The sequence below is a fragment of the Schistocerca nitens genome, chromosome 1 (genome assembly GCF_023898315.1).
Source record: "Schistocerca nitens isolate TAMUIC-IGC-003100 chromosome 1, iqSchNite1.1, whole genome shotgun sequence".
Taxonomy (NCBI): domain Eukaryota; kingdom Metazoa; phylum Arthropoda; class Insecta; order Orthoptera; family Acrididae; genus Schistocerca; species Schistocerca nitens.
Genome location: NC_064614.1, coordinates 552,017,652 through 552,089,740, shown reverse-complemented (window position 1 = coordinate 552,089,740; position 72,089 = coordinate 552,017,652). Strand labels below are relative to the sequence as shown.

General features: G+C 40.0%; 2 protein-coding genes across 2 annotated transcripts; both read right to left on the bottom strand.

The window, feature by feature from the left end:
• Positions 1-13,914: 13,914 nt before the first annotated feature.
• On the bottom strand, positions 13,915-61,904 carry LOC126254440 (39S ribosomal protein L9, mitochondrial). Its single transcript, XM_049955311.1, has 5 exons — positions 61,685-61,904; positions 48,810-48,969; positions 29,789-29,952; positions 28,800-29,000; positions 13,915-14,124 (listed from the first exon to the last, which is right to left on the bottom strand). The coding sequence occupies exons 1-5, from the start codon at positions 61,757-61,759 to the stop codon at positions 13,996-13,998; spliced, it is 729 nt and encodes a 242-aa protein (XP_049811268.1). The 5' UTR covers positions 61,760-61,904; the 3' UTR covers positions 13,915-13,995.
• Positions 32,198-34,610, bottom strand: LOC126254456 (uncharacterized). The gene is made up of 3 exons (XM_049955313.1): positions 33,959-34,610; positions 33,622-33,798; positions 32,198-32,748 (listed from the first exon to the last, which is right to left on the bottom strand). Exons 1-3 carry the CDS (start codon positions 34,259-34,261, stop codon positions 32,602-32,604), a joined length of 627 nt encoding a protein of 208 aa, XP_049811270.1. The 5' UTR covers positions 34,262-34,610; the 3' UTR covers positions 32,198-32,601.
• Positions 61,905-72,089: the final 10,185 nt, after the last annotated feature.

Sequence of the window (72,089 nt, the reverse complement as noted above, 5' to 3'; positions counted from 1 at the left end):
ACTACCGCTGCAGATAGGTCGCCGGCTTCAAGCGGCCTTCAGTTACTACGTTTCCGCAGGTCATATCTTTAAAGTACGATACGACACTCTTACCCTCCCAGTGCACAAAGGAGGGCTGGGATTGGTCAACGTCAGGGCGAGAGCAGCTGCCCTTTACATGAGCAACATGAGGAAACGATGGAAAAGTCAATATACCTCTCTCAGGGGTCGTTTACTACAGGTTCTGATGCCAGTCTCTAACGTCCCGCCGGTGTCGGTAGCGCACGTCGCACCACAGCTGTCCCATGTGTCGACCTTCATTCTTGATTACAGCTATGTCAGCTCGAACTTCTCCGCCACACGTCCACCAAAGGCGAAAGATTTTTATACCAACCTTCTGCGGGCTGTTCCCCATAACGTGGTGGAAAACAAGTACCCTACGGTTCACTGGCCAAGAGTGTGGGAAACGATACACCACAACTTTCTGTCATCCACGGTGCGTTCGAAGTGGTATCAGATCGCCAACAAAAAATATGCCACACGACAGCGACTTCACACTATTGGACTGGCGTACTCCCCTTATTGCACAGATTCTCACCTTTTGGATACCGATGAACACCGTTTTACTTGCGCATCATCGTCCGGAGTTTGGCGACTAACACAGAAGATATTGGCTTGTTACCTCCGGGTCACACCTGATATGATTGACCCTCAGACCCTACTCTGTCCCGATGAAACTTACTTTCCGGCTGCAAAATATCATGCGCTTACATGGTTCAAAGGACTTACCGTCGCCTACATCTTTAGCGACGGAGAGAAAGAGCAGCTTGATTACTGGTGGTTCCTACAAAATGCTCACAATGCCCTCGAACGGACACCGAAATACCGTACGCTCTTCGCAAATTATTTACGTAGCGTTTTCGTGAACCCCCCACTCAGCTGGGGAGTGCCAAGCTGCGGTTAATGTTATGTGCCGCATCACACTAACGGCTGAACGTTCTGCCTTGTCAGCCATGAGCGAAGGAAGAGACAAGCTGCTGCAGGGATGCTGTTTTCCTTGAGGCACTAGCGAAGCAGAATGTCTCCGTTGCAGATGCCCTTCAAAGGCGCTATTGGAGATATCAGATAACGACGGCGAGGCTCCAAGTGGAACCAGTTACATTATTGAAGAACCTTTTAGTTGGAATTACATCAGTGATTTATATTTTTATTTTTTGATTACTCTTTTATGCCACCTTTGTTGTTGTAACACTTACTTGTAACACTTAGTTACTAGAATTCTCGTTTGTACACGTTCCCTAAATGTAATCATGTAAAAAAAAAAAGTGCCAAAGGATAGCCCTAACCTTGATTTCCCATATTTCCCCTGGTATATAGGCAGCTCTCTGGCGTGGGTTTACTCAGGAGCCAACGCCTGAAGTGGATCAGATTTTTTGTTATAGAATGAAAAGTGGCGGTGGCACTTAGGTATGTTTTTTTAGTTCCATTTTCCTAAGGGGCTTTTTAAGGAAAAAATATAAAAAAATTAAAAAAGGGGGTAGAAAAAAAAGAAAAAAAGGGGGTAGAAAAAATAAAAAAAGCTGTTCTAGGCGCGCAGTCCGGAACCGCGCGACTGCTACGGTCGCAGGTTCGAATCCTGCCTCGGGCATGGATGTGTGTGATGTCCTTAGGTTAGTTAGGTTTAGGTAGTTCTAAGTTCTAGGGGACTGATGACCACAGATGTGCTCAGAACCATTTGAACCATTTAATTAAATGTTGCCCTGGCAATTTTTGTGTAGGCTCATTATTGTAGCGACGCCATTAATGAGAAAAATTGTATAAGTTTTTCCAACAGTCATATAATACTAAAGGTATAAAAAGAATAATCTTAATAATCTGAAAACGGCGTCTTGTAGTATTTTTCAATTCACATTAGACCAGAGGTACAGTTTTTTTTTTATTAATAACGATATCAATGAATTCTTACGCTGCCATTGCACATAGGCAGCTATCTTGGAGCATCCAGCCCCACAGAAAAAATAACTAAGCATTGGTTAAATGTATTATCGCGTAATATTAAAAAAGGATCTATAACCCATCGTGAGTAGGACTGATGTCTTCACGTTGGGATATGTATGCTATTGCTTGTGACAACGTCCTGAGAACAATTAGCCGTGGCTTTTAACATACATAAAGGAGAAAAGATTCATTAATTCTATTTTTCAAAACCATTTCATACAATAACAGCACAATTATCGTTGTAAGGAGTATTCAACTAACAATTTAAATATTCATTACGTGTTAACTGGCGCCCAACGTGGGGCTCGATGTTCCGGAAAATTGATGTATGTGGAAAGAATATATTATTAACTTAAGAAAATTAATGCTTGTATATGTAATCTGTTTCATGTGTACGAGGATTATTATTTTCGATGTAAAGAGAAACGGAGGACGTGGAACATACAACAGATGTGAATAAGAATAAAGCCGACAATAAAAACTACGGTAAGGGCTTCTGAAATTATCTCTTGCTTTTGTGTGTCGTGTTGTTTACCAATATTCATGGTTCGTTCCGTGTGGTAGTGTCTTGCCAACAGTAACTCAAGTAAGCAAGAAAATTTATATTTGCTGTAAATTTGTGTAGAATTAGAAATTTTATATTGTATTATTATTATTTTTGTGGTGATTGCCGTGTGAAAATAATTGTGATAGAATAATGTCTCGGTCAAAGTCAAAGAGATTACGTAGTAAGACTACAAGAGAAGCTGATATGGAAGCAGATTCACGAGAGGGTAGTGTTAACGAATTGGAGGAAATCCCCATGGGATCCATCTCCGACAGAAATATACAGGAAAATATTGCTGATCAGTGCACAGAAATAGAGCGTCGCGTTGATAGCAGCGCCCGTAACTAAGCAAACAGTTGCGTGCGCCGCGCCGGGTTATCATGCCGTCACTGCAATTCCAATGAAGTTAGATCAATTCCAGAAGCAAGAGGACGAGATTGATAGAGAGAGGGAAAGAATGCAGTTAGAAAGGTAGAGACAGCAGGAAGAAAGGGAAAAAGAGAGGGAAAACAGAATATATGAACAGCTTAAAAGTTTAGAAGTCATGAAAGCAGACATAGCCAGTTTGGAACAAGTGTACCAGGAACTGCCAAATTTCGTAGCTAGTTTAACAACAGACGTACAGAATCTGCAAATAGAGCAGAATAGCATGAAGGAAGATATTCAGAACATAACCGAGAGTGTAGAAAATATATAAGAAATGAGGAAAGAAAACAGAATTGCCTTGCGGAACATAATAAAGTCGAAGAAAAAGTAGAAAAGTGGATAAATAACAAAGAGAAACAGATAGACGAGTGACACGCGCAGTTCACTCGACTGGTCAGATCAGTCAGACAGAACAGGAAAGAGTAAATAACATGAGAATGGAGGACAATTATGTACCTGCTTCGTATGATTCACACGAAAAATCCGCCGTTCTCTGCCAGCTATAATACATTTTGTGGGGTACAGGCAGGAGCATGTAGTCCTAAGAGTGAACAGTTGAATGGTGCGGGGGCTGTGCCCGCTGTATCTTCTATAATGATGGAAGAGACTTTAATTAAACACCGCCAGTTCCAAACCTTCTCCGCCGACAAGAGAAATATTCACCCGGTTGTATTTATAAAGAGTCTTCGAAATATACTGCCCAGAGAATGGACAGAGAAACAAAAGATACAGTTTTTTGTTTCGCACATAGTAGGAGAGCTGAAACCAACTACACCTGTGAACAATTTGAGAAGACTTTTCTAAATAAATAATGGTCGCCTTGTGTTCAGTAAAGACTTAAAAAAGAAGTATCTAGTCCAGAGGCATATATTCCTAAACAAGGAAGCCTAAGAAAGTATTTCGGAAAGTACATCAACAAAACGCGATATTGGGACGAATCGATTTCAAATCGTGATGTGATCAGGCTATTTAAGGCCACACTTCCGCCAAATATTAGAGAGAAACTAATCCATGTTCCAGGCAATGATTTGGATAACTTCTTTTGTCTGTCTTGGATTCAACAGATTTAATTCAGGGAGACTTAATGCTGCAAAGTAGCAATGGAAATAGTTACGATTATAAGGAAAAGAACAATAATAGACAAAATGGTTGTGATAATTGTGGGAATTGTTCTAATGGGCGAAATCACAGTGGTAAACCTGTGAGCGGAAACCAGTCGTTTAACGGTCATCCGAATGATGACAAAGGTAATAACAATAGACAAGCTTGGGGAAACAGTTCACCTCAATATAGACAGAAATGAAGGTATGAGGAAAGGTTTGGCCCAGGAGGTGACAATCAACAGTCAATGCGAGCCCAAGGGGAAGAATGGAATTGCAATGCCATGGTATCCGAGACAGGATAGTCAGAATAACATAGAAAGATACCCGAACAATAGCAATAATAGGAACGAACCTGGTCAAGTAGGTACTTCAAACAACTCGGGTTGGCAGATTCAGAATCAAATTGTTAGAATAGTAGGTGTGACGAATGACAATCATCCTACATCAACCGATTCGACAAACTAAAGACGGCCGCAGTTAGCTCTCCGTTGTCGGCCGTGGGACGGAGGAACAGCTCACAAGAGAGTAGGGAGAAACATGATGTAGTGAATATGTTAAGATATAACCATGGTGTTGGAATGGTCCTGGAATTTACGCTAACGGGTCGAAGCAGGTGGATGACCCTGGCTGCTTAATGCATTGCACAGAAATTGTCCCAAAAAATCTGATATCAGACAAGATCACGGTTGGCGAGATACATTCTATTGTAATGCCAACGGAGCCAAGGACATTTATTCAAGCTGCGAAATTCTTTACATATTTTGATTTTGTAGATTTACTTAAAGCTTTCCGACAAACATTGCCAATAATATTGTGATCTGAAGATTTGTGGTAATGAAGTGGCAGGTGCAGCAAAGAAAGCCTCCTGTAACATTCCCAGCCGGCTGGGGTGGCCGAGCGGTTCTAGGTGTTACAGTCTGGGAACGCGCGACCGCTACGGTCGCAGGTTCGAATCCTGCCTCAGGTTCGAATCCTGCCTCAGGCATGGATGTGTGTGATGTCCTTAGGTTAGTTAGGTTTAAGTAGTTATAAGTTCTAGGGGACTGATGACCTCAGAAGTTAAGTCCCATAGTGCTCAGAGCCATTTGAACCATTTTTAACATTCCCACTAGACAAAATGTCTCTACATGCAGTATCCACTTCGTTAACCATCATCAGTTTTATATTCGGGTAAATGGATTTGAAATGTGTTAGGCAAAGACCAACATCACATACTCAAGTCTGAAGACATTGCACTGCAGCCAGACACTTTCAAAATGAACAAGTTCAGCACCCTTGTAAGCTCTGAAGTCATCTACCACTTTACTAGGTTCCCCTTCTAAGGAGCTTTTGGAACTTACTGGCCCAAAGTTTGAACTGTGGAACGCCATTCTTTTCTGGCCTGTCTTGACCTTAACATATTTTCTCTTCGATGGAGCATACCGTAATAAGACAAAGGGATCACAATAGGTAGCGCAATCTCACCAGTTGTGGCCAACTTGTATATGGAGCACACTGAAGATGAAGCACTGGAACCTGTTTCCTAGAAACACCTTCATAATATGCCGATATGTATGAGATGAGCTGAAAAGGTTCCTTACACATTGTAGCTCCGTTCACCTGGACATGAAACTGACGAAAGGAGATCAAAGTGAGTGGTGAGCCCCCTTTCCTGGGCACCTCGCAAGGATGAAGGCTGATGATGGAGCACTGCATCACAGCATGTACTCCAATAAGACTCACACAGACATGTAACTGCACATTCAGAGCTACCAGTGTGCTAAAAACCCAAGCACATTGGCTAAGTATGCTCTCTCACCTGGAAGTTCGCAGCCATGAACTAGAATATCTGTTGATAGTTTTCAAGAAAAATGGCTACACCGAGGGGCAGATTCAAAAGGCACCACAAACGAAACATACTACACTCTCCTCTGAAACAGTGCACGAACAGGAATGAAATGTTGCCACTGCATTTGGGCCATACACTGGGCTACATTAGGGAAAATAAAACAAAGCCTGTGGAGATACGACACTCAGCCTGTATTCTTACCAACTACAAAGACACAAACATTACTGCAGAGAGTTAAGGATGATCTTGCACTACACAAGGCCAGGTGCATCACACATCCTGCCACTACAGCTAATTTACATCACATAGACAATACACACCATTGAAGACTGGCTGCTGCAACATCAACATACTCATTTAATGCAGTCAACAACTAAGCAGTCACACAACACTGCCTATCAGAAAAACATGGCATGAAGTACAATACAGCAGAATCCTAGCTCCAATATCACATTACTGCGACTGTAATGTCAAGTACTCTGTTGGCATATGAACCAGTGACCAAATCACCAACCATGACTCTGGCTTGGATTCCACAACATCCAGCAAATGAAGGGAACTGACGCCTAGAACTGGGGAAGCCGCTGCTGCCACCATGCCATGGGAAGTGAAATGTAGACAGAATATAGAATGCCACTGCAGTCAACATGCCAGCATGTCTTTGGGGGTAGTTTGCAGATGAGCACTCAGCCCGTGAACTGGTGTACTAAAAACTGTAGAACACGGGTCAGGTATTCTCTCTGACCTGGTGAGTGGTGAGGATATAAGTGGCCCCTGAACCACGAGATGGTCAGCTCATCACACACCTGATGATGTCAACAGAACCAATCACTGAAATACTGTATCCTCTGGACACAAATAGTTGTCAGTGTGTCACTGATTATTCTGCAAATTAATTAATCTTGAATCTCTCTTTATAAGCGATTCAGTTATTTGTCCGTTCTTTTACCATCTCTTATTCATTCTTTTAACATATATGTTCACAGCTGTATTCTTCACCTGATAATGGAAATACCAAATAGGTTCCATTAGTTAGAAATGCCTATTAAATTTGAATGTGGGACTGAAACTCATGTGTCTTGTTTGAGTTGATGTCTATGGAACAGAGCAGTATTTGGATGGTGGTATTATAACTGAATTGGGGATAGGATCTCTGATTGGGTTCTACATTTACATGCATACTCTGCAAACCATTGTGAATTGCATGGCGGTAGGTACTCAGCAGTTATCCACATTCTAGGGCCCAATTGTGTGTGGATCACAGGAAGAACAACAGCTTAAATGCCTCTGTGCACACTGTAATTAGCCTTCATGGTCCCTTTGGGGATGATGAGTAGAGGGCTGAAGGATATCTCTAAATTCTTCACATGATTCTGGGCCTCACAACCTTGTAAGCAGGCTTTTGTGGGATAATTCATGACCATCTTCACACATCTGCCATCCCACATTATTCAGAATTTCTGTAACTCTCTTCCAAGAGTCAAAACTGTGGCTATTTGTGCTGTCGTTCTATGTATGCATTCAATATCCCCTGTTAATCCTGTTTGGAACGGGTCCCGCTTACTCAAGCAGTATTCTAAGTTGTATGAACAAATGATCCATAAGCAGTCTCCTTTGTAAACCTGCCAATGAACCAAAGTCTGGCACCTGCTTTACCCATGAGTGAGCCTATCCTTACAAATTGTTACATTCAGGTATGAGTTGAGTGATTCCAAGAGGAAGAGTTGTATTAAAAATTTGAGCTGTTATTAATTAGTAATCTTGTATATAAATATTATCTTTTCTTGTGTGATTAGAACTGATATTAGTAATTAGAATTTGTGTGAATTAACAGTATATAAGAGACTGATGTTTGAGTGGTTGTCTTTTCTTTATTTTACGTTTTGCACACAAAACAGAAAACAGAATTTAGACTAGATTTTTAGCTCTTACTCTCTCTCATCAACCAACTACAGTATAGGTAGGTTCACTCTTGTCATCTTGTTGTTGTTGTTGTTGTTGTTGTTGTTGTTGTTATGGTCTTCAGTCCGACAACTGGTTTGATGCAGCTCTCCTCGCTACTCTATCCTATGCAAGCCTCTTCGTCTCCAAATAAATACGGCAACTTACATCTTTTTGCATATGCTTACTGTATTCATCTCTTGGTCTCCCTCTATGACTTTTACCTCCCCCCCTCTCTCCCCCGCAAGGGCACACGTGCACGCCCCCCCCCCCCCCCACACACACACACACTTCCCTCCAATACAAAACTGGCAATCCACTGATGTCTCAGAATGTGTCCTGTCAACCTACCCCTTCTTCTAGTCAGGCTGCACCACAAATTTCTTTTCTTCCCAATTCTATTCAGTATCTCCTCATTAGTTACATGATCTACCCATCTAATCTCCAGCATTCTTCTATAAGCACCACATTTCAAAAACTTCGACCATGTTTCACTTCTATACACTCCACACAAATACTTTCGGGAAAGACTTCCTAACAGTCAAATCAATATCCAGTGTTGACAAATTTCTCTTCTCTTCTTTCCTTGCCACTGCCAGTCTACATTTTATACCATTTCTCCTTTAGCCATCATCAGTTATTTTGCTGTCCAAATAGCAAAACTCATCTACAGCTTTAAGTGCCTCATTCCCAAATCTAGTTCCCTCAGCATCACTTGCTTTAATTCACCTACATTCCATTATGCCTGTTTTGCTTTTGTTGATGTTCATCTTATAGCCTCCTTTTAAAGCACTGTCCATTTCATTCAACTGGTCTTCAGAGTCCTTTGCTGTCTCTGGCAGAAGTACAATGTCATCAGCAAACCCCAAGTCTTTTTTTTCTCTCCTTGCACTTTAATTCATATTCCAGATTTTTCTTTGGTTTCTTTTACTGCTTGCTCAATGTACAGATCGAAAATGGTTGGGGTAGCCTACAACCTTGTCTTGTCTCAGCCCCTTGTCAAACACTATTTCTCTTTCATGCCCGTCAAATATTACAAGGTGGTGCAAAATGGACTCCCTGATTTGATGGATGAATTCCAAAAAAGCCAAAGAAGATAATAAAAAAGGGTTTTGTTTCTGAAAACTATGTTCAATGTCGTTTTATTTCATTAGGTTTTGAAAATTATGTCATCCAGGTGATAACCTCAGCGAGAGATGCACATACTGAGTTGTTTAAAAAGGCTTTAGAAAACTCTTCTCAGCATATCTTGCAGTGTTCCAGCAATGACATCTGTAATTGCCTATTAAGAGCTTCCAATGTCCTACGTCAAACTTTGTAAACCTCTTCTTTGAGGTATCTCCAAAGAAAAAATCACAGGGGTCCATTCCAGGGAGCAAAGGGGCCATGGAACATCCCCTCGTAAGATCAAGCTGCTGCAAAACTGTTCTTGCTGAATTTGGCATGAACGAGGGGGAGTATGAGCTGTGGCACAATCCTATTGAAACCAAAAGGCTTCTGTGTCATATTCCTCACCACATTCTTTCATTCTGGGGAGCAAAAATTTCTCCAGCATCTCACAGTAGCACACAGAGTTCACAGTAACAGTTGCACACCTAGACTCAAAAAAATAAGGCCCCATAATGCCTATGGAAGACACAGCGCAGCAAACTGTCACTCTGGGGCTGTGCAGAGGTCTTTGGTGAAGTTTAACAGGATTTTCAGTTGCCCAGTAATGAAAATTTTCCTTATTTATTGAACTGGATAGGTGAAAATGCGCTTCATTGCTAGACCACAGAATAACATCGGGTTGCACAAAGGCTAAGACTGCATTTCAAGCATATGTACGTGTCACCCAGTTTTCTGGACTAAGTTCTTGAACAACCATTAACTTGTAGGGGTGTAAATGAAGGTCGGAGTGTAAAATTCGCCTTACCATTCTGGACAATATTCCAAGAGCAGCAGCATGTTTCTGTGCAGAGCACGATGGAGACTGTTCAATGGATGATCTCATTGCCACGATATTTTCAGGTGTCCTCACACTTTTACATCAACCAGCTGGTTTTCTAGGAAGACGCTAATAATTTATTTCCTAGTGGTTTTAAAATCAGGAACCCTATCATAAAGATTCAAACCAAACCCCCTATGAAAAGCCCTCTTTGTCACCACCACATTACCATCGTTTTTGAAGAACATTTTTACGACAAGGCCTCAATGCTCACCAGACCACAGCATGGTGACTACTGAAAATATTGCCTTCCCCCCCCCCCCCCCCATCTAACACCACTACTCCCACTCCTCTACTGCACCTGTTGTCTAAGATAAGTTGTATAGTCAATAATAGCTCATGTGATCCTACATTTCTCCGGAATCCAAACTGATCTTCCCCAGTGTCGTCTTCTACCAGTTTTTCCATTCTTCTGTTAAGAGTTCGTGTTAGTACTTTGCAACCATGACTTAAACTTAAAATTTGGTAATATTCACACCTGTCAACACCTGATTTCTTTGGAATTAGAATTACTATATTCTTCTTGAAGTCTGAGAGTATTTTGTTTGCCTTTCTCAAACATCTTGCTCACCAGATGGAAGAATTTTGTCATGGCTGGCTCTCCGAAGGCTATCAGCAGTTCTGATGGAAAGTCATCTACTCCCAGGGTCTTGTTTCAATTTAGGTCCTTCAGCATTCTGCCAAATTCTTCTCACAGTATCATTCCTCCCATCTCATATTCATATATGTCCTCTTCCATTTCTATAACATTGTCTTCAAATTCCTCTCCCTTCTACAGATGCTCTTTATCCTCCTTTCACCTTTCCCTTGTCTGCTTAGAACTGATTTTCTATCTCATATCTTGATATTAATACAGCTGCATTTCCGTTCTCCACAGACGTCTTTACATTTCCTATAGGCAGTTATTTTTTTTTTTATTGTTATATGCACTTCTATACTTAAATTTGCCCTGTATCCATTCCTGCTTAACCTTTTTATACTTCCTGTCAATCTCATTTTTTAGACATTTGTATTTACTTTTGCCTGCTTCATTTCTGTTTTTTCTCCTTTTATCAATTAAGTTCAGTGTCTCCTGTGTTATACAACGATTTCTGCAAGGCCTTGTCTTTTTATTTATTTGATTTGTTTTCTACTGTATCCCTTTCTCCTGTTCCAGCCAGTTGTATAATGCTCCCTCTGAAACTCTGAACTTCTGGTTCTTCTAACTTATACAGGCCCCATCTCCTTAATTTCCTCCCTTGTTGTAATTTCTACAGTTTTAGTTTACATTTCATAACCAAAAAATTATGATCAGAGCCCACTTGCCTCTGGAAATGCCTTACAATTTAAAATCTGGTTTGGAAATCTCCGTCTTACCATGTTGTCATAGGCTGTCGCAAAATTTAAAACTAGTATACAAAGATTGATTACATGATTACTGCCCTGGAGTGACATTTTATCAGTGTGGATTACAGAAGTGTGGATGTGCCAGGCGTAGTAGGAACATCCACTGTCTTATTCAATAGATGATGCAGTGAAATTGAAAAATAGGAGTACACCAATCTCGCAAACATAGAAAGAAAACCCAGTGTGAAAGGAAGAAGACAAAACAAGAACAAAGTGACACAAGTTATAGAGGCGAAAGGAATTCAGATGTGCAGATGTTCTTATCTACCGGGAATGTACTAATGGATATGACAGCCTCGAGCTTGAAAGAGATGGATCAAAAGATAGAGGAAGAGTGAAAAGAAAATGCAGCTGAAATGAAAAGATATAGGAAACCAAACCTAAAATGAGAGAAGTAAAGACTCATCAAGCAGAATTCCTCATTAAATGGAATGAGCAAATCAAAAAACATGAAGAATGTGGAACAACGGTGCGACTAAACAAGTCATGCACAAATTAATAATCATGCAAGTTGAATCAGCTGTGACGAGTTGTGCCAACAGTTGTAGCCAGCTTGACACACAGCTAATCTCTGAATGAAGTGAGGGGAAATCTATCACAGAAAAAAGTAATTGGAGTTCAAGAAAATAGTGAGATGAAAATTGCAAAGGTTAAGATGTATTTGGCAACATAAGTGAATAAAATTGCTGACAATATGATTACTAACAATGATTACTTAGGTACAATTGTACACAAAATTTTATAGAGAGAAGCCACAAACATCAGTACAAGAGTGAACCATATTGTAGTAAATGCGTTAGAAGAGATGAATGGTTCTGACAGGGAGTGTAACAGATTTCAACCATGAGGGATGCTGCCTCCAGTGTTCAAGATGCCAACATATCTCAAACTACAACAACTTCAAATGTGAGTGAGTATGGTGAAGACAAGAAAAGAGTAAGGTGGGGCATAGTGTTTTCTTACAGAAGACTAACATAGATTTTTGGAAATAAATGTCATTTTTAATAAAACTTTGTCTTTTTAATATCTACTTTGAACTAGGCAAATGTAAAAGACAAATGGATTGCTGCTGTTTAATAGTAGTGATAAAATTATAAATGTTGATATCATCTGCATTTCTTGATTGGAAATTCTGCTGAGTTAAGATAAATGACTTGTACTGACAGGGCTTTTGGTGATTGAGATAATGCAATAACCCTATTGTTCATTGTGGTTATTTAGGAATATTTTGCTTTCTTTAAGTGAGCTTCATTGCCTTGCTTTTCTTTTCATTAGTATATTGCAATTACAGTAAATTGATGTATTCTCAAGTGTTGGGATGGATGCATGCAAGAAGGTCTGAGTGATTAATTAAGTCATTTGTGTAATCTCTGAATGTGAAATGGGAGGAGTCATGGCTTTTGTTGTCCTTGGAGAAACAAATGTTTCTTTCTCAGTTATGGGGGGGGGGGGTCTCCTTTTAATTTTCAACACTCGTACTCTTTGGTTAGTAATGCTAGCTGGTAAGTTTGACTTCTGGAACTTTCGGTATGTTACATGCCTTTTTTCAGCAGTAAGAGCATTGTCGAGATGTACAGCAGTTGTTTCAGAATGTAACAAGCAAGCATGCGAGTAGATAAGTGTCTGGAACTAAAAGTGTTGTTCAGATCATAAAGATGGGGATTTGTTACAGTAAAAGCAAAAGATGGTGTTCTGATGAAGAACTGTTTTAACAAGATGAGCAGTTATTAATTAGTAATCATGCACACAAGTTAAGTAAGAGGCTTGAGCTTTAGCTTTTCTGGTGTGAGTAGAACTTAAGTTAGTGATCAGAATTCACATGAATTAACCGTCTATTGGAGACTACAGTAAAGGCTGAAACTAGTAACGATGAAAGAATAGAGATCAATTAAATGGTGACTTCTCTGGAATGACAAATTATCTGTGTGGATAGCAAAAGTGTTAGTGTGGAAGGCATAGTAGGAATATTCATTATTGTGAACCAACAAACTAAGTTCATATATATCATTTCATGTTTATAGAACATCCTGATAATGTATAATTACCAAATCACTGGTCATTAATTACAGACATGTCTCGAACAACATACTGATAGTTTATTTCTTTCAGATGTGATATGTTGAAAGTCTTAAAAGTCTGATAACCAAACAACTAAATCAACAGTAATATACATAAAATCCATAAGGAAGAGCTTATAAAGAAAGTGTGTCATCGTATCACATTTAATTTTCAAACTAAGGGTGCAATATGACACCTGACAATATTAAAGTATTGTTTATTACATTATGGTGGTCTAATTAGTATCTGAACAAGAATAAGAAAACCTTGGTTTATTTTAAGAACAGCTTCAATCAACCTATACGAAAACTTTGGTTAACCTCTTTAGTAAAAACCATTGTATTCCACTTAAGAAACTACTTCTAAACTCAATCTGGATTAACCATGTCCTTCACAAACAATTTCCTTGTTTACACGTTTGATTTCAAAGCAGGCAGTGGGGAAACATTCCTAAAAACACATACTGAGCATGATATATAACTGTTCTGAGTTTATTGATGTGATGATTTATTCCTGTGATAGAACAGTTCTTTACTTACACTAAGAGAAATCAAACTTTAAGTGAACACTTGAAAAATATTTACCCACATATAACTAATCACAATGAAACTTGGGATATGGAGGGAGAAAGCTTGAAACATTTTCTTCCTAGTGCACAAAATGCATGAAAATCAAAATTTTGTTTTATTTTTCAATTATGACAATAGATACAATGTTCAGTTATTCGGTGCTACAAAAGTACTCAAGACTCCTCCAAAACTGGGACATCAGGTAAGTTCCAAAACTCTGGCACATATGGCAATCGATCACTAAGTTTGGTGCTCCAATGATGGATCCGGCATTTGACATCAACCTTCTCCCGGCCATTTATCTGGAAAGAAAGTATACAAAGTGAAATTTCTCAAAGAATACAAAAGTAGTTATTTGTCCCAGTACAAGGGGTGTTCAATAAGTAATGCAACCCTTTTCAGACAGTATGTTGGTTTTATTCAAGATTCCAATACACCACTTTATTCCCCACTCTTCTGGCTACAAAACCATATTTTTCAACATAATATCCATTCAACGCAATGGCCTTATGCCACCTTATTGGGAGGACCTCTATGTACACATGGTACCACTCTACTAGTTGACACTGGAGCCAAAATCGTGCTGCATAAATAACCTCCCCATCATCCAAGTACTACTTCCCACGGAGTGCATCCTCCACTGGGCCAAACACTCAGAAGGTGCAAGATCCAGGCTGTCGAGTGGATGAGGAAGAACAGTCCAATGAAGTTTTGTGGGCTCCTCTCAGGTCTGCAGATTTGTGTGAGGCCTTGCATTGTCATGTAGAAGGAAAAGTTAGCTTGCATTTTTGTGGCGATGAACACGCTGGAGTCATTTCTTCAATTCCATGAGGGTAGCACAATACATTTCAGAGTTGATCATTGCACCATGAGGGAGGACATCAAACAGAATAGCCCCATCAAGAGTACCAGAAAATTGTTGCCATGACTTTATTGGCTGAGGGTATGGCTTTCAACATTTTCTTCAGAGGAGAGGTGATGTGGTACCACTCCTTGGTTGCTGTTTTGTTTCTAGTTTGAAATGATGAACCCCTATTTCATTGCCTGTGATGATGTTTGAAAGCAAGCAAGTCCACACAATCAAGTCTGCACAGATAGTCTTTCATTGTTCTTTATGGTCTTCTGTTAGGTGGTAAGGAACCCAATGGGCACACATTTTTTGGTACCACAACTGGTGGACAAGTGTGTCAGAAACTGCCAACAGAAACGTCCAGCTGTGCTGCGATGTGTCATTGTGACCTGTCAATCACCTCGAATGAGTGTCTGCAAGTTCCAACACTGCATGAGTCACAGTTGGGTAGCCAGTAGGGACTCAAGATATCAGACAGCTTTGCATGATCTTGTTGTGATGATGAAAAATGCCTTGCCCAACAACTCAGCATGCTTTTGTTCACTATCAGATCTCTGTAAACATTCTGCAATTGTCTATTTGTATCTGTGAGGCTCTGGTTTTCTGCAAAAAGAAACTCAATGACAGCTCTCTGCTTAGAACACACCACCATCACAAACGCCATTTTGTAAGGGTGCATATAGTGCCACTACCGACCAGAACTTCATGAAACTATAGGGAAATATTCCACGAAGACCCGCAACAAATTCCATGTTTTTGAACTGAAACTGGGGGAGAAAAAATATGTTACATTACTTCTTGAACATCCTTCATAGTTTGTAATAAATGCTCCTATCTTTTTTGGAATCTAATTACTGTTCATTCTAGACATAAGCCCCAAATGTAAATTTAACAGTCTCTTCATAAAAATTCCTATCATGATAACCCCTTAAAGACTACAATTGCTGTTTGTAGTTCGAGATAATAAGTAGATTTAATACCTAAACTCTGTCCGTATGAATTATCAGATTTTACTGTCTGATAATGGAAAATAGTTCTGAAATGTTACAAATTATGATCAGTTGCCACACAACTAAGCAGGGAAAAACTAAAGAAAGTTTTCATTTCACTGAATATTCTACAGTAGGCTGTTCCAGCATGAGTGCCTGCCCATGGCAAAGGTGGTCACGAGAGGGCAAACAGCTGATATATGGGCCACTAACCTATGGGATCATACTGCCCTCAGTGAGGGCCCACTGGCAATGGTGACCAATCTTCACAATAACAGCATTACACTAAATTGCATATTAGCAGTGAAAGTTATAACAATTTCTAGGTCTCATCTGGAATCTTCACACAGTCACAAAGATAATGGATGCTTTTAAATAATGTGGCTTTGAGAAACTATTAATCTATTTACAGTTAAATATCTAACAGTGGGCACGAGAAGTGCCACACGCTCTGTGTATACAGCTGTTGCTTACCTTTGAGAAAAAGCTGTGAATCTTATGAAATATCTGAAAAGTCACTAACTGAAATATCTAATGCTCTTCTTAGCACAAATTTAAGCAATAGCAACTATGCAAATTTTAGCTCTCAACTAGATGTGCCAAAGGATGATTCACCATTTTCATAAATTTATAGCTGTACATTTTCAATGTACGAAGAGACAGATTGCTGCTTGCCGAAAAGAATACAGGTCATGTTGCAGACAGGCACAATTAAAAGACACTCACATAAAGCTTTCAGCTGCAGCCTTCACCAGTAAAAGAGAGATACACACACCATTCACACATGCATAAGCAAGCACACCTCACGCACACATAACTGCCAACCCCAACATCTCAGGCCAGAACGCAACGTCACCTATACCTTTACCTACACCTTACTAACTTTATCCTAATCCATAACTTCTTCTCATTTGAAGGGAAGGTATGTAAACAAATCTGCAGCTCAGCCATGGGCACCTGCATGTCACCCTCCTATGCCAATCTTCTTATGGACCACCTAGAGGAGACCTTCCTAGCCTCTCATAACACCAAACCCCTAGACTGGTTCAGTTTCACTGGTGAAATCTTCATGCTCTGGACTCAGGGCCAAGACATCCTATCTTCGTTTCTTGACAACCTCAACACCTTCTCTCCCATCCGCTTCCCTCCTCAACCCATCATACCTCCCTCCTAGATGCTGACCTCCTCCTCTCTGATGGACTCATCAACGCCTCTGTGCACATTAAAACTAACAACAGTACCTGCATTTTGACAGCTGTCGTCCCATTCACACCAAAAGAAATCCCTGCCCACCAGAGGACGGCATATCTGCACTGACAAAAGATTCCTTGCTCACTACGCTGAGGGCCTCATCAAGGCCTCCACCTTCTGCGCTCCAACCCTGTTTATTTGCAGTCCTCTGCTAAAGCATCTGCCTATCTTTCCCCGCTGCTCTCCTTTTTTGCTCCTCCTTTTCCCCCACCTCCCTGCCCCACAACCTCCTGACACTGCGCCTGTTGGCACTCTAGTCCCTGCACACTCCACCAGACAGCGTTTGTCTCTCTCCACACTCACACACTACTAGACAGGCCCCTTCCCTGCTCCCTCCAGATCGCTGCTTGCATCCCACATGATGTTGCATTCCGGTCTGAGATGCTGGAGGTAGCAGTTGTGTGTGCCTGAGGTTCTAACGTTTTCCTGGTGACTGAAGACTGTGTGGTACTGGGGTGCAAGACTCACACGTCTCTCATGGGTGATTTACATACTGTGTGCAGTCGACCTTCTTCTCAGGACAGATGGCTGTGTCGATCTTCACACTGTTTCTTCTCCGAAGATTTCGTGCTGGTTAGGGAAATGATACTAAACTACTTCTCTGCTTTTGAAATGATTTTTTACTCTCAGAATACTTCCATGTCAACTTTGCTATATTTTCTTCTTCACAATAAAACAACTACACAAGTTTCACATGCGCTTTCAAGTCTCGCAAATCAAACCAGTCTGGAAAACCTTAGTACTTATCATACATCCTTACAGTCTCTTTTGGTTTTAATAACCTAGCAAGTCAAACAACAGAGTATATGAGTCCATAGACAAAACATATTTCATTTGTTCCCAACAGCCACTACTATTTTACTGCCAAAGAGTAGCCCTTGATTACTCCTTGTACTGGACATACAGCTTCCAAGGTGTGCGCAGCCACCACTTGTCAAAGCCGATAGACCGCCCACAACTTTAGTCTTCTCGTAACACACGCCCATCCAGCACACACATAAACTGTGATGCAGTAGACACATTTCCATCCTCACACACTCATCCTTCAAATATCATGTGTTCGAGACGGTGAAATATGAGTGTCTCTAGAATTTAACTGAAAATTCTCGAGGCACTACAAGGTGGGCTTGCTTTTTGTGTGTGTGTGTGTGTGTGTGTGTGTGTGTGTGTGTGTGTGTGTGTGTGGGCACGCGCGCTTGTTTTACTGGTGAAGGCTGTTGCCAAAAGCTATATGTCAGTGTCTTTTAATTGGGCCTATCTGCAAATTGATGTGTCTTCTTTATGGTAAGTAGCAATCGTGTCTTTTCCTACACTGTTGATATTCCTAGCTGGAGTTTCCATTGTTTGATTTAACTATACATTTGACAATAGAAAAGGATAGATAGCTACTCACCATTTGGAAGAGATGCTCAGTGACAGTCAGACACAACAAAAAGAGTGCTACAAATTTTAGTTTCTGGACAAATGACCTTCTTCTAAAGTAGAAAGCACACACTCATTCACACAAGCCACTGAGGCCAGAGACAGTGGTCATGTGTGAGTGAGTTGTGCATATATCAATGTGTGTTGTTTTCTACTTTAGAAGATGGCCTATTGGCTAAAAGCTCAGATATAGCAGTCTTTTTGTTGCGTCTGTCTGCGAATTGAACATCTCCACTCTACGGTGCGTAGCAATATATCCTTTTCATAATATTGACCTAGGCAGTCAGAACTGTTGTCGTGCGTGTGTGTGTGTGTGTGTGTGTGTGTGTGTGTGTGTGTGTGTGTGTGCACGTGCGTGTGCGTGTTTTGCAGGCTCACGTTTTGTCTAATTTGATGAAGGCTTGTCTGGCTGAAAGCTTTGTTTGACAGTATTTTTGTTGTGCCTATCTGCGACTCAGCATCTCCATAATATGGTGAGTAGCAACTATCCTTCCCATAATATTGTCGTTATTTCATCTTGGATTTTTCATTGCTTAACTAGACATCTGCATAAGTTAAGTCAAATGGTTCTATGTTTTCGTGTGTTTACTGGATAGTGATTGTGGAAAGCAAACAAGAAATTTTGAGAACAAATGTTCAAGTGAGAGAGAGTGTAATACAATGACTGAAAGTTGTTACAGACTGCTGCATTTCAATTATTTGGATTTAATGGAGAGTCTGATCCGAATGTTCAAAGATAAGTAATGAATTATCCACACACCTGTCTGTGATACACAGAAATAACGCTAAAGCTAAAGATACCACATAACAAGCTTTAATGTACAGACAGAGAAAAGTACAGCTTAGCAAGCTCACCAATTAATCACAGTAGACACAGGATTTGGTTATCACTGAAATAACTCAAAAACTGCTTTGAGAATTAGATGTCAAATACTGAACAATTCATTCATTTGCACATCACATTCCATAAATTTTATCAAGGAAAAGAACCTTAAGGGATGGGAAATGATTCAATATACACATTAACTAAACAGAAGCAACTCAGAAATTAAATTTGTATCCAATACTCACAATAAGCTATGACTACACTGTTTATTTATGTTTACTCCACCTAAATATACGTATGTGATTTAGAAGGCAAGCCACTACATTGAAAATAGCTGCTGATGTCTCAATGTTATTACCCAGCTGCTGTTTATCACCTACTGGTAACTTATTTGCATGAACACATTAACAATTTTCAAATTAAATAGTTACCTACACATGTAACAACAGAGGTGTAAAGGTTGTAGGTTGGGTGTGGACAACTAGTTCTCTGATGGAGATGGAGAGAAGGTGTAGAAAATGGAGGCAGGGTGCAGCGACAAATAATTTATTGACATGTAAGTTGTACAGGGTTAGGTATACGGCCCATAGGGATGGGCGACGGTGGCTATTGGTGAACCAAGGCTGAGGTGGGCAAGCAATGATGTGTCAATGTTGGCGCCAGTGTTTTTGTCGATCTGGCTCAGTGGTGACTTTACTAGATGTGCATTATTCAGGCCTGGTAACATGTCAGGAGGCACCACCTCCGTCCTCATAACAGTGGCCTGACTGAGCCAACACTCAGCAGTTGGCAGTTGCATTGCCTGGGGTCAAGTCTCAGACCAATGGCTGGAGGGTGTTGACTGGCACTGGTGAGCCCCAGTGGCTCGTAGTTGAGAGGACACTAGCTTGACACCCAGTCCATCCAAACTGAGGCTGGACCACCAGCTGACTGTCCAGTTGAAATGTGGAAGAACACTGGCAGCCTCACGGCAGGTGCCAACTCACAGTTGATGCCGATTCAAAGCTCAGCTATGGCAGTGTGCCCATAATAAGATAGGTCTTGTCGCAGCTGAGGTCAAGTACGTGGCCTGCCAAGTATCACCAAATAGTCTCGAAACACTGTGTATTGCCCCAGCACCCGCGTCAGAGTTGCAGCACCACTGGCATGATGTAACTGCTGAGCTAGCAAGTGCCAACAAGCGCCTGGATTTCAACATCGGGCCTGGCTTCTCCCTGTACCGTTACACACCTCCCCTCTTGAAATAATTCAACATAAAGAACTCATGATTGGCTAAAGCCTGGGTGAAACCAAGACACTGTTACCTTACGCTTCACTCTTTTTAAATTCCCAATCAAAACACAAGTCCAGAGTACAAATTCTAATTTAGCTGCCATCTGTATTTTACAGTTAGCTGTTTCACTTTTATGGGCTCAGACACACTTCTCTGCTTCTTGATTTCTGCACTACATCATTTCAATTCTCCAAGCCTTCATCACTTCCTCACTTGAGCTGACACTATTAGCATCAAAAGGGTGGGATCTGGTCAATTCTATGCTTGAAGTAGCGATAAACATGATAAATGTGACTGCCAGAAGGGTCAGCTCTAAAGTAAGATTTAACTAAGTTAGGTTTTCTTTACGTACAATTTCAAAGGGAAGGTTTGGTAAGAACAGTAACAAGTAGGTGGTGTCAAGAGTTGTGATTCCGGAGATGGTGGTGAGTAACTGGTAGATGGGTTCATAAATATTGCAGCTGGTGCTATTGATCAGCAAATCTTGCCCTTGTAGTTCTAAACATTGTGCACTACCAAAGCATCCTTGGTTGTAGTAGGTACAGCTGATGACTACAGTATCTGCTACTGAAAAGAGGCAATATGACCTATCTTTTTGGCACAACTCATTTTTACCTACAATTACCTCGCTTGGCCACTCAAATGTAGGTGCCTCAACACAGAACAAGTTGAGTTCACATGATCGTGGTATGTATTAGTTTTGTGGGGCAGATAGTAACACACACAGTCTGGCATTGCAGCAGCTCCAAGATGGAGAACAGTGCAAGGGGCTTCCTGCCTGGCACTGCAGCAGCTCCAAGATGGGGAACATTGCACAGGAGTTCCTGCCTCCCATTACTCTGTCGCAAGAATTTCCTCACTCCCCCCATCATCTTTAATGAACAAATCAACTCAGAAAACAATACAATTCAGGAAAGAATCTTTAAATTTGAAGCTAAATACCCAAGACTCACTCACATGCATGTACACATTTGCAATCAATGACAACCTACTTCCTATTGCGAGTCGGCACTGGACAGGAAGCTACTGCTACACAAAACACACAGTTCATAAAATAAGCAACATAATGCACTACATAACACTGATGTATCCCCAACAAACTAAATTAATTACACTATGTTTCCACTATAAACATTACCAATAACAAACACTGACGAAGGCACAGATAAAACACACAAATTTTTGCATCCTAGAAGACAAGGCAATCAATAATTAGCTCATAAGACCACATCGTGGCCTTGGGTGTACAGAAACATTGAAGTAACCACAAGAGTATCTTGTTCCGTTTGCCTGCCTTACTTTTTTTCCTTGCCACTTCCCTGCCCCCTTTTGAAGGATCTGCCGGCAACTGAGGCAGTGCCTCAGGGGTTTTCTTAATTGGACGGACTCACCCTACATGTACAACACTGGCAGGAGTTGAGAGTTGTTAACTCTAAATTAACCAGACACGTTATTTCAATTACTGGATAAGATCCTTCATACTGTACAACAAACTTATCCATTTTCCTTTCTGAGATGTACAGTCAGTCAAAATAATCCACTTGCTGAGAGGGTACTTGAGTACTTGGCTTTTCCCTTCTGCGCACCTTCTGTTCTGGGACACTGTATACCCTTCAATCTCTTAGCAAAATTCTGTTAACAGGAACCAAGAATATCCCCAGTGATCATTTGGAATAGGCTGCTAGCCTTGTGTAACCTCTGCATGTAATCTGTTGATGACTTAGCTAAGCCCTTTGCAAGTATGGTACACAGTTTTTGACGTGCTGTATCACATGCTCCTTCTGTGTTCGCCATCAATATTTTCCGCAATGCGTCATTCTGAAGGTCATCAGCCTCCATGCCCTGCCATGGCAGAGCCATAGAGAGATAGGTGTAAACTTGCCGACACAACTATGCACTAACCATACCTTGTTTGTTCGTATAATACTATGTCATCAGCAGTGAACAGAGTTCACTTTGCAAAATGCTGACAATCCTGGTCAGCAGCTTTTCACCACTCCTCTGCAGATATAGCAATACATACCATGGTGCGTATCTTGTCAACGTGTCTGCATTACTACGAGCCTTCCCAAGACTATGTTGGCTTCTAAATCGAACTCACTTAACCATAAAGCCTACAGAGTCAAGCGGATAGACAGAACACCAACAGGCCATTTCAGTGCTGCATGATCTGTTACAGCTTTAAGACATCAACCAGACAAGTATCAACCAAAATACGTGATTCCATAGATCACACTGAGCATCTCTTTTTCAGTAGATGAGTAGTTTTTCTCTACCTAATTTAGCTGCCTAGAAGCATAAGGTACTGGACACTCTTCTCTTTCAATTTCCTGACTCACAATGACCTCCACGGCATGACTGCTTGTGTCACATGATAATATAAATTGTTCTTCGGTGCATGTCTGTACCTATCTTTCGATTTAAATACCTGTAATCACACAAATATATAAGCCTTACTACTGTCTGGACCCTTTTTTGGTATAATTACGAGGGACATTCCTTACCTAACTCTTCATTTTCCATCAAGGGCTCAACCACAAGGAAACTTCATTGTAAAAAAGAAATACACCATGGCATCATGAACGATACACGTTGCACTATTTTTCAACATAGTCACCACCAACAGTGAGGCACTTGCTGCAGCATGGAATCAGTTTGAAGAAACCACTTTCATATAACTCTGTGCCCTGGGATGCAATGAATACACACACACACACACACACACACACACACACACACACACACACACACACACCCTGATCCACCTCAGCACTGGTTTGGAAGTGACATCCTGAGAGTGCAGCTTTCAATGCAGGAAACAGGAGAAAGTCCTTCTCTGAACATGCAACAGATAGATACCAATGACCAATCATTTGACACGACATGACCTCTTCACCATAATGGTCTGTAGGCATTCATTGATTATGGACACACTAGTATCAAGTGCCCATTCATACCAGATAAAGCAGGCACTCCCATTCATGACCACATTTTCAGTACACATTCATCTGTCATTGTGATGTGCACTCAAATAACTCCAGGCACACTGCTCAGCTGCTACTCTCTCTTCTCCAGATAATCATTCCTCCTCCACTGACACTCCTTCCATTGTTGAGCTAACAATGGGTGTCGATTCATATGGCATTCATTTGTGTCACCTAGTATATCATTTTCTCTTTCAAAAACAATAAAGGAACTTACTTTCAGACACAAGGAGGTTCGGGTATTTTTCGAATAATCTTTCAGTTTCCTCCCTATCGTGCTGCTGTGCGGCTAAGTCAAAAGACTGTCCCCACATTGAATATTTTTATCTGGAATCTCTACCTAATTCTTACTCCTCCAACACTTCCAAGCTGGCCAGACAGGCAGCTTTTATACACGACAAGGTAGTTTTTCTGCTGCAGCTGATGTCATGTACACAGACTGTTAAGTACCACTGAATCATCTCAAAATGTCAATTATTGTCTCAACGACCAGGTTGTACCTGCAAGAGCCAGTGGCATGGTTTAAGTGCTGAGCCAGCAGGTGTTGGCAAGTGTCTGGGTTTCGACACTGGGTCTTCACATGTGGCCTCGTCGTTACAGAGGACTGTTTACAACACAATACCACTTGTCATGCAGCTCTACAAAGAACAATGCTACCTGTCCATTAGCTAACATAAATATTTAATCCCTGAACATAGATAACAAGATACTTTGTGAGAGGAGTCGTTAATGATGTAAGATTTAAATTTTCTTTTAAATGGGTAGGGAGCACCAATGATTGCTGTATGTTAGATGGCTGCCTGTTGAAACAATTTTCACAGGAGTACCTGTGCATCCTAAGATGAGAAAGCAAAATCTACATGCAAATACACTAGTACTGACAGTCACCATCAAATATTAGTCAATATTACAATCAGAGGTCAGTTTAAGAGCATAATCAACACCATATAAAGGTACTGTCAACAGCTGCCTTGTGACTGCTGTTATATGGAGTTGCCCCCTCCCCCTCCCCCTACCCAATAACTGCACTGAAGGCATTTTCTGCCTCTTGTGTCCCTTAAGCTACTTCGTCATTTTGTATTATTTTTATTGCCCTTATTTAACTCATTTTAAGGTAGTTTTCTCTTTAGCATCTCAATCCTTCCCCTTTCCTCTAACTTCATCTACTAGCCTGTGGGAGTCATACATAAATTCTTAACCCCCTGCTTCACTCATTTCTCTCACACCAGAGAGAGCAGAGAGAGAGGGGGAGGGAAAGAGGGAGAAAGGGAGAGAGGGGGAGGGAAAGAGGGAGAAAGGGAGAGAGGGGGAAGGAAAGAGAGAGGAAGGGGGAGAGGGGGGGCAGGGAGGGAGGGAGAGAGAGAGGGGGTGAGAGAGATACTGGACTATGCACCAAGGGTGAACGAAAGTTCAGTAGCTTAACAGTAATAACACCCTTTTTATTTGTCTGTCTGGCAGCCGTCAATTAATATTATGTAAAGGGTAGATTGCTACTCACCATACAGAGGAGATGTTCAGCTGCAGACAACAAGAAGACTGCTTCATATGTGAGCGTTCGGCCAAAAGGCCTTCTTCTAACATAGAAAACTCACTAACATTCAAGCAAGCACAACTTACACACACATGACCACTGTCTCGGGCCACTGGGGCCAGACTGCGACCAACTGTGCCTCATGGGAGACGCAATCTGGATTGGGGGAGAGAGGGGGCTATGGAGGAGGCCAGGGCATGGAGGGGGGAGGGGGTTAGTAGGGCTGTAGTTGGGGGAGGATGTAGTGCTGCTTGTGGAAACATGTAGGGATGTGATGAGGACAGGATAGTACTGTTAGGTTTAGTCAGGAGGTTTGAGCGCGGGGATGGGGGAGGGGGGGGGGGAGAAAAAGGAGAGAAGTAGAGGAAGGGAAGAAGACTTGTGAGTGCATTGGTGAAATAGAAGGTAGTGTAGTGCTTGAGTGGGAGCTGGGAAGAGGACAGCTGGGTGAAGGGCAGGGGCTTGTGATGGTTGAGGCCAGGGAGGTTGCAGGAATATAGGACATATTGCAGGTAGTATTCCTACCTGCACATTTCAGAAAAGTTGATGTTGGTAGGGAAGATCCAGATGGCAGAGGCTGTGAAGTAGTCATTGAAGTGAAGCACACTGTGTTGGGCAGCAGGTTCTGCAACTGGATGGCCCAACAGTCTTGCATCTAGGTCTATTACACAGATAAGAGCCATGATGCAAGGGGTTGGGAGCACTGGTGGAACAGAGGTGAACAAGGATAGTGTAGGTTCAGTGGGAAACAGAATACCACTCTGTGGGAGGGGTGGGAAGGATAGGGGTAGGACATTCCTTGGTTCAGGACACGACAAGGGGTAATCGAAACCCTGGCAGAGAGTGTGATCCAGTTGCTGAAGTCTTGGGTTGCACTGAGTTACAAGAGGAGTGCTACTTTGTGGCCAGACAGTGGGATTGTGGGAGGTGGTAGATGACTGGAGAGATAAGGCATGGGAGATCTGTTTCTGTGCAAGATTGGGAGGATTAGGTCTGTGAAGGCCTCAGTGTAACCCTTGGTATATTTGGAGAACTGCTCATCACTACAGATGTGATGGCCACAGGTTGCTAGGCTGTATGGAAGAGAATTCTTGGTATGGAATGGGTGGCAGCTGTCGAAGTGGAGGTATTGCTGGAGGTTAGTAGGATTGATATGGACAGAGGTACTGACTTAGCAATCTTTGAATGGAGGACAATATTGAGGAAGGTGGCCTCTTGTGTTGAGGAGAACCAGATGAAGCAAATGAGGGAGAAAGTGTTGAGATTCTGGAGGAATGCGGAGAGAGTGTCCTTCCATATAACTAAGATATCATAATGAAACCATTTGGGGGTCTGAGATTCTGAGTGGTTAGGAAAGATTCCTCCAGATGGCCCATCAATAGGATGGTGCTATGTGGGTGCCCATTGCTGTTACCATGGATTTATCGGTAGGTGATGCCTTTTAATTATGGGTGAGGATTCAGTTGGTCATGGTGACCAGGAAGGAGGATGTAGGTTTGGAATCAGTCAGGCATTGGGAAAGATTGCTACGTCAGTACCCCTGTCCGTATCAAACCTATTAACCACCAGCAATACTTCCACTTTGACAGCTGCCACCCATTCCATACTAAGAAGTCTCTTCCATACAGCCTAGCAACCTGTGGCCATCACATCTGTAGTGATGAGCAGTTGTTCTACAAATATACCAAGGTTACACTGAGGCATTCACAGACCTAAACTGGGGCATTATGAATGTTAGTGTTGAGGGAGGTGGCATCATTAGTGAAGAGCATGGTACCATGTGGTAGAGGAACAGTAACTGTGGAGACTAAGTGGAGGAAATAGTTGGTGTCTTTGACAAAAGAGGGTACGTTATGGGTAATAGGCTGAAAGTGTTGGTCCAAGAGAGCAGAAATTCTCTCAGGAGGTGCAGTAACTGGCTCAGTGGGGTATCCTGGGTTGTAGGGTTTATGGATTTTATGAAACATATACAGGGTACGAGATAGAGGAGTGGTACTGGTGAGGAGACAGCAGACTCAGGGGACAGCTTCTGGGATGGCGTCAGGAGTTGAGAGGAGACTGAAGATCCTGTTATATTTGTGGAATGGGTTCACTGTGGCAGGGTTTATGGGTGGACGAATATAACAGCTGGTGGAATCCTTCCGCCACGTAATCCCTGTGATTCAAAATGACAATGGTGAAACCTTTGCTGGCATATAGGACTATAAGGTCAGGACCAGTTTATAGGTGGTGGATTGCAGTTTTCTGTGCAGACATAATGTTAGCTTCCTTGTTGAGGATTTAGGGAACAATTGCGAGGCAAAGTTTGAAATTCTGAAAAATTGTGGAATGTTAACATAGGTTGATTTGGAGACAGTGAGGGTGAATCACGGTTGGATGGAAGAGTGCACTGAGTCACATAGGATTCAACATGGGCTTTGGGTCGAGTTTGATTGGTACGATTTGTGGAGAACAAGTGTTTCCACTGTAGAAACCTGGAGACAGAGGGAAGGTCATTAACAAGTACAGCATGATTTAATATGGGAGTGGGGAAAAACATAAGACCTTTGGGAGAGGAAGATATTAGAGTTTAATATCCAGTCAACAGTGAGGTCATTAGGGACGGAGCACAAGCTCAGACTAGGGAAGGATGGAGAAGGAAAGTGGCCATGCCCTTTCGAAGGAACCATCCCAGCATTTGCCTTAAGCAATTTAGAGAAACCACAGAAAACCGAAATAATGATGGCTGCATGTGGGTTTAAATTGTTGTCTCCCGAATGTGTGTCCAGTGTGCTAACGTAAGGCCTTTGGAAAGAAATGATACTAATGTGGGATTAGGGCTCCCTGTGAAACCAGCCAAGTGATCTACAAAATAAGCTGCAACCACAGTGCTGTTTTCTACCTGGGCATGACTACCAACAAGCTGTCTGTCCACATGAATGGCCATCGACAAACTATGGCCAAGAGACAGACGGACCACGCAGTTCCTGAACATGCTGACCAACACAGCATGTTTTACATAAATGACTGCTTCAGAGCCTGTGCCATTTGGATCCTCTATACCAACACAAGCTTTTCTGAACTGCGCAGGTGGGAACTCTCCCTGCATTATACATTATATCCTATGTTCCCAAAAAACACCTGGCCTCAATCTTCACAAATCCCTACCATTCACCCATCTATCCCTCTCCCTACTCCCACTGCAGCACTAACTATTTCACCAATGCACCCTCTAGTCTTTTTTTCCTCCTCTACTTCTCTCCTTTTCCTCTTCACTCCCCCCCCCCCTCACAACCAGCAGTCATACCCTGTCCCGATCATGTCCCTGGATGCTCCCACAAGCAGTAACACACCTGTCCCACCCCTACCCTGCTATTCCTCCCCATCCTAGCTCCAGCCTCCTTTCTTCTCCCATCAAGCTCAGTTGCTCACAGTCTGAACTCAATGGTCAGAGACAGTGATCTCGTGTGCGACAGTTGTGCTAGCATGAATATGTGTGTGTGTGTGTGTGTGTGTGTGTGTTTTCTGCATTAGAAGAAGGCCTGTTGACGAAAAGCTCACATGTTCCTGTCTGCAACTCAACATATCCTCTAGACAGTGAGTAGCAATCTGTCCTCATAATAATATTGTTGTTATTCCACCCTCAATTTACCATTGTTCAACTGATCCATCAATCAATGTTTAAAATATCTAGTGGTAAGTTCTTTCAATTATTTTCATTCCATACAATATTTTTCATTATATTACGAATTCTATGCTCTTGCAATAAAAACACGAAAAGTTATGTTACATGATGCACTGTTACAAAAATAGCCACACTTAGTATCTTTCATACTGTTGTTTTCAGACTACACTCTAAAGCAAGCACCTACCGTTATAGTAACATAAAATATTTTTCCCTCCTTGTCCAAGTCTGGACCAGTTATTGGTTTATCAGGTATTTTGATAGCTGCTTCAGGTACATACACTCCACGTTTGCGTAACGATGCTCGTACATGCCATGGCTCCACTGTCCATGGAACTTCCTTATTCATAATTATTGGTAGATTCATGTTTGACAAGAATCCCAGTGTCTGAAAAAAAGGCAAAAGAAAGTACACGTATTTTCTTTTATTACTACGAAAAACAATGTCTCACCATTAGTCCAAAATGTTTTCAGTTGTACTGGTTTGAAGGTCATCACATTCTGTCAAAGCAGTCCCATTCAGAATTTCCCATTTACAATATGCTATACAGGTGACTTTTGGCAGCACTATATATGTTAAGATTGATCAGTGAAATTAACCATATAAGGTAGATTAGGAAGACATTGCTCAGTTATTACCACAATAATTCTGCACATTAACTGGTTTTGGAAAACATCATTTTCTCATCTGAAAATTAAGCAACGTATGAAGCTTTGCAATATTTTGGTAACAAACTTGAGACCTCAGTTCAAAAAAAAATTAAAATTAAAAAATTATATCCTCATATTTCTCAGAGTACCAAGTAAGAGACTGGATAATTACACTGCCTTTGTAGTTTCAGATTATAAAATCATACAACAGGAAGTATGCTCAATGACAGTCAAAGATAATTAGCAGGTTTTATCATCTGTCAATTATCAAACATCTGGGAGAAAAGTAACATACTTCACAAAAGTCAATTGTATATATGCAGAATCTGTATGTAGTACAAATTTAGAGCAGTGCCATGCATGACATAGCTATAGTAATAATCTCATTTTCTGGCAACCTTTAAACACTCTTCATCGATGTGGCAAAATAACGGACTGCTGAGAATGTAGGAGAGCTGAAGGATACAGAAAAATCAACAAATGTTTAGGTGCAAGATAGCTTTCAAGAAAATGTACTAAACTTACTCGCTGAACAAACGGTGAGCTATATGTTCGTTGTCTATTATTTTCATCTGTACAATATCTTTCAATGTTGTTTGGTGTAACATAAACTGCAAGACCTGGGAGTAGAAGCTCGTTGTATGCATAGTTTGGCTTCACAAACACCCTGTCACCTCGGTCTCCAAGACCTGCAAGGTAAATTTACTGTTTACTCTTGGAATTACGTTCCTACAACCAGTACATACTAACAAAACGTTTATCGATAAGATGTAATAAAACAAAACAAAAAATCCATTATTGCAACAAAAACCAGTAAATAATGTGACAGATACAAAATAGAAGAAATAAATTCAAAGGGATTGTACATGTATTTCTTTTCTATATGCACCCTGTACTTTTCTTTTCAGAGCACAGGTCTCATCTTTGACATATTGAATACTGGCCCTTCTTTGAAGAGCTCGTTAGTAAATGAGTGACAAGCTATCTTAATATCTATGAATCCCAATCAGAGTAGTAATTCACACTCATCCTTCATTTCTATAACTTTGTTCATAACTTGCAAATGGTCCATTGTACTGTATCCAATTCCAAAGCAAACTTGTTGCCTATCCTGATTAAAGTCCCAAGTTTTTGCCATGCGAATGGTGATAATTTTAGAGTTTATCTTGTGCACTATGCAGAGGAGTGTGCCAGGTATGTAGTTTTTTTGTCTCTTTTCTTGTGAAGTAATACATTCATAGTATTGTTACAGTTTTGAGGAATTGTCCTTCTCCAAAGATGTTTTAACATAATTTTGCTATTTCATTCTGTAACAGCTTACTTTACAACCAACACTGTAATACAGTAATCTTTCATAAGGCTAAGTCAATTCATTGTATTGTATTTACATAAAATGTACATTTTTAATTGCTTTCCACATTCCAAAAAACCATTTCAAGAGACCTGACAGATTATTACTAAAGTTATGTAATTTTCTTCAGCTTTAACTATTTCCACGGAAATACTATGAGGGTTGTCCACAAAGTAAGTTCCGTTTCTATTTCTATCTGCGGAAGCACTATGATTGCAGTTCTGAGCATGCGCGGCAATTACTCTGACTCAAGGAGAAGACATGTACGCCATTTTCAGATCACTGATGCCAACATGCGCTTTGTAGTGCTTCTTTATAATGTCAGCCGTAATTGAAAATGCTGCTGCATGTGAAATCAGATCTGTGATTTGTTTTCTAAATGCAAAGAAAGTTAAACCAAAGGAAATTCATCAGCAAATCTGTGAGGTTTACAGTCAAAATGCTATGAGTGATTCAATGATTAGAAGATGGGTCAGACTGTTCAATGAAGGACATGATCAAGTGCACAATGAAGAATGAAGTGGACACCTATCTGTGGTTACTGATGAACTGGTTCACACAACTGAAGAGAAGATTAACCACAACTGTAAGTTTACACTTAGTGCCCTTGCTATGGAAGTTTCGCAAATCTCACAATCACTAATTTAGGAAATTATTACTGAAAAACTGAAATTACGAAAACTTTGCTCACGTTGGGTACTCAAAATTCTAACTGAACAACACAAAAAACAACGGATGGGCAGTGCACTTAAGTTCTTGACATGCTACAATGAAAAAAGCAATGGTTTTCTTTCTCGGATAGTCACGGCGGATGAAACTTGGGTATTGTACGGCACCCATGAAACAAAACGGCAATCAATGGAATAGAGGCACACTTCATCTCCAATGAAGGTTAAGCCTAATGCCGGTGTTACACTATCAAATTTCTTTGTCAAAGATTTGATCAAAGATGTGATCCAATATTCCGTCAAATATATTTGACAAAGATCTTTGATAGAGCGCTAGAAGGGGTATTACACTGTCATCAAATTTTTCGTCAAAATTCAAGACGGCTGACAACTACAAATTGTTATTAACTGCAGCAGCTGCTTGTACCACAATTGCACTGTGTGCACATGTGATACAGAAGTGGGGGGGGGGGGGGGGGGGGGAAGGAAACATACCGGGGTGAAGCCGTGGGTTTCTAGATGAGATGATAAAAGCATTCAAAAAACTTGTTACGTGAGCTTACAGCGGAGGACGTCAAGTCGTACATCAATTACTTACGAATGGATGAGCATACATTTCAGTATGTGCTCAGTGAAGTGATTCTTCATATCTCAAAGCACAATACTCACTTAAGAACTGCTATATCTGCAGAAGACAGGCTCACTGTAACACACTGATTCCTTGCTACAGGAGAAAGTTACTCTAGCTTACAGTACAGCACTCGAATTCCACAGTGCACATGAAGTAAAATAATTCCTGAAACGTGTGAAGCAATTTATAACGCACTAAAGGACCAATGGCTGAAGGTAAATAAATGTTCAATACACTTTATGTTCATTAAGAACAATTTTTATTTTATTTTATTAACACAGCATATACCAATTGGTGTCTGAAACTACAAAATCAATAGAGATGTATGAAGCTGATTAGGTGTTTTACAACGTGAGGCACCCTGAGTACAAAAATAGATTACGAAGATTGGAGATATATATATATATAGTAATTTATAAAATGGAATTGTCCTCTTTTATACTAGGCTGCTGCAAGGCAGCCTGGATATATCGAGAGGCGGACGGTTGTGCTTGTTGAGTTGTCGCATGCACCAAATCCCACCTGTCCATTAAATATCGCTGCAAACCGTGTTTTGTGGCTGTTGTAAATTCCTTGCCACCCACATTATCCATCTCACGCAGTTCAGCTGCGATGTGGGTGCCAAGGGCACCGTAGCAGTCTTCTTGGACAGGCTGGTGCAGAGTCCTGGACATACGAGCCACAGCCTTCAATGTCCTGCTGGCCTCCACAATGACGTTTGTTGCCTGTCTGTTGTGCCTTTCCTTCTTTTTGTGGGAGATCGCTCTTGATGCTGGGGCTGTGGCTGTGGCTCACTGCATGCGACAGAAGGCGCTTGTTGAGCCTGCATCTCATGCTATAAAATAAGAGATGAAAGCCATTGGTTACGTACTTCCTTGCACATTACAGGTACATTACAGGTACCCACAAGCAGAGAAGAGTGGGAGCAAATTGCAGAGGATTTCGAGAAGAAGTAACACTAGAGGAGCAATGGACAGAAAGCATATTCGTATTTAATGCCCACAAGCTAGTGGATCTCACTTTCTCAATTACAATTCCTTCAACAGTTATCATTTTATTTGCCATGGTAGATGCTTCCTACAAATTTTTGTATGTTGATGTAGGAACTAATGGGGTGGTGCTGGAGTGTTTACAAAAAGCAAACTACGGGAGTGTCTCATTGACCGACCTATTCTCAACACTCCTGAAGGCAGGAAGCTTGGGAACACAAACATTACAGCTCCAATGGTTGTCCTGGCAGATGACGCTTTTCCTCTGAGTTATAACATTATGAAGCCATACCCCTTAAAAGGAATCACAAAAGAAGAGAAGGTTTTCAATTACAGACTGTCACGAGGAAAAGATTAGTGGAGAGCAGCTTTGGCATTCTTGCAAGTCGTCTCACTACCCTTAATCTGCCTCCAGAAAAAGTTACCATAATTACACTGGCTGCCTGCACACTGCACAACTTGTTAACTGAGAGAAGAAAACACTTGTACACTCATCAGGAAACAGTGCCTGCCGTAGTAGGAGACTGCACTTATCTTGAGTCACAAAGCACTGAGGACCTACAGTGAATGGAACCAATAACTTGCCAAGCTGCATCTGTATGTCCAGTACACGGGAGAGCAGTTAGAGAATACTTTAAGACATTTTACAATGGCACCGGGAAAGTGCCATGGCAAGATACTCACGTTTAGTTATGTAAAATGTAAACAAATGTACATACCTCAAACATTTCTTTGAATGTTGGTGTAGCATGTTCACTTCCACTTTCTATGCTTTTGATGTTACAGACGCTATCGTTCGCCTCTGTGGCCTGGTCGAGGAACTTTAGCATGTGGAACCAGTACACTTGTGGAATGTACACCGCCTGTGCACTGGCTCCACTTTTGCTTTTATGCATCTGCATTAATAGTAATGAAAATAATGTAAACTACTTGTAGGTTATGTAAACATTATTGTATGCTTCAAGTTGCTGCAGTGAAAAAATTAATGCTAATCATTTGAATGACATGTAAACTTTACTTGCATAAATAAAAAGAAAGAAATATGTCGATACGTACTTTTGCTTTCTCGTAGAAGTAACTTGTGCGGAGGCCATTAATTTTCTTTTTAAAGTCGTCAGCCGCACACCCAGGCCGTATGTCATGGCTAATAACCCCCGTAATATTTTTGTAGCTCTCCAATCTTTGTAATCTATTTTTATAATCAGGGTGCCTTACAATGTAAAGCGCCTCATCAGCTTCATACATCTCTATTAATGTTGTGGTAGACGCCACACACCAATTGTACTGTCCGGCCGTGTTTACAAACACACTAGAGATGACAGAACGCTGCAGCGATGCTAGCTCTCCATGTGGTAACATATTGCATTGCAGTGAACAGAAGACAAGCGACTTCTTTGATCAAATCTACAGCGAGGCCCTAGATTTGATCAAATATTTGACGACATTTGTCAAAGTTCCCTATTACACCATCAAATTTCTTTGACAAAGATATTGGACAAAGAAATTTGATAGTGTAATACCGGCCTACGCTAATCTTGACACCTTGAAAAGTCATGTGCACCGTTTATTGGGACAGAAAAGGCATTTTGCTGATTGATATCTTACCACGAGGCCAAACAATCAATGCACATTTTCTTCATATTCTTATTATTAATAACCATATCACTTATAAAACTTTTATTGTATCTCTTTAAATCCTCCCAAAGGTATTTCTTAATTTAGCAAATTCCTATTTTCAAGTGCCAGAAACTCTGATATTCTCTTAAGAGCTGTGTTATGCAATTTTAGTTTTTCTTTGCCTTCTTTTACCTGCTGCAACTTATGCTGTTTGTATAAGTGACTTTGGTAAATAATTGCTTATTTAAACTAAGTCTGTATAACCAGCACTTTCCAAGATACTGAACTCGTTGTTTAATGTAACTTGGGCCTTGCAAAGTCTATTTTCCATTTGTTTTCTTTTGGCACAAAGTATTCTTCGGCAAATTCTACTACTGTATGATCTCTGTCGTTTGTACAATTCCCAAGTTTTCTTGATAAAAAACCATTCTTTGTTTTTTGTTCTGTTTTTACATTAATATCTTTCAATGTCCTCTAGCACTGGAACTGCTGCCATTTGCATGTTTCTGTAACTCTTTGTAGAGGTTTTTCCATCACCTCATCATAATTATTGCAAAATTACTGTAAATTTTATATACCGAGTGATCAAAAAGTCAGTATAAATTTGAAAACTGAATAAATCACAGAATAATATAGATAGAGGTACAAATTGACACACATGCTTGGAATGACATGGGGTTTTATTAGAACCAAAAAAATACAAAAGTTCAAAAAATGTCCGACAGATGGCTCTTCATCTGATCAGAAGAGCAATAATTAGCATAACAAAGTAAGACAAAGCAAAGATGACGTTCTTTACAGGAAATGCTCAATATGTCCACCATCATTCCTCAACAATAGCTGTAGTCGAGGAATAATGTTGTGAACAGCACTGTAAAGCATGTCCGGAGTTATGGTGAGGCATTGGCATTGGATGTTGTCTTTCAGCATCCCTAGAGATGTCAGTCGACCACGATACACTTGCGACTTCAGGTAACCCCAAAGCCAATAATCACACGGACTGAGGTCTGGGGACCTGGCAAGCCAAGCATGACAAAAGTGGTGGCTGAGCACACGATCATCACCAAACGACGTGAGCAAGAGATCTTTCACGCGTCTAGCAATATGTTGTTGTTGTTGTTGTTGTTGTTGTTGTTCCCCTAATAAAACACCATGTCATTCCAAGCATATGTGTCAATTTTTACCTCTCTATCTACGTTATTCCATGGTTTATTAAGTTTTCAAATTTATACTGACTTTTTGATCACCTGGTATATATAAAAAAAGAAGCGCACAGGAATAGAATGTGCTTTGTCTGCATTATTAGGTAGTTCAGGACAGCATTTTGAAAGTTTGAAACTAAAATTAATGAATACAAAAGTTATTTTGAAGGATATGTTATATACATTGAATTTCATATAAACCGAGTGCTAAAAATTTTAAATTGTGCCTTTATTGGCATAATATTTAAAGGAATGTCATGTGTTAAAAGAGAGATAAAAGTGCCACTTGAACAAAGCAGCACTCAAGATCTTGTTAGAAAAATTGTATTTTTGTTAAATACATGTGTCAGATTATTCTGTAATGAATGAATGTTTGAAACAATAAAGATACTTCATAGTAAGAAGGTTCTCTTTGCTATTTTAATTTCATATGACAAAGTGGCAAAAAGAACGAAATATAATATTACTTTGTCTCAACATCCACTTGTCAGCCTAGTGTAAAATGTTTGTGTAAAACACAGTAGCTTCTTGTCTGCAATATTTCTTCAAAACCTGGAGTACTGATACTTTGCTTTTGATGTTGCCAGAGGACCCATAAAGAGAAATTATTATAATTATTATTGTTTCTTTCCTTTCTCAGACGTTATGTCTGGTTAAAAATGGAAAGTGACGCGGACCTTGATCAAGCGTGACTTCCTTTTAACTGTACGATATATGTTACATTGCATTTAGGAACTTTCAGGTAATTGAACATGTATCAATAATTACAGATTTCTGTAGTTGTATATGTACGTTTGGATGTAGCTGCATTGCGTTGATGTACTGGTGGATATTGTGTGGCATGACTCCTGTAGTTGATAGTATAATTGGTATAATGTCAACTTTATCCTGATGCCGCATGTCCTTGACTTCCTCAGCCAGTTGGATGTATTTTTCAATTTTTCCTCCTGTTACCTTCTGTGTATTTGTTGTATTGCGTATGGATATTTTGATTAGTTGTGTTAATTTCTTCTCTTTATTGGTAAGTATGATGTCAGGTTTGTTATGTGGTGTTGTTTTATCTGTTATAATGGTTCTGTTCCAGTATAATTTGTATTCATCATTCTCCAGTACATTTTGTGGTGCATACTTGTATGTGGGAATGTGTTGTTTTATTAGTTTATGTTGTATGGTAAGTTGTTGATGTATTATTTTTGCTACATTGTCATGACTTCTGGTGTATTCTCTATTTGCTAGTATTGTACATCCGCTTGTGATGTGATCTACTGTTTCGATTTGTTGTTTGCAAAGTCTGCATTTATCTGTTGTGGTATTGGGATCTTTAATAATATGCTTCCTGTAATATCTGGTGTTTATTGTTTGATCCTGTACTGCAATCATGAATCCTTCCGTCTCACTGTATACATTGCCTTTTCTTAGCCATGTGTTGGATGCGTCTTGATCAATGTGTGGCTGTGTTAGATGATACAGGTGCTTGCCATGTAGTGTTTTCTTTTTCCAATTTACTTTCTTCGTATCTGTTGATGTTATGTGATCTAAAGGGTTGTAGAAGTGGTTACGAAATTGCAATGGTGTAGCCCATGTATTTATATGAGTGATTGCTTTGTGTATTTTGCTAGTTTCGGCTCGTTCTATAAAGAATTTTCTTCAATTGTCTACCTGTTCATAATGTAGGTTTTATATGTCGATAAATTCCCTTCCTCCTTCCTTTCTGCTTAATGTGAATCTTTCTGTTGCTGAATGTATGTGATGTATTCTATGTTTGTGGCATTGTGATCGTGTAAGTGGTTCAAATGGCTCTGAGCACTATGCGACTTAACTTCTGAGGTCATCAGTCCCTTAGAACTAATTAAACCTAACTAACCTAAGGACATCACACACATCCATGCCCGAGGCAGGATTCGAACCTGCGACCGTAGCGGTCGCTTGGTTCCAGGCTGTAGCGCCTAGAACCGCACAGCCACTCCGGCCGGCTTCGTGTAAGTGTATTGAGTGCTTCTAGGTCTGTGTTACTCCATTTCACTACTCCAAATGAGTAGGTCAATATTGGTATAGCATAAGTATTTATAGCTTTTGTCTTGTTTCTTGCTGTCAATTCGGTTTTCAGTATTTTTGTTAGTCTTTGTCTATATTTTTCTTTTAGTTCTTCTTTAATATTTGTATTATCTATTCCTATTTTTTGTCTGTATCCTAGACATTTATAGGCATCTGTTTTTTCCATCGCTTCTATGCAGTCGCTGTGGTTATCCTATCCAATATGTAATCTTCTTGTTTAGTGTGTTTTCCCTTGACTATGCTATTTTTCTTATATTTGTCTGTTCCAAAAGCGATATTTATATCATTGCTGAATACTTCTGTTATCTTTGGTAATTGGTTGAGTTGTTGATTAGTTGCTGCCAGTAGTTTTAGATCATCCATGTATAGCAAATGTGTGATTTTGTGTTGGTATATTCCAGTAATATTATGTCCATAATTTGTATAGCATGTTGGATAGTGGGTTCAGAGCAAGGCAGAACCAGAAAGGACTTGATGAGTCTCTTTGGTATATTCCACGCTTAATCTGTATTGGCTGTGATGTGATATTATTTGAATTTGTTTGGATATTAAGTGTGGTTTTCCAATTTTTCATTACTATGTTTAGGAACTGTATCAACTTAGGATCTACTTTGTATATTTCAAATATTTGTAGTAACCATGAGTGGTGTACACTATCAAAAGCTTTTTGGTAATCAATGTATGTGTAGTGTAGCGAGCTTTGTTTGGTTTTAGCTTGATATGTCACCTCTGCACCTATTATCAGTTGCTCTTTACATCCTCACGCTCCTTTGCAGCAGCCTTTTTGTTCTTCATTTATAATTTTGTTCTGTGTTGTATGTGTCATTAATTTCTGTGTAATGATTGAAGTTAATATTTTGTATATTGTTGGTAGGCATGTTATGGGGTGATATTTTGCTGGGTTTGCTGAGTCTGCTTGATCTTAAGGTTTCAGATAAGTTATTCCTTGTGTAAGTGTATCAGGGAATGTGTATGGGTCTGCAATGTAACTGTTAAATAATTTAGTTAGATGTGAATGTGTTGCGGTGAAATGCTTTAGCCAGAAATTTGCTATTTTATCTTTTCCAGGGGCTTTCCAATTGTGTGTAGAATTAACTGCTCGGGTGACTTCATGTTGCAAAATTATCACTTCAGGCATTTGTGGTATCATCTTGTATGTCTGTTTCTGCTTGTATCCACCATGCATGTCTGTTACGTTGTACCAGGTTTGACCATATGTCGCTCCAGAAGTGTTCCATGTCTGTTATTTTTGGTGGATTGTCTGTTTTAATGTGTGTGTTATCTATTGTCTGGTAAAATTTCTTTTGGTTTGTGTTGAATGTGTGGTTTTCTTTCCTTCTATTTTCACTTTTTTTGTAGCTTGTAAGTCGTTTGGCCAATGCTTGTAGTTTCTGCTTCTTTTCATCTAATTGCTCTATCGCTTCTGGTTGTGAGATTTTACCTAATCTTTTTCGTTTTTTGTCAGATATTTCATTTCTTATAAATTATGTTAGCTGTCCAATGTCTTTTCTCAGTTTTTCTATTCTGATCTGTAGCCTGTGTTGCCATGCTGGTTTTGTGGGTTTCTTCTGTGTGTTGCTTGGTTCTGATCACTGCCCAGTGTGTATATTTAGTGTAGTGAGTGTTCCTATATAAACCAGTAGTTGTAACTCTTCCATAGTTGTTTTCATTTATTTTGTTGTGTATGATTGTGTTGATAGTTGTTATTGTTGTTTCGATTTGTGGGTTATTTGGTGGCCTATGCAAGAATGGTCTAATGTCTGTATTTGTGTCTTTGTATTCTATATATGTCAGCTGAAATTTGTCTTCTATATCTAACACGTGTGTCACTTCATGTTCTATTTGTGCTTGTTCTGGTGGCTGTCTTAAGATTTCGGTTTCCTCTGATTGTTTAATTGATGCGTATTGTTCTTTGTTTGCTTGCTCTGGGATATTTGAGTCCATTACTGTATTTTCTTCTTCTTCTGATTGCACATTATTTTGTTCCAGTATTTGTTGTACTTGTTGTTTGATGTGTTCTAATTCTGACTGGGGTATCCTGTTATTTTTTATTATTACACGGATCTGATCAGCTAGTCGTTGTTCTGTCAAAAATTTTAATTCTGGGTATCTGGTAATAAATGTTGTGTATACTTGTGATCTGTATCCAGTTTTGTTGGTTCCTAAGTTTGTTGCTTGGTAATAACAGAACATGAGGTGTCGGTTAACTTCATCTGACCATCTCATCCTCTGTCTTAGTTTTCCTTTTAGAGTGGTTGCAGGAAGCATATCCTGCAAAACACCTCTATTTGGATTTAAATCATTTTCCGTGTGGCTAGCAGTGTCGTTACCATTGTGGACGGACATAGGGTTCAAGCGTCGTCCCCGACCATGACAGCGCTTGTCCAAGGCTTCATTAGTTCTGTCCTGAACCAACTAATCACACTAAAAGGGTGGTTAGCCCTATTAGTGGTTTGTTGTTAGGAACTGACATTTCCTCTAATATCCATTCTTCAGAAATGACCCCAATTTTGCACCATGTCTTGATTGATCACCACAACATCAAGAGGCTTGGGTTCCACTGAACATCAACCATGATCCACAACCAATCCATTGGAACTTATCCTACTGCCTATGTGTTAATCAGTTCCATATTCTTATCAAACTCCGTAAAAAGAGTGTCCTCTAATAAAGTCCCAAAGGTTTCTGTTCACTCACAAGATAATTAAGATACCTTGACAGAGTGTAATTCTTGTTCTAGCCCAAGCACGAATCACAAAAGCTTCAAGATGTTTGACTTTCTTGTGTAGTTATTCTGTCACAAAGTGATCTGAAAAGGAAACAACTTCTTTGCCCCCTTTTCTTCCAATATCTTCAGTATAAGTGCAGAATACTGAAGTCACATTTGAAAGCTGATGAATACTGAAAGAGCAAACAGACAACTGTCTTATGTAATACATGTTTTGTAATACATGTAATTAGTACTTACGTTTAGTAAGTGTACAGTTTTTAGTAGACCAGAGTGCTTCTGTTTGATCAGACTTCTTGCTTTTTTAAACAAGTATTTCTCTTTTCGGAATAAAATGTTTCAGCCTTGTGTTTGGGTATTTACTGGTCGATGGTGATCTTATTAATTTCTTTCAAGACTTGTTCCTTCATGACATCATCTAAATTTTCAGATAACATTGCATTCAGCACTTTCATCTAAGCAGTGTAACTATTGCAGGTTGAGTACATATCATTCCTAGGATACCCAAAAGCTATATTGAATTTGGTGTTGAATACTTTTCTATGCTTTTCATATGGAATGTCAAAATTCGGGTATTTTTTCCCAATCAGTCCCTGTAATTTTTCAACCAAAAGTTCCTCTTTTAACTTCTTGTCCTGTCTTTGTGGTAATGACTTGATCTATCCCTAAAAAAATAAATGTGATCATAAAATGCCATTTCGACTTCTTCCTTAATTTCCCATGGCCTACTTCCATTCTTACCCTCTCCAGCATGAAGAGACTTGCCCAGCTTCAGAAACTTCTGGGCTGTCATTAATCATCACTTTGTTACTTCATGTACTGCCATAAAGGCTTTTCTTTGTATAAGAATTTCATGTAATACAATGTCATCACCTTTCACTTTTACTCTGTTACTGAAATTACACTATCTTCATTCTTCCTCGATCACCTTCTGAGATGTGGAAGTATTGTAATGAGGCCTTTCAGATACAATGGTTGTTCATTTCAGTCTACCATATCACTAATTTTTTGTATAATATTTTATCTTTCTTCAGCACTTATCACCTCAAAACACTTTAACTTACAGTTGCAGTCTTCTCCTAGTTCATGTGAGTGAACCTTTAATTTCTTCATGACTGTGCTTATTCACCCTCATAAGTGACTTTTCCTAACATATTATATTCTGAAGTCTCTGTCTTTCATCCTCAGATGCGATACTCATCATTCAATATAAATAATAAACTGTTAAAACGGAATTGAATAACCTGCATTACTAAACAGAATGTCTCAAACTAAAGGGACAATAAAGGAAAATTCTGTTTCTTGTTTCGACATTGTCAACCTACAAGGAATCTAAAACCTAATAAAAAAAACATTGGACAAAGCATATTTATTCCCTGTAGCAAGACACATTAGCATGTTCTTTCCCTGCATGGGTAATCTAAAATATGTTACAGAACATAAACTATGCATATTCTCACACTGTCCGATTAACAATATTAAACACAGAATCCTCTGTCTGTATGTGTGTGTGGGGGGGGGGGGGGGGGGGTTGCATGTGTGTGCCGATGCACATCAAGTTTTATATATATATATATATATACACACACACACTCCTGGAAATGGAAAAAAGAACACATTGACACCGGTGTGTCAGACCCACCATACTTGCTCCGGACACTGCGAGAGGGCTGTACAAGCAATGATCACACGCACGGCACAGCGGACACACCAGGAACCGCGGTGTTGGCCGTCGAATGGCGCTAGCTGCGCAGCATTTGTGCACCGCCGCCGTCAGTGTCAGCCAATTTGCCGTGGCATACGGAGCTCCATCGCAGTCTTTAACACTGGTAGCATGCCGCGACAGTGTGGACGTGAACCGTATGTGCAGTTGACGGACTTTGAGCGAGGGCGTATAGTGGGCATGCGGGAGGCCGGGTGGACGTACCGCCGAATTGCTCAACACGTGGGGCGTGAGGTCTCCACAGTACATCGATGTTGTCGCCAGTGGTCGGCGGAAGGTGCACGTGCCCGTCAACCTGGGACCGGACCGCAGCGATGCACGGATGCACGCCAAGACCGTAGGATCCTACGCAGTGCCGTAGGGGACCGCAGCGCCACTTCCCAGCAAATTAGGGACACTGTTGCTCCTGGGGTATCGGCGAGGACCATTCGCAACCGTCTCCATGAAGCTGGGCTACGGTCCCGCACACCATTAGGCCGTCTTCCGCTCACGCCCCAACATCGTGCAGCCCGCCTCCAGTGGTGTCGCGACAGGCGTGAATGGAGGGACGAATGGAGACGTGTCGTCTTCAGTGATGAGAGTCGCTTCTGCCTTGGTGCCAATGATGGTCGTATGCATGTTTGGCGCCGTGCAGGTGAGCGCCACAATCAGGACTGCATAAGACCGAGGCACACAGGGCCAACACCCGGCATCATAGTGTGGGGAGCGATCTCCTACACTGGCCGTACACCACCGGTGATCGTCGAGGGGACACTGAATAGTGCACGGTACATCCAAACCGTCATCGAACCCATCGTTCTACCATTCCTAGACCGGCAAGGGAACTTGCTGTTCCAACAGGACAATGCACGTCCGCATGTATCCCGTGCCACCCAACGTGCTCTAGAAGGTGTAAGTCAACAACCCTGGCCAGCAAGATCTCCGGATCTGTCCCCCATTGAGCATGTTTGGGACTGGATGAAGCGTCGTCTCACGCGGTCTGCACGTCCAGCACGAACGCTGGTCCAACCGAGGCGCCAGGTGGAAATGGCATGGCAAGCCGTTCCACAGGACTACATCCAGCATCTCTAAGATCGTCTCCATGGGAGAATAGCAGCCTGCATTGCTGCGAAAGGTAGATATACACTGTACTAGTGCCGACATTGTGCATGCTCTGTTGCCTGTGTCTATGTGTCTGTGGTTCTGTCAGTGTGATCATGTGATGTATCTGACCCCAGGAATGTGTCAATAAAGTTTCCCCTTCCTGGGACAATGAATTCACGGTGTTCTTATTTCAATTTCCAGGAGTATATATATATATATATATATATATATATATATATATATATATATTCCCCCACCCGAGGACCCTTCAACGTTTGTGATACTGTTTTTAATTTTCTTGTATATAATTTTTTTTAAATTCAAATTTCAAGACTTCCTTGTCGCTCTGTAGAAAAATGTATATCCTTATTTTAATTCTATGTGGTCTCCTCCCCTTCCAGTTCCACTAGCTTATCTTTCTTTCTAAATATTCCACATTTTATACACCACTAGGCATTAAAATTGAAACATCATGAATACAGCAAAAAAACATCAATTTCTCATAAAGTGCAGACCTACAACATTCTTGAATATGCAAATTATTATCAAGAGAGAAAAATAAATCATGCTACTGCATCAGAACACATTCCATTGTACTTCACCAGCTATTCTTGTCAATATTTGGTGAAATAACGCACTGCGGTTGATTTTTAGCCAAACTGTATAACTAAAGAATCTTTATGAATTTAAACCAAGCCTGTTTTTCTACATAAACTTTAAAACAACCTTGTGACTCTAAAAATACAGTATTTATAATGCTTGCAAAATGTCCAGGTAATTACCACTTCCACTGTTTTGACAATAAATGTCAGCCCAGCATGCATAAATCAGCAACTGCAAAATAACAGAAATAGCCAACATTATACATGAAGTTCTCATGTACACCTCACAATTCCATCCTGGAAATTTATTTGCAATTTCAAATTTTCCACTGCCTTTCTTCTCATGCCCTTTAGGAAAATTATAATAAATATAATATACTGAGCATTACTTCAGTTTACTTGCAGTGTAAGTGATACAAAAGACTGAAGATAAAAACAAAGAAATGGACTATACCCCACAATCCTCAGATTATCATTCTGCACTCTTCCCAATGTGTCAATGCTGTCAGGAACCTATGCTAACTGGCTCATGCCTAGCCTGACCCACGCAAAAAATGCTGATTTTCTCTAAACACTTGGCCATCTGGAGCTCCCTCATCCATGACTTTAATTTCTGGCCAAACCCTGCTTGTCATAAATTTGAATGAAATCTGTGATGAAATGGAAGTGCAGTCCCATTGTAAGAAAAATGGGTTGTGAGGTAGCAATGAAGATGGATCTATGGAAGTAACATTTCAGCACAACTGCACGAAGCAACTTGAAGTAAAGTCATCTAAACTCTGTATAAAAGGAAAGATTACACACAAGGTTTCTCACACGGAAATTGCATCCGAATGTTGTTTGGGAGAAGATGTTATGCCTCATGTACAAAGGAGTAATATCTAACAGCATGTCTTGGAATTTGACAGCAAACGGATAATGGTCCATTGAGACTGCAGTTTATTGTTCTGCGCAATATTACTGCCCATGTTTTTCAGTATCCCATGAATGTTATACAAATACGGAACTGATGCAGTCAGGTAGGTCATACTTAATAGTATAGGATAGACATGTTCTTCACTTGGCCATGTAAAATCATACAGCCACCCAGAGTAAGGAAAAGGGCTTATTTGCAGAAGACAAGTGTCCACATGGGCAGGACGCCAACATAGCTCCACGTCTCCTGCATACAGCATCGTGATGACTGTATTGTGTTTTGAGTATCTGGGGAGAATGAACATAGCCAGGTTGTTTACCTTGAGGTTGATGCTCGCTTTTCTGTCAATTTTGCTTAAAACAAATTTGTTTTCAGATACGATCCGTCTTGAGTCAACACAATTTTTTCTTGGTTTTACTCATACATGTTTAGCTGAAGATACAGCATTGTTTTCTTTCTGTTAAATAACAGGAAAATTGCTCATTACTCTCTGTATGCATAACAATTTCAGTGTTTTAAGAACAGCATTCACCAACTTAATAATTTTTTACATTAAGTTCTTTATGGTTGCACATTACAAACTGTGAAAGAAAACCAGGTATAACCAAAAACACAGAAAACCACAAAAAAATATAGCATTTGGTATCAAAAAATTCCGTAACATTTGTAATTTCGCACCAAAGGTGTGTCAGGGCAAAATGCGGTTTGTATCCCTGCACACGCCTGTGTTTAATGTGTAGCTGCTGCAAATTTCACTGTTGTCTGTCTGTTAGTTATCGTCCATTGCTGTATTGATTAGAACGCCATGTTGCACAGTTTGCACATTTCAAAATGGTGGAGTTAGAGAAGCAATATGTCTGCATTAAATTTTGTGTTAATTTCAAGAAAATCTTTACAGAGACACATCAAATGATGCAGGAATCCTACATTGATGAGTGACTAAGCCATACTCGGTGTTACAAATGATTCACACAGTTTAAAAATGGCCAGACGGAAGTTAAAGATGACCCTCGTTCAGGACACCCTACGATGTCTACCAATGACGCTCATGTTAGGAACATCAATGAAACTGTGCATGCTAATCAAAGAGTGACTTTCTGAAAGATTGCAGAAGACTGTAACATTTCAGTTGGATCATGTCATGAAATCCTAAAACAGTATCTGGGAATGCATCGTGTTGCCACCAAGTTCGTCCCACAGCTCATGAGTCAAGACCAGAAACAACTTTGCGAAGCAATCTGTGAAGAGCTATTGGATCATGCAAATGACAATGGGATGTTCCTTAAGAGAATCAAACTGGTGATGATATGTGGGTTTACGGTTACGATGTAGAGACCAAGGTTCAGTCTCACAATGAGTTGGTAAAGGTTCTCCAATACCAAAAAGAACTTGTTAAGGCAGGTCAAATGTCAAAGCCATGTTGATAGTTTTCTTTGACTTTGAAGGATTAGTTCATCATGAATTCATGCCACAGGGACAAACTGTTAATCGATGGTACTATCGGGACGTATTGTGATGATAGCAAGAAAATATGAGAAGGAAAAGGCCTAAAACGTGGTGTGGGAATTCATGGCTCTTGCATCACGATAACACACCATGTTGACGCGTGATGTTGCACAAAAAACGAAATCACTGTGCTGCATCATTCTCCGTACTCTCCTGATGTGGACCCTGTGGGCTCTTTTTTAATTTCCAAAGTTGAAAACCACACTGAAAGGATGAATATTTGCCACAACAGATAAGATAAAATAACATTTGCATGCAATCCAGCAAAAGGCGTACCAAGACTGCTTCCGGATATGGAAACAGCATTAGGAGTGGTGTATCAATTGTGGAGGAGAGTATTTCGAAGGAAACCATGCAAGAGAAGTAAAAGGTAAACACAGAAAAATTTTGTGGACAAAGTTCCAGAACTTTTTGAACAGACGTCATACATAAAAACATTTATTATCAAATCTGTGAATACTTTTCTTAAAAAAACTTAAATTTCTTTATGTACAGATAGTAAAGAGCAATTGTCGTTATATAGAAAGAGAATAAAAACCAGATGATGATGCTGGAGCTTCTGCAAAACACGTCTAAGTAAAATTAAGAAAAAAAAAGTGTTTTCTCATGGCAAAACATACTTGACAACAAATTTATAGCTAGTCTGTACTCATCATTCTCATAAGTGTTCAGCACCTGGCATGTTGGTATGTGGTGCCACTAGGAACGTAACATGATCATCTCAGGTTCCCACAACCAATAATTTGGACAGCAGCCATTACATTTCTGACAAGTTAATGACAATGGCTGTGCCATATCTTCAAGGTCTCTCTGATGTTTTGTTTCAACAAGATAGCATACTGCTCACATTGTTCTGATATACCTCAATACAGATGATCTTCATCTGTTTCCCTGGGTACCACATTCTCCAAATCCCTCACTCACTGAAAACATCTGGTCATCAGCTGCCAAGAGACACTTCTGTTCAGTACAACAATCTGCAAATGTGAAAACTGTTTGACCTACATAGTTGCTGCCAGTTTCGCAAGGGACACCGTACACTGGGCACTTAAAGAGCTACATTATCTTTGACAGGGTGTAAGGTGTCTGGGATGTTGAGAGCAGGGCCAGAACACTGGTTTCAATCCATGTCTTTGCAGCATATGTCCTAACTTGCTGCTCATTGTCCCACAATATGGCGGGAATGCAGCTGGCTTGGCCTCATAAGCCGTTTCATAAGGATCCTTGCTTGGTGACACCTGAAAGTATTTGCAATGTCTCCCTTGTTGCAACCATATTCGCTGGATACACATCTCAAACACTGTATTTCAGACTGTATGTGGTCGTCATCAGCAATAATTTTTGCTCTACGTACTAATGTGTTCAGGACCACTTTCTTTGTACAGGGTGGTGAAAACTACTGATGTTTAAGTACTAATCAGTGTGCACTGGTTTCCAATGCACTGAATGACCAAGCCAGTCCCTTGTCTGCTGTTTAACAAAAACATTCAAGGCTAGTAGCTTACCTATTCCACCTTGACAGTAAATTTAATATTTAGATGGAGACTGTTCATGTGAGAGAAGAATGGCTCTGTATATTTTCACTGTGAAGCCATATCAGGAAGGTGTCATCATCAACGTATATCAGGAAGGTGTCATCAACGTACCATAGTAAATAAGACTGACACCAAAGTCCCAGAATTCAGCCCCTGGTCCTCGAAGCGCTCCATGATCTCATCGCTGTGCCACCCATCATCCCACAATACTCAACATGGTAAAAGGATTCCTTACATTGCCGTTAGTACATGACAGAACAACTTGATAATCCCAGATGAAAACTGTTGGGCCAGACTGGAAGCTACTTCAAAAATTAAATTGCCAGGCACAACCACTGATGAACTCTGGCACAGAAATTAAGCAGCACAGAATGATGAAACCATTGTTACTGCCAGAGGTTGGTAGATACATTTACAAAATTTTGCATCCTGTACACCCTCAAATTACAATTTTAATCATATGTTCTTCCTACCATATTTATACACAAAAGTAATGTAATGTTGCAATTTTAATCACCAGAAGTGTATAATATAGGTACATCATACACAAAAATACATACATCACAGTCACTCAACCACATCATTAAGCTTAATAAATTTAGTTATGCTGTTTTATCCCACTTCTCAATGTAAACTTGGGTTTGATGCACATCTTTAAATGCTATCCCTCCATAATGGGACCTACAAGTAATAATGACTAAATTAAAGCCACTTCAATTACTTACCATGGACAACAAGGTGCTACATGAATACAACGACCAGTTGCTGTTACAAAAGTAACTGAGTTTTGGCATATTAAGTTTTGGCATATTAAGTTTTGGCATATTAAGTTTTGGCATATTATGTAACTTAGAGATTGTTCATCATACACTAAAGAGGTATACTACAACAAAGAGATTTGTTGCAAATGCCACCTAAGGGAAACAATAATGATACTTACCTTTGACATAGCCAGTCAAAATAACTTCTATTTCAGGCTGTTTCTTGAACTCTGTGTTTTCCACAAACTCATAAACGTGATGTCGTCCACGTAACTTTTTTGGTTGCTGTGACTTTTTATAAAGACCTGGAGGCCACTTCCTTCTAAGAATCACTGTTGTCTAGAATTAAATAATGCAAAAACATTTAGTTCAGTAAATGTTCCAGTTAAAATTATTTTCCATGAACTCGATAAAAACTTGTGCAGCACAATGCAGTTTAACCCATACCCAGCATGTCACATAACTAATCACAAAAAAGTAACAAATGTTCTATTACCTGGAGGGTACCAGAGACATTTAAGTGTTATATATGAATATTTTTGACATTGATGCTTGTTCTGAATATATATCAAGCCATTTTCAGAATTTTAAAATGACTGGAATACAAGAGAAGTCATCAATCAGTGTATAAGTGTGAGCAAATGGTGCAGTATTTCAGCAAGCTGAATTTCTTCAGGCAGTCCCGATTTGTCTTCTGCTGGGTGCCATCTTAAACCCCGTTGGTCCAATAAGTTTCAATTTGGCATTGTGGAGGCAGGAAGTGTGCAGCCAGGAGTTGTGGACCTTAGTATGTATGCCATCAATGTGGGGGTCGAGGTGCTTCTGACGCAGAGGAGGCACTTCTATGTAGTGTGATTTAAGCTCTTTAGTTGGCGTGGCGTGCAAGGACCTACACACAGACTGCCATTGTGCTTTGAACATGCTTAAGGCTGGGTCCCAAGGCTTACTGTTGTCTTTACATATCAGCGCATCTTGTATCCGGATCTCTAGATTCTTTTAAAATGTAATCACAGAACATGTAGACCTGTTTTAACAATTTGGTGCTGGCCTAATCCAAGCTATGTCCATTGGGAGGCAACACCCCACCACAGCTGACTTTGTTGGTTGTTCCTTATCTGTGTGACACTTATGCTCCATGCAGCTTTCCTTTATCATACGGATGAACTGACCTACATAAACTTTCCCACACTGGCATGGGATGCTGTAGACTTCTGGTTTTCAGGGTCTTACATCATCCTTAAATGATACCAAAAAGTCTCTTGTCATGGCAGCAGGCGAAATACACACTTGATGAAACGTTCCCAGGGCATTCTCCCTTTTTTTGCAGCTGTGTTACCAACAAAAGGGGTAAATGTTATCACAAGAGGTTTCTCTTCTTCCTTTAGAAGCTGCGACCTAGACTCCTTCAGTTTTATGGCACCTTGATCATACGGTCATTATAACAATTCTTCTAGAAGACTGTCTGCAGGAGCTGTAATTCCATTGATGAACTTGGATGGTCGGAGGATTCAATAGGCCCGTGCAACAGTGTTACGAAGATGCCTTCTTGTTGTGAAGGGGCATGACAGCTGGGAAGTTTGTGCATATATGTATGTCAGTGGAGCTGCCCCCAAGTACTGCAGACCTGAGCTTGTTATCGAAAGGGAGGGGGTATATAAAAACATGCCCAGCCAAAGACAAATTAGTCATCAGAACTGCCTGAAGATGACCAGACATCAGCTTGCCAAAATACTGGACAATCTGGATGATACAACTCAAGTGAACACCTGACAATGCACTAAAATCACTGAATAGTTTCACACTACATACGACTCCACACCATATGCACAAAACTCATTGGTAAGAATTGTTACAGAAAAAGGTGACAGAAATGATTAATTTTGAAACTAGGAAGTCTTTCTTCAAAATCAAAGAATCGTTTGGAAGAAAGTGACTCTGGATCCTTGGTCAACAAGCCACATGTAATGACGACACATACAGCCCCTGCTAAAATACAAACTAATGTTAAGTAGGAGACCAATAGTCTCTGGACACTCCACTGAACCTAGCCAGTATGACATAACATACATATTGGAGTTTAAGAGCAGACACAGTATGCCAATATTGTGAATGTATTCTCTGAATAAACTCTTCTTGCTTATAAGCCACACCATTTTGAATAAAACACTTGAGCTTTTGATGGTCATCTCTGCCATTGTTGTCAGAAGTTAAAAACCGCCATGACTAGCATGGTGTTCCACTCATATGGCCACAATTGCAGAATCTGGACCCAATCAGAGGGGGCAGAAGTGATGCTTGAGCAGAAGGCAAGATGCCTCACAAAACCTCAAGGCTGGCGTGGGACCAATGACACCAGGTGACGTGAAGAAGTGGCACCACATTTGCAACTGCCGTGCCTGCTTCCTACAAGTGTCAAGCATCCATCTTTGCTTTCACTTAATATCCAAAGCCCTGCCCCCACACCCTACTAAGTGTGTATCACTGGTCTCTGTTAGAACTGTTGTTGTTTATTCTCATTTCAGCCACCTCCTTTATAATGGAACCCCAATACGATACACCTGAGCCAAGACTCTTGTCTTTCCAAATTGAATTTTATGCCAATTTTCCAGGCAATGCTCAGCTATGGGTGACTTCTCAAGTTCCCTTCACTTAAAATGTTACTTCTGTTCAGTACAACAGTCTGCAAATGTGAAAACTGTTTGACCTACATAGTTGCTGCCAGTTTCGCAAGGGACACCGTACACTGGGCACTTAAAGAGCTACATTATCTTTGACAGGGTGTAAGGTGTCTGGGATCTTGAGAGCAGGGCCAGAACACTGGTTTCAATCCATGTCTTTGCAGCATATGTCCTAACTTGCTGCTCATTGTCCCACAATATGGCGGGAATGCAGCTGGCTTGGCCTCATAAGCCGTTTCATAAGGATCCTTGCTTGGTGACACCTGAAAGTATTTGCAATGTCTCCCTTGTTGCAACCATATTCGCTGGATACACATCTCAAACACTATATTTCAGACTGTATGTGGTCGTCATCAGCAATAATTTTTGCTCTACGTACTAATGTGTTCAGGACCACTTTCTTTGTACAGGGTGGTGAAAACTACTGATGTTTAAGTACTACTCAGTGTGCACTGGTTTCCAATGCACTGAATGACCAAGCCAGTCCCTTGTCTGCTGTTTAACAAAAACAGTCAAGGCTAGTAGCTTACCTATTCCACCTTGACAGTAAATTTAATATTTAGATGGAGACTGTTCATGTGAGAGAAGAATGGCTCTGTATATTTTCACTGTGAAGCCATATTAGGAAGGTGTCATCATCAACGTATATCAGGAAGGTGTCATCAACGTACCATAGTAAATAAGACTGACACCAAAGTCCCAGAATTCAGCCCCTGGTCCTCGAAGCGCTCCATGATCTCATCGCTGTGCCACCCGTCATCCCACAATACTCAACATGGTAAAAGGATTACTTACATTGTCGTTAGTACATGACAGAACAACTTGATAATCCCAGATGAAAACTGTTGGGCCAGACTGGAAGCTACTTCAAAAATTAAAGATAAATAAAACATAAAAATGAAAATGCCTGATTATACAGGGTGGTCCATTGGTAGTGACCGGGCCAACTATCTCACGAAATAAGCATCAAACGAAAAAACTACAAAGAACAAAACTCATCTAGCTTGAAGTGGGAAACCAGATGGCGCTATGGTTGGCCCGCTAGATGGCGCTGCCATAGGTCAAACGGATATCAACTGCATTTTTTTTTTAATACGAACTCCCATTTTTTATTACATATTCGTGTAATACGTAAAGAAATATGAATGTTTTAGTTGGACCACTTTTATCGCTTTGTGATAGATGGCACTGTAATAGTCACAAATGTATAAGTACGTAGTATCGTGTAACATTCAGCCAGTGCGGACAGTATTTGCTTCGTGATACATTACCTGTGTTAAAATGGACCATTTACCACTTGCGGAAAAGGCCAATATCGTGTTGATGTATGGCTATTGTGATCAAAATGCCCAATGGGCGTGTGCTATGTATGCTGCTCAGTATCCTGGACGACATCATCCAAGTGTCCAGACCGTATGCCGGATAGTTACGTTATTTGAGGAAACAGGAAGTGTTCAGCCACATGTGAAACATCAACGACGACCTGCAACAAATGATGATGCCCAAGTAAGTGTTTTAGCTGCTGTCGGGGCTAATCCGCACATCAGTAGCAGACAAACTGTGCGAGAATCGGGACTCTCAGAAACGTCGGTGTTGAGAATGCTACATCAACATCGATTGCACCCGTACCATATTTCTATGCACCAGGAATTGCATGGCGACGACTTTGAACGTCGTGTACAGTTCTGCCACTGGGCACAAGAGAAATTACGGGACGATGACAGATTTTTTGCACGCATTCTATTTAGCGACGAAGCGTCATTCACTAACAGCGGTAACGTAAACCAGCATAATATGCATTATTGGGCAACGGAAAATCCACGATGTCTGCAACAAATGGAACATCAGCGACCTTGGCGGGTTAATGTATGGAGCGGCATTATGGGAGGAAGGATAATTGACCCCCATTTTATTGATGGCAATCTAAACGGTGCAATGTACGCTGATTTCCTACGTAATGTTCTACCAATGTTACTACATGATGTTTCACTGCATGACAGAATGGCGATGTACTTCCAAAATGATGGATGTCCGGCACATAGCTCGCGTGCACTTGAAGCGGTATTGAATAGCATACTTCATGACAGGTGGATTGGTCGTTGAAGCAACATACCATGGCCCTCACGTTCACTGGATCTGACGTCCCCGGATTTCTTTCTGTGGGGAAAGTTGAAGGATATTTGCTATCGTGATCCACCAACAATGCCTGACAACATGCATCAGCGGATTGTCAATGCATGTGCAAACATTACGGAAGACGAACCACTCGCTGTTGGGAAGAATGTCGTTACACGTATTGCCAAATGCATTGAGGTTGATGGGCATCATTTTGAGCATTCATTGCATTAATGTGGTATTTACAGGTAATCTGTAACAGCATACATTCTCAGAAATGATAAGTTCACAAAGGTACATGTACCCCATTGGAACAACCGAAATAAAATGTTGTAACGAACCTACGTCCTGTATTTTAACTTAAAAAACCTACCGGTTACCAACTGTTCGTCTAAAATTGTGAGCCTTATGTTTGCGACTATTACAGCGCTATCTATCACAAAGCGAAAAAAGTGGTCCAACTAAAACATTCATATTTCTTTATGTACTACACGAATATGTAATAAAAAATGGGGATTCCCATTTAAAAAAAAACGCAGTTGATATCCGTTTGACCTATGGCAGCGCCATCTAGCGGGCCAACCATAGCGCCATCTGGTTTGCCCCTTCAAGCTAGACGAGTTTCGTCCTTTGTAGTTTTTTTCGTATGACACTTATCTCTTGAGATATTTGGCCCGGTCACAATCAATGGACCATCCTGTATATTACTTGAAGGACCAAGTAAGCCTTTCTCCACAAGTGTGTCTTGTATTTGCACTCTCATAAAAATGTGTTTACTGCCAGAATAAGTGCCTGGAGAGAATTATGTGAATTCAAATTTAGGCCTGCAAGTCCAAGTATTCCAAACAGCATACACAGAGTTTCTTGTAGCCATTGTTACTGTTAGGAACATTATTGAGAATTTGAAATACTAGGGAAGCACTCAAATACACTGTCACAGACTGAAAAATTAACTGATACTGGCAGTCAAATTCCATAAGTGTACTTTAAGAACAAATCTTCTTATACGAAAGTCTTCTCCTTCAGTTCTGGTATGGAGGTCACAAACAGCAAGAAAAACTTAATTTTTATTTATTCATTTATTTTTTGAACCATAAAAGGAAGACTGTTTGGTAGAAGTCAGTGATCATTGTTGATTTATCCAATGAAAGAGCTGTCTGGATCACACTTTATTTTTTCACATGAACTATTACAAGATATCTTACATTAATTATTTCTCTCTTACAGACATGCACTGTGTCTTGGTTTCTCATAAATTATGATTCCCCTCTTAAGAATGTCTAAAATTCACTAACAATTTTATTTTCGTTTTCTCTCACATTTTTGTGACAAAGTATGATGCTGGTCTGCCAAAACATGTTACAGGTCATTCCACATGAACTGTCCTAGGGCTCCCAGCTCAATCATCTTCAATTTTGATGAATTTTGTACAGTGTGTACCTGAGGGGCCCTACATGATCTTATGCAAGGTTTCAGCTCACCTGTAACTTGGTTGAGATGACAGAGCCACTTTTGTGAAAACCACTTTTACTGAGACCGAAAAGTAGCAAGGAAATTTTCAAGTTTGGCATTCCACTGTTCCTAATGTGAAAGAGGAACAGTTTATATAGGATATAGTGGTACAACTTTTTATGCTCTACAAGCAAATGATGGATGTAGAGTTCAGAAAGCAATGCATTAGGCATAATCTCAGTTCAAAGTGAGCAACAATTCATGTCGTGAGAAATTTGTCCCATAGTTTAATGAGGCATAAGTAGTGTAGAAAGTGCGCTATGGACCTGGTTTTTTTGCCAAACTACTGTCTGTCTGGGTGTTTAGTATATCACAAATTTGGGCCTGGTTTGTGTGTTTAATTACTGTGCTACCATCCTGTAAATTTGCTAAAATACATGAATGTATCAAAATATACCCGTGTTCAAAGTCATGCGTCTCAAAATGGACACCAACTACATTACATTCATTAACACCATTCAACAGAGCACACTTCACTCAACTAGAAAAACTTATTTTCATTTTGGTGTCTCTTTGGAAAAGGTGCAAAAACTGTGCATAAACTATTGAATTATTTGTAACTCGAGAAAAATCCTTACATTGGTCCACGGTGGCTATACCACTACCAATCTCAGTGACTAGTAGTCCAATACCCATGCAAGGTGAGCCACGGGTGGGTTTCTTTACTGCAGGTTCCCAAGCCTGAAAGTGGGAGTCTAGCAGGTTCCCAAGCCGGAATGTATCTAACAGGTTCCCAACCCTGAATGTGGGTATCTAACAGGTTCCCAAGGCTGAATGTTGGTATCCAACAGGTTCCCAAGCCTTATTTGGGTCTCTTTGTGGTTTCCAAGTCATAATGCACAATTCTTCAATTGTTAAATGCTTTAAATTTGTTGCTGATGTCCAAAACTATTGATTCCAGCAAACTGTATTGCTGCCCCATCATTGAAGCAGCTGGAACTGGTATGACTGCAATTATCTCTTGTTCTGGAATCTAGCATATGCCTTTTCTAGCTGGTCAGTGAAATGATTGAGCAGCCCCATGAGGATGCATGAAATTAACCAAGTCATCTTTTTCTTAACATGAAAGTTCACAGATATTTCCTATTCAACATTTTCCATCATAAACGCAAGTGACAAACTGGCCAGGCTGTAGTCGAGTAATGGCAACATGTTTAGTAGCAACTTTAGCCTATCTGTTAACATTTGCTATAAAGGACAATGTATCATTTGATATGAATCTGAAGTCGCTTTTCATCAATTGGCACAAAATGGTGATGGTCCTTGTACCAGACACTGTACATCCATCCCAAAAGGTTTTTCTTGATCAATTTTTTCATCTTCAATAATTTTTTAAACATAGATAAATTCAATGCCGTGTACATTTTTTGGCAATATTCAAACAGATCAGTTGGTATTAGGATTTGGTTGTCAACTGGGTGCTGAAGGCTAGCTCTTGCTGCTAATTGCTTAATTGTGCTTCCAATTTCGTCCCATGGTGATTTGCCTTGGCTTGTTCCAAAAAATTTGCATTCTGCAGTAATGACAAAATCTTTTTCATGATGGCAAAGATTTAGGAAGCTCTTAAAATTTTTGTACTGTGTGACAGAACTGCCACTACAATAACGAATACGCTTAATTTCTTTAAAAATGCACTTCAGGAATTTGATCAAGTAAACGCATGCACTGCAACTGTGTCATGTCGCAAGCAATCACTGATTATGCAGTAGCTGATGCTTTTTTAGGTCTTCATTATCTTTGTAGTAAATGACAAATGGATGTACTGTAGCTTGATTATTTTCACAATGGAATCCTTGAACTGCATCTTGGACAATTAAGGAGTAATTTTCAGCAAAATCCATTAATATAATCAAGTCTCCTGGTTTGAGACCTTCTTTAGTGAACTGCACTTGCTCTAATGCTTTTCAATGTAGTGGTGAGTAGAATGGGCTAAAAGTTTTGTAGTTCTTCAACTGTCATTTCTCTGGTTTCAAGTGTCAACCCATTGTTTGAACTGAATTGTACCTTCAGGATCAATATCTGCAAAAGCACTTTCCAAATCTTCCTTTAGAGCTTCTGTTCCTAGACTTACTTCACAGCAATGAAACATGCAATCCTTTGTTTCCAAATTACAGAGAATTTTGCTCAATAAAATTTTACAGCCTTTTTTTATTGGACTGTGTGCCAATGTTCGTTTCACATTCCGATGTGCTGTGCAAACGCAAACTGAATGTGAACCAGCTGTGCCTAGAGTCACACACCACTTTGGCCTTAATTCACAAAATTTGGAAAATCCAATTTCCGGTCCATTTTTATTGCGGTACACAACAAACAATTCTTTTAAGTTGTACGTAACAAACATTTCTTTTGAGTTGCTCAGTAAAAAGTATCTTTGTTTTTGAACCTTTTCTCCATCAATCCGAACAGTAATACAGTCCTTTCTTCCTCGACAAATCTGACTAAACTCATCATCATAAAAATGTTCTATGACTCTTGCCTTCACAGCCTCAGGAAGTTTTTTTCCCACATTTACCTTTGGGCTGTGCCAATATTCCCTGTTCAGCTTTTAACTTTCTAGCCTTCCTTACCATTCTTTCTGAAACACACAATTCTTCCATAGTCTTTTTGATAGGCCAGCTTTGGGGAACTAAGGTCAAAATTTGAATTTTCTCATTATGATTTGATGTATGTAATTTGTATTTCAATTCTTGGATCAGCTGACTGAACGAGTCAAGCATTGCTTGCTTGTGAATGGTTGTTCCAGTTCACTGGGATCAAGTCCTCCCACTTCTGCAATTTTCTTAATAACTGGATTGTCTAGTTGATGTATTTTGCGCTTTGCATATCCTTTTGTATCCCTTTCACCAATTCCTTGAAATTGTAATAGTGATATTCCAACAGCTGCTAAGCTTGTACTCAAATTGTGAGCAACATTAGTCTCATCATCTTCATCTGACTGAGATGTAACTTCCATATGTGAATATTTCAGAGTATCAAATTTTTTTTCTACAGGAAGGGCACATTTTTTGGCCTGGTTTAATATCAGACATGGTTATCCTTTTTAGTGGGTCAGCGTCTTCTATGTTGACTGAGCGCAAACTATTTCGTGTATATGGTTTTTCTTAATAAATGGGTTGGAGCATGATCTTTGCAAAAATTCAAGTCTTTGTAGGAGTAAAGCTTCGTGGTGGAAGCATAGTAGAGCATTTTCAGTAGAGTGTAAATCACTCTGTCTAGTAAGTAATTCTTGTTCTACAGAAAGTTCCTTTACAGCATTTAGTCCTTTTAAGGAACTGTATGTTGTTAAATGACATGGTGAATCAGTATTTCCAAGACTGCATACATTAACTTGATCTTGTTTTTCAATTTTAGCAACAACTTGATATGCTTCAGGCACTAAAATCAAATTGTCAAGTGCTAAGTAGAGAAAAGAAATAGAATGAAATGTGCTCTGTTGAATGGTGTTAATGAATGTAATGTGGTAGGCGTCCATTATGAGATACATTGCTTTGAACACAGGTATATTTTGATACATTCATGTTTTTTAGCAAATTTACAGGATGGTAGCATGGTAATTAAACACACAAGCCAGGCCCAAATTTGTGATATACTAAAACCCAGACAGACAGTAGTCAGGCAAAAGACCAGGTCCATAGTGCACTTTCACCACTACTTATGCCTCATTGAACTATGGGACAAATTTCTCGTGACATGAGTTGTTGCCCTCTTTGAACTGAGATTATGCCAATTGCATTGCTTTCTGAATTCTATTTTCATCATTTTTGTGTAGAGCACAAAAAGTTGAACCACTATACCTAGAAGCAAGAGTCCACCTCTTTTACATTAGGTAACAGTGGACTGCCAACCTTGAAGATTTCTTCACGACTTTTTGATCTCCATAAAAGTGGTCTTTACAAAAGTGGCTCTAGCACTTCAATCACTTTACAGGTGAGCCTGGAACTTATAACCCTTACAACAATTCAGGTGTAGTAACAAAATGCATCCAGAAAGTTCTTTCATTGTATAACTGCTCAGCAGAGCGTACAAATGTGTGAATGGTGCCGCCAGCTCCATAGACAACTACTGTTTCTGCCTGCAACCATTTGCAGTTCATATGAAAGCTAACACTGGCAATGCCAGCTGTATGGGATCTTCTTTCGCCACCTCTACTCTAGCTACAGTGTGACAGCGCCCCACCCTCCTGAATCCCGGTTATGATGAAAGATATCTAGCATAACCTACACTCTATATTAGACTGCAAGGTAAATTAGTTGTGAGAGGACAAAGCCAATAAATGTGAATGTGAAATAACAGGCTGATCTGTTGTGTAGCCAGATGTCTACATTTGTGTCTTATTTAACTGTTTTCTTTGTAGAAATAGAAACTGAAAAGTAATTTCATAAAAATAATTTCATAAAAGCTATAGTACATTATTACATTACAGACATATCTGTGACAAGTATTTTTGTGCATATTACATATCACATATACTAAATATTACTACAAAATATGCAAGGTGGGAGGATGGGGCACTATGCAACTCCTATACCAAGATTGCTCGAGAAAAAGCCTTAAACAGTTTACATTAGAAAGCAGCTCAAGTGTATGGGATTTTATCTCAAGCTGGACTAATAAAGGCATTAAGTGTATACAAATAGGCCACTCAGCATGGACGTCCATTGAAATTATCTGGGAAAGGAGGGGGGAGTCAAAACTCAAATTTTTCATAAATTGGCTGGTGATTTTCAAGATGTGTCAGGCCAAAAGAACTAATTTAGCCTAATGTAATGCAACAACTGACTAAATAAGAGGTTTAGCGGAATCAAGGGAAATTACTTCTAAAAGTTTATGACAGTTCTGTGATGTATAAAGACACTGTACTCCAGTCTGCTTGCTTAGATGAGTGGTAACGTGCTGGCCTACCATGCAGCGGGCCTGGGTTCGATTCTCAGCCAGACAGGACTGGGTGTTATGTTGTCCTCCCTCATCATCTCATCACCACCAACACGCAAGTTGCCCAATGTGGTGTCATGAAGTAAGACTTGCGCCTGGTGACCGAACTTCCCTGGGAAGGGCTTCCCAGCCAACAATGCCACACCATCATTTCATTTCATTTCACTGTAACCTAGATTCTGGAGAAGGGGGTGGAGGAGGAAGCAGGCGTCCACTCCTCTTGCCGACCCCCCTCTTTGTGGACACTTTTAGCATTAACAAACACACACAAAAAAATCTAAACACTCACAGAATAGTTTTAGGGTAGGATCTATAATCTTCAGTCTTCTACATACCACTCCAGCAAGTGCCACGAAGATAAAGGTAACTGACAGCAGCTACCTCAGAAACACATAACTAGCCATTCTTCCCTTGCTTCATCAACAAAGCCATCTGAAAGATATTTCACTAAATGGTAGCCTACTATGGAAAGAATCTGGTGTCATAAGCTTCACAGGGATGTGCAGAATATAAACATAATTAACGGAGACTTCAACACATTCCCTTAAAGATGGAGTTCTGATACTAACTGCCTTTGCATCAAACACTGAGAGGGTTATACTGTCACCTTCAACATTGATTTACAATTATGCTCACCCCCCTTTCAGACAGCACACAAAACAATGTGGTTGATAATTCGCAGTTCCTTGACCAATTTCATGCATCGGACAGATCAGTGTATGGAATGAACCTGCTGAATTGGACAATCAACTGTGCAGTTTATGCTAAGGTGTTATGTGTTCTGCACATCAATGGCGCCATTGTGTACAGTAAAGTGTGGTGTGGTGGGAATACAATGGGGTGTGCTGGTTTTATAACCAATGAATGGATAACTGTTAGGTGGCACACTTTGTACCAATTAACTAAAATTAATGTCTTGCATATAAACCTGAACAAAACTACAGTCATATGCATACTGTACCTAACTTAGAACTAAATAACCAAATGCTAGGTGTTCACAATGTAACCAAACCTTTCATATCCTAATCTAATCATAAATCTTACAATACACAATGTTTTACAAAAACTTGTGGCAATCAATCTGCTGAAGTTAAAGTACAAAAATGTCATTCATGTTCCAGCAATTTAAGTAAACCTGTTGTGCCCAAAGCTAAACACAACTACGTATTCCAAGAAATGGCGGAGAGCAATGGTACGCCACCAAAAAATGTAAAAATTTTCAATTTCAGAAGTGAAAACAGTTTGTCATTTGCTCATTTCTCACTGCATCGCTTATACTACCCTTCCATTGGCTATGTGAAACTCATTGTCATTCTGTGTGCAGAAAGAAATGTTCTTGCTGCACTTGAGCCTGATTGAACGTTGAACAGCAAATACTAACGCTTAATCATTAAGAAAGTAGGCATGGGCAGACGGATCCCATTATACACGCAATTCAACATAACTGGTGACACACCTACACCAAAGAATTCAGCTCAACTCGACAATCTTCACAAATATGTAAGAAATCTCAATATAGTAGAGAAAAAGGCACATTATTAATGCATAAAAGTACACAACAAAACTTCCATTTCATGTCAAATCAGTTATTAGGCATCTGAGTAAATTTAAAAAAGGTAAAACTTTTTTATCTGCCATAATCTGTTTCTCGGGGTGGTTGTCAATTATTTCTTGACTTCATAGGAAAAAGAATCATTTGATCAAATAATTTTGAAAAAGGCCTATGAACATAGAAGCATCTGCGCATTTGTAAACACCCTACTCGTATGCGATGCTTTGTTAAAGCAAAATAATGTACCACTGTAGAGGAAACATACTCTGTTTGGTTGGGACGTAAGGACTCCAGTAACTGCCCCACATATTCTTGAGGCACACAAAAAATGCTTCAACATTTCCAGTGTCTGTATTCTTTTCGGTACTTCAAATAAAACATTTACTATTCAAAACAGTCCGACGAGCGACGACACAAACAAACAATGTATGATGCTTCTGCTGTTCTGCATATCTTTGCCTACCCACGATGTAAACAACTTGTGTCTAGGGCAGAGAATAGAAAGATCTCTGGAGTGAGTATTCAAATGCGCAGAACACAATTTGTGCTGTCAACATACATTGTCAGCCTGGTCACGTTTTTTCTCGGGACGCCGTAAGCCTTATAGACTGTGCCGTAGGTTTGTTCGTAAAGCAGACTGTACATTTAGAATGTCATTACATCACTTGTACAGACAGATTCTCCTCATAGAGATTCGGCACAGATGTTTCATAAGCATCATAACAATTTGCATTTGACACCCGGAATAAATCGTTTAGAAGAGAAATGAAGGAAACCAAAAAGCTCAGACTTTGAAGACATTATTTATGAAAAGTGTCACAGCTCAGATGCACTCATTTTTCGGGATCTGGGTCAGCCACAACAATTTTTTAGGTATCACACGGCACTTAACAACGTATTGCAAAGTCTGAAGCAGTAAATTTTTGCTGTGATAGTATTGCAAAACGACTTGATAGCAACCCAATGACTTCGAAATTTAAGAAAACCTGTGCATTTGCCACATATTAATTATTTACCACCAGCTCCGTCGATATTTCCAGCTTTTTTGGATTTATCTTCCTCTTTTTTGTAGGCTAGTGCACGTTTTTGTTCTCTGGTAACACTTTGACGTATATATTTAGTGCATTTACTCCCACTACATTGCAGTCTAAGTAAGATGTGAATAAAACATCCGATTGCTGCTTAAATGCGTTACAAAACCAGATGTATCCAACATATTACAAATGCTTATGATACGCTTTCATCTCTGCACCCTCCCCCACATAATATCTCCCTCTAAACCTACAATTTCCAAACAACCGTGAGGTGTATGGAATAGGGTACATCTCATTGTACAAGTTATTAGAGCTTCTTCCTGTTACATTCACGTATGAAGCGCGGGAAGAATGATTGTTTCAATGCCTCGGTGCATGCAATAATTGTTCTAATCTTATCCTCACGATCCCTAAACGAGCGATATGTAGGAGGTTGTAGCAATTCCTAGAGTAAGCATTTAAAGCCCGTCCTTGACACTCTGTTAACAGAATTTCGAGGGAAAGTTTACGTCTATCTCCAATTCAGTTCCTCTAGTATCTCTGTGACACTCTCCCACTGATTAAACAAACCTGTGACCATTTATACTGCCCTTTCCTGTGTATGTTCAACACCCCCTGTTAATCCTATCTGGTATGGGTTCCTCACACTTGATCAATATTCCAGAACCAGTCACATGAATGATTTGTGAGCATTCTCGTCTGTAGACTGATTGCACTTTCCCAGTAGTCTACCAATAAACTGTTGTCTACCCACAACAGAAAATATGTGATTATTCTATTTCATATCCCTACAAAGTTTTACACCCAGGTATTTATATGATTTGGCCGATTCCAACAGTGACTCACTACATCTTTTTCGTTTTGTGAAGTGCAAAATTTTGCGTTTCTGAACCTTTAGAGCAAGTTGGCAGTCTCCACATCTGACAACGTTTACCCAGCTTCTTTCAGATAGTACAACATTACACATAACTGCATCATATGACAAAGACCTGATTTTACTATTAATATTGTCTGCAAGGTCATTAATATACAACATGGACAGCAAAGGCCCAAACACACTTCCCTGTGCCACATCTAAAACTACTACTACATGTGACAATGATTCTTAAGTCAATATATCATGCTGTGTCCTCCCTACCAAAAATTCCTCAATCCAGTCACATAATTCACTTGATACCCCATATGATCGTACTTCTGGCAAGAAGTGTAGTTGTGGTACTGAGTCAAATGCTTTTCGGAAATCAAGAAATACTGCATCTACCTGGTTGCCTTGACCCAAAGCTTTCAGTATGTCTTATGAGAAAAGGGAAAGTTGGGTTTCATCTGATCGATGTTTTCGAAATCCATGATGGGTAGCATTGAGTAGGTCATTCTCTTCAAAATACCTCGTTATGTTTGAGCTCAGAATATGTTCTAAGATTATACAACCAATTGCTGTCAAGGATATTGGTCGGAAGTTTTGTGGATAACTTCAACTACCCTTCTTGTAGACAGGTTGACATGTGCCTTTTTCCAAGAACTGGGCATGGTGTTTTGTTCAAGGGACCTACAATAGATTATAGTTAGAAGAGGGGATAACTCAGCCGCAAAGCAGTGTAGAATCTGACAGGGATTCCATCAGGCCCTGGAGCATTGTTCAGTTTGAACGATTTCAGCTGTTTCTCAACACCACTGACACTAAAACTTATTTCCTTCATCTTTTCAATGGTATGAGGATTAAATTGGGACTATTCTCCTGGGTTTTCCTTTCTAAAGGAACATTTCAAAACGGAATTAAGTATTTGAGCGTTTGTTTGCTACCCTCAGTTTCAGTTCCTGTCTCATTCGCTAGAAACTGGACACTAACTTTCGTTCCACTAACAACCTTCACATACAACCAGAATTTCTTTTGCTTCTGTGAAAGATCACTTGACAGTATTCTGCTATGGTAGCCATTGAAGGCCTGACACAATGCTTTCTTGACAGCCAAATGCATTTCATTTAACATCTATAGCTATAGCCCTATGCATTGTTTTACACTTATTATGCAGTAATCTCTGTTTCCTTAGAAGTTTCTTTACAGTGACTGTATACCATGGAGGTTCCCTTCCATTATGAACTGTTTTACTGGATACATCACTATCCAGTGCATGATCAACCATTCTTCTAAACTTGAGCCATAGTTCCTCTACATGCTACTCTCCTGTGCTGAAAGTTTCAAGTTCCTTATTGAGATATGACACTACTGATTTTGTATCTGGTGTACTGAACATATATATCTTTCTACTTGTTTTAGTTGTCCTTTGTACTTAGGTAATCATTGTTGTCACAACAGTGCTGTGCTCACTGAAACCAGTTTCAATGTAGACATCCTCAAAGAGGTCAGGTCTGTTTGTTGCCTTTAGATCCAATATATTTCCACCATGAGTGGGGTTCCTGACTATCTGTTCTAGCTAGTTTTCAGAGAAGGCTTTTAGTAAAGTTTCACAGGATATCTTCTCACATCCACCACTATTAAAACTACAATTCTCACAATTAATCGTTGGATCATTAAAGTCTCCATCCATAATTACAGTATGATTGGGGAACTTACGTACAAGTGAACTATGATCTTCTTTAAAGTTTTTGGTTACATCAGGAGATAAGTCTGGTGGGTCATAGAAGGATCCAATTATCATTTTATGCCCACCCCTGATACTGAGTCTTGCCCAAACAATCTCACACGCAGCTTCAATTTCCATCCAGGTGAATTTGCGTTTCTTGTCTACTGTGTCAAATACACCATCCCCATTTCCCATTTGCCTATCCTTTCGATATACACTTAAATTTTTCCCAAAAATCTCACTGCTATCAGTTTCAGGTTTCAACCAGCTTTCTGTACCTAGTATTATGTGAGCTTCACTGCTTTTCTTGAGCTCTTCAACTCAGCCTCTTTGTTGTGAATGCTTTGCGGTTTACCATTAGAATTTTAAGACCCTCACCTGTGGGAGGCATTTCTTTCCATCCTACATTGATACGTCTGGGTTTCCTACCGCTATCATTATCTGGATTTGATCAATAGCTGCCTAATCTCAAAAACCCTTGTATGCACACCACCCACAGTCAGTTACCTGTTTGTTGCCATTAGATCCGATACATTTCCATCATGAGTGGGGTTCCTAACTACCCGTTCTAAGTGGTTTTCAGAGAAGGCATTTAGTAAAGTATCACAGGATGCCTTATCACACCCACCACTAATAAAACTGTAATTTTCCGAATTAATTGTCCTATCTAGGGGGACCCTACAGTTCTCAATCCTACTGCGCAAGTACAAGAAGTCGCAGCCTAGCTTGTCATGGAACCTTCGAAGTCTCTGGTTCAGTCCTTCCACTCGATTCAGAACCAAAGAGCCACGATCGATTCTGGGGAGAATTCTGCATATTATGAGCTTCGTTAAAAGTCCAAGTGGATGGTTGGTCTTCTCAGACCCAGACGACAGGCATCATTTGTTCTAATGTGCACCAAAATCTGCAGTTGGTTGCACCCTGTTCCCTCAGTGGCTGCTGGGATAGCTTCTTCAACATGTTGAATGAGGCCCCAAGCATATACACTGAGAGCATCTGGTGTCCTTTCCTGTCCCTTAATGCCATTTTCCTAAGAGGTACAATCATTCACCTTATCTTTGAACTGCCGACAATTAATAGACCCCTATCCTTTTGCGTATGTCTCCTTCTAACACTGGATGAAAGAGGTTTCCCAAAACAGGTGAAGTGAGTCCCACTGGCTCAGTTTCAGATTCAGTGAAAGACAGCACCTTAGACTTGTTGTTTAGAGGTATTGGTACAACAACCTGAGTCCTCTCAAGTCCCCATCCACACTGTACAGGACACCTAGATCTACCACTGACATGCCATTCACAGCCAAGCAGGTGGGCAGTGACAGATCCTGTACTTTCTGCAGAGTAGGCAGGGTCCACAGGAGAGGACAGTACTTTAGGTACCTCTGGTACAGGTACCACAGTTACACAACTCTCGAGAGCTCCTCCAACACACAAATTCGCAGCAGCTGTCAATCGTTTGACAACAGTCAGGGCGATTTCCTGCTACTTACAAACGTCAACCGACTCATCCCATGTTTGAGAACAGCATTCAGAGTGTAGCTGCATTGTGACTGGTGCAACGCATTACAAGGCAGTGAACAAATAAATTTAAATTAAGCGTGCTGATATCTTTTAATTCGCTGGAGTAAAAAGTTGCTAATTCCCTATAAAAATTGAAGTAGATGCATAAACTGAGATTTCTATTAAGGCAGCACAAAAACCTGTAGTAAAAATTGCTAGCTTCCTAAAACTATAGTTGTTAGCAAACCCAAAAACAAAGCTAATTTATGGTAAATGCAGAAAATATATAGGGCTAGTCCTCTTTAAGGGGAAACTAGATGTAACACAATATGCTAATTAGAAAATCTGCTGCAGTAACCAAATCACAAACGCCGATTTGTTAAAAATATCCCATACATTAGCAAAGGACAATGGTGGCTAAGCGTCCGAAAATTCTCAAGCTAACTTATTTCTATAGGAACTGTGCAACGAAATTAGATTTATAACACCGTTGCTTCTAGCATCTATTTGAGCTCTTCAGTGTAAGACCATTTAACAGCACCAAGGAAAGTGGACGACACACATAGATGGCAGCTTATGTAACAGTATTATACGCTTGTTAATCAAATGGTAAAGACAATAAACTGAAGGTAAAATTCAACGAAGCAGCCGGTTTGATACTTTGGTTACACTGTGTGTGTGTTTTCAGACTTTTGTTCCCTATGATTATGATCCACATTCAGTCTGTTGATTTCTTATTTATTTATTTACATACAAATAACATATGCCCTAGATGTGAAGATGCCGATGTTGTGATAAAAATAAAGAAACAATTGTTCTGAACAAGACTTAGGCAGAAAATGTATTTAAGATAAATGATGAAATTTCACTCAATGAGACAGGTCAGTTTTCCAGCTTTCCTATTCCCCTCATTTCACATTCCTATCAGCATTTATTTAACATCCTGTTTCCTATCAATTTTCTGTCTCCAAAAAATGGGCTCTCTCTCTCTCTCTCTCTCTCTCTCTCTCTCTCTCACACACACACACACACACACACACAAAGTTCTTCTTCTCTATTTTGCAAAACATCCTATCTGACCAAAAATGGAGCATTTCATGAACATTTTGCTTTTGAATAAAACACGAAACTATTTCTTCATGTTATGTAGTACCACATGGAAAGTATATTTCATTTTAAAACAAACAAAGTGGCCACAAATTACACTGCTGTGTGTGTAAAGAATGAAAAGGCCTAACTTATACGTCCATTCTGATGTTCACTGCTGGCAAAAGAAATAGCCATTTTTCGAGCTGTAGATTTAAATAGCCACTTATGCATACCACTAACAAGAAACTACACAAATTTTGCACAGACAATAACAGATTTAAAACATTTAAAACAAAATGCAACTAGAACAGCACAGTATGACAAAGTATTCGTGTAACACAAACTTTTTCTCCTTCCAGGTACTTCTCTTGGCACCTGTAGCAACAGCAGTAATTCACATGCTACCATGAATAATCAAATGGTAAAAAAGTAACAAATACAAGAAATACTGTAAGTTTCGAATTTCGCAGGAAGTGTAAACAGAAAACAGTATCCCAAGTTCACATGACGGGCATGGTTAATGTTGACAATAAGCACAGAACACAATGATCACTCCAGAATTTTTTTTCCTTTGTGTTCTATGGACAGACAGATGTTGGTACTGTGATATTCGCTATTTTTGGCTTCATTAAAACAGCAAATAGTTAATACTTTCAGCTAGAAGGCAAATATAGAATAAGGGGTCGCATAGCGACGGTGGAATTCTCTAAATAATGTAATTCGTCGTCTTTGGGCGGCAATATAAACAGAAAAATACGGATAGATACGGTATCCTTCACTATTTTGTTCGCTGGAGAACAAATGAAGCCTTGAGCGCTAAAGACTTGTACTGCTTTTCTTAAGTAATACGGACGCAGATTTGTGGCGGTCTGATCTAACTTTTCACTGAATGTATAAAAACGTGTTCTGTCTAAGTTTGGGTGAAGTGTAAAAAAAGAAGAACTGTTATAACTTATCGTGACGACGCATGGGCGACTAAAAAGGACAATGGCTGTATAAAAGAGCGCTCAATGGGCATGAATCGGACATAAAAATCTACCGTCATTGTAGTACTAAGCATAAGGTACGATATATGTTTTAGTTATAATAAATATTTGTTCTGGAAATTTTGAATCATTTAGCAGTGCTCATTCCTATCATCTCCTCAGTATTATTTTCATTTTAATTATGCATTTTCCTAAGAGTACAGACGCCAAGAATAGCAGTCCAACGTACGTGTTATCGTCTTCTTGCATCAGCTTTAATATTGAATTTCCCTTTTGTGTGATGTTACAGTTGTTTTTGCGCCCTTAAGAACTTTCTGCTCCCTTAGTAAATTGTTTTGTCATAAGAATAACTTCACGACCGGGTATGATCGTATCTACAATCATGAAGTAATTAGAAAGACGATAATGCAATTTCTTAATCAATAGCACGCTAGCTGTGACTGCTTCAAGCCACGCAAAACTGCAATTAAAGACTATTCACATTTCATAATGCAATATTTTATGACAACAGTCAATCCATGATTCTTACGACAATTGTGATTGATAAAACAGTAAGCGAAATCTCAAATTCCAACTTTTCGATTGAATAACAACATTACTTTTATTTTGTTACATCACAGTACCAACCGAGTGTACTGGGCTGGCCTTGGTCTGCAGCTCATAGCACTTTTGTGGTAGCAGGCAGTGAACGCTTATGGTAGTCTTCTGTGTAAGGTTGCAACCACGGTCTAAATCTGGGTTAACACAAGGTAGCGGCAATTTGCAGTTACAATGCAGTTGTATGTGTGATCTCCCAGTTTTTAGTAGCGCAACTTAAGAGGTGCAACTTTTGTCAAAAAGTTCATCTTGGTTGCACTTTGTTGCGCCACTTTACTTCCACCACTGCTCCCTGGTGGCAGTATTTCGAAACACAAGCATTCTGTCACAATTACTGTGGAGTAATTGCTTGTATACTCCATTCGATTTCAGTGTGTTTTCATTTTATTAATAAAGAAACTGAAACCAGCAGTCAACTGGTACGCTTTGCAGCTTCTGGCTTCTGGAACTACCGAACTAGCAACCTATATTTGCCAGTTCACCACCGGCAATGGAGGGTGAAGCTTTGTCAATGCCAGCCACTCGTGCTGGCGAAACGTCAGAAAAATCATTAGACGAACGTCGGCCGAAGAACCCGAGACAGAAGCCAATAGGCAGTTTGTCAAATTTAATTGTGTTTGCTTCAAAAGCGAATGTGTTGAAGATTCTTGCCGTTTATGGCTCAGATTTAGCAAGAACTCCGGAATTGGTTTCTTCTATGTTGGGAAACAATTTTATTGCTTTTGACGATTTATTATTGTGTTTGTGTGGTCTTCCCTTAAGCTGCAGTTGTAGTGGCCATTTGATACGTTAAATAATGTAGTCATTACATTCCATATAATTTCCTACTGATTTGGCTGAGAGTGTAGCGTATGAATCTCTGCTTTCTTGGGTAGCTGTACGACGTCTTTCTGCAAAAGGTCAGATCTTCTCATGTCTACTGGCAAGTTCTTGTTATTAAGGTAACACAACATCACTCAGTAAATGTCAGTACATTACAAGACAGTCGTAAATAAACTGTAATGTAATGTACCGTTTCAAACCTCCCCACCGTAGGAAACTAAATATGACAAATGTGATCTCATTTTTTAGTTATTATCGATTTTCAAGACACTACATACACTCTCGATCCTAAAAATTATGTAACAAATAATTATAAACGTACGTATTCGTACTCACCCGATATCGAATTTACTTGGGGCGCTGCTATCGCTTGGGTAACAAAAACGATAGAGATTGTCACGACTGTTATGTTAGAACAGTGATCTTTATACTACTGTATAGATGTCACTGTATTAAAGTGTGGTTGCAACATCGCTCTTAAAATCACTGATGTCCAGACATCAATGCTCACATTGAAAAACATCAATGTTAAAAGAACATCCCGCTTAAGATCTTCTCTAATTGTCTCATGAATGATTGAGGTCATACTGAATTCGATTAATAGAAGATTTAGCTTTTGAAGCTGGCATCATTGGTTGAACTGATTTGATTCGATCTTGACAGGGAAGCTAAAACAGCTCAGATCTAACCTGCCACTGCCCACACCGAAACCGAGTTTACTGTGTGGTATCGCTCCCTGTATATCTATTAAAGCCAACCAATGCCCTTAAATAGCACAAGGAGTCCCTTTGCCAGTTTTTTGTTAGACACACTTTCTTCAGGTCTACTTGCCCTGAAGACTCTGTATATTTTGCTCTCCAATGCCATGCATTCAAAGATTAGGTGTGATGATGTTTCTTCACCCTCATCACAAATCCTACATTTAGGGTCTTCTTCCCTTATATCCATTGTGTGTAGGTGTTTTTTGAAATTCCCATGGCCAGTCATCAGTCCAGTTATGAGTCTGATCTCTTTCCTGTTCAATCCCAGGATTACAGAGCTTCTTATAAAACATGGCTCGGGCATCACTACCTTACCACGTTTTGTTTATGGACCTCAGTCAAATTTTCTATGTGCTGTTTCCTAAGCCAGTTCCATAGTTCTAGTTTGAATATAGCCTTGGTGATTGTCAGGACAGATTGCCCCCACCGTGGCCAATCTCTCAGCTTGTTCATTGCCGTCGGCCCTGGTGTCCGAGCGGTTCTAGGCGCTATAGTCTGGAACCGCGCGACAGCTACGGTCACAGGTTCGAATCCTGCCTCGGGCATGAATGTGTGTGATGTTATTAGGTTAGTTAGGTTTAAGTAGTTCTAAGTTCTAGGGGACTGATGACCTCAGAAGTTAAGTCTCATAGTGCTCAGAGCTATTTGAACCATTTTTTGTTCATTGTCTCAGATCCCTGATGGCTGGTTCAAATGGCTCTGAGCACTATGGGACTCAACTTCTGAGGTCATTAGTCCCCTAGAACTTAGAACTAGTTGAACCTAACTAACCTAAGGACATCACAAACATCCATGCCCGAGGCAGGATTCGAACCTGCGACCGTAGCGGTCTTGCGGTTCCAGACTGCAGCGCCTTTAACCGCACGGCCACTTCGGCCGGCCAGATCCCTGAGTGGCCAGGGACAAACACTAAGTTTACCCTATTGTTTCCCCCTAACTCCGCCAGAGCCCATCGTTTGTTAATAAATGTATTTGCATGTCCCCTGTTATATCAATTTTTACACACCCCTTTAACCCACAAAATATGCTGTCTATGTATACAAACAACTCATTTTTTATTTGAAAGGCAGTGCAAAGATAAAGCTCTGGCGAGCTCATATAAATATTTCTTGCTTTATTTATTTGTTTTATTCAAGATATTTGGTAGTGAATGCCAATACAATCAAATAATATATCTATCTGAAGATAAATGTTTCATTGTATTTGTATCATATAAGGAATATTTTTCACAAAAGAGATATCGAAAGTGAACAATCAACCGATATGACAGTGACGAGAGGAATATTGATTTTTGGCTTAATGT

Bases quoted from the DNA above. Each gene is read 5' to 3' on its own strand.
- LOC126254440 (XM_049955311.1), bottom strand. From the start codon at position 61,759: ATGTTGAAGCATTTTTTGTGTGCCTCAAGAATATGTGGGGCAGTTACT. The intron at 29,953-48,809 runs GTAAGTATCATT...TTTACCTTGCAG, and splicing joins TTTGACTGGCTATGTCAAAG to GTCTTGGAGACCGAGGTGAC. The intron at 14,125-28,799 runs GTAGGTGCTTGC...CTTTCTTTCCAG, and splicing joins TATTTTATGTTACTATAACG to ATAAATGGCCGGGAGAAGGT.
- LOC126254456 (XM_049955313.1), bottom strand. From the start codon at position 34,261: ATGTTACCACATGGAGAGCTAGCATCGCTGCAGCGTTCTGTCATCTCT. The intron at 33,799-33,958 runs GTACGTATCGAC...CTATTAATGCAG, and splicing joins ACTTCTACGAGAAAGCAAAA to ATGCATAAAAGCAAAAGTGG. The intron at 32,749-33,621 runs GTATGTACATTT...CTTATTTTATAG, and splicing joins CATTCAAAGAAATGTTTGAG to CATGAGATGCAGGCTCAACA.